The sequence below is a fragment of the Benincasa hispida genome, chromosome 11 (genome assembly GCF_009727055.1).
Source record: "Benincasa hispida cultivar B227 chromosome 11, ASM972705v1, whole genome shotgun sequence".
NCBI lineage: Eukaryota > Viridiplantae > Streptophyta > Magnoliopsida > Cucurbitales > Cucurbitaceae > Benincasa > Benincasa hispida.
This window is the reverse complement of record NC_052359.1, coordinates 65576731-65648819: the sequence shown is the minus strand read 5'-3', so window position 1 is coordinate 65648819 and position 72089 is coordinate 65576731. Positions and strand designations below refer to the sequence as shown.

The window sequence follows — 72089 nt, the reverse complement described above, 5'->3', positions numbered from 1 at the left end:
TATTAATTCTTTTAGGTTAAATTAGATTCAAATAAATGAAAAATTTATGAGTTAGATTGATTCATAGGTCACCTGTAATAACCTAAACCAACGTGAACTTATTACTAACTTTAAAATGTGTATATATATTTTTTGCTTATGATACAATCAAATACACACATATTTATTTTGTTTTTATTTAGTTTCATTGTTTTTTTGGATAATTTATTCTCTAACGAACTATTAAAAATAGTTTTTTGAGCATTTTGAAAAGAGATTTTACATTATATAAATTGAAATTGAATTCTTAATCTTAATTCAATATATGAAAATAGTTTAATAAAATTTTTACGTATTAACATTTTTGTTCCTTCTAGAATAAAAATTTTAAATAGAAAACTTGAGTAACTCAAACCAACCCAACCCAACCCAAATATTTCATGGTTGGGTTAGATTGGACTAGGTTCATTTTTTAATAAAAGTCATTTGAGTTGAAGAAATTTACCATCCGAACAATTAAGTTGAGTTACCTAACCTAACTTACGAACATCCCCTAAACCAAATTGGATACCACCAAACAATCTAAATTTTAATGACTAAAAATAAAAAAATTAATTAGCTATCAAATGATGCTAAAGGTAAAATCCCTACATTTGTAACGTTACAAATTTTATATCCTTAGATTATTTTCCCTGGGATGACGTCGGATAAGATTGGAATCATATCTTTTTCTTTCTTAAAAAATTAATTAAAAAAAGAGGACAAAAATAAAATGCATTTCAACTAATGATAAGTAATTTCATAGTTATAAGTTGTTTTAGTTGAATAATTGTAGGAAAGAGAACCAACCATCAATTTTCGAAAATGATAATTAATACTTTTATCTATTAAATTATGCTTAAATTCATCAATGTATTTTTAGTTTAATCAATCACTAAGATTGTACTCATTCGATATTTGAAACAATCATTGTTTGATATCTCAAACATCTATCATATGAAATAAAAATATATATGATGGTTATAGACGAAGATAAATATTAAATTGTAAGTTGATATGTAAACATTACATTTGTCATTATTTTTTTGAATAGTTATCAAAATAAGCACAATTCAACTGATATAAAACATGTATTATTAACTTTGAAGTTGAAGATTCGATTTTTCCACTTTACATAATGTCATACGTAAATACGTAGAAACATTACTTGAACATTTCACTTGAGTCAACCAAGTGTTTGAGGGACTAATCTACGCATCCAAATATGTTAACAAATCAAATATTAAAGGATGCTTTAACTTTTCATTATTAAATTGTAACAATTTTATAGTAAATGAGTGAGAACTAAAGGACATCAAAGATTAAAAACTATATTGTGAACCACCTAAAATATTATTGACAATTTTCTATATTTAAAAAAAAATACATATTTATAAATATTAAAGGAAACAAAAAGAGTTATCCTTGCAATTTTCTCCCAGAAAAGAATGTCCATACATTGTGTGAGGCCCAATTGCATTGGAATATGATGGGCTTAGTTTTCCAACATATAAAGGCCCACTTGTCTAAAGGTCCAGGCCCATTGATTATTGCTTGAAGAAAAAGGCCCATTAAATAATTAGTGCATGGTCATTTATTCCGAAATAATAATTACTTTTCGTTGCCCCTTTTTCTAACCTATCGATTCCACAAGGCTTCAAGTTTTCCTCTTTATTCCCTTGGTTCCGTCTTTTATCTTCTTAGATTCTTCTTCTTCTTCTTCTTCAGGTGTTCCATTTCCTTCACTCTTCGATCAGATCCTTGCTAGCTGGTTGCAATTAACCATTTTTATTCATCTATGACGCTCGGTTCAGGAGGCTCGAGTGTTGTCGGTCAGTCTTTTTGATCTGTTCGTCGAAATTTCGATTGATCTCATGCTTTCTCTTTCACATCCTTCATTTTTTTGGCTGATTTAACTATTTCATCTGTATTTTTATTGATCGTCGATGGGTTTGTGTTAATTGTTCAATACTTCTATCTTTATTTGACCCCTTTGCTAATTTCTGTGCGTTGCATTCTCCGCCGTTGATGTACTTTCTTCTGTTACTCCGATTTGCTGTATGTGTTCTATGAGATTTGGTTTCCTGTAAAATATAAATGCTATACTTGATTTTGTAGGTTAGATTAATTTTATATGAAATTAATGGTTGGACCTTCATGATTGAACTCGGCTCACTTTGTTGTGAATGATCTTTTTGGCTTATTTTGGATGGATGTCTGCTACATCGTTTTTCTGGGGGGAGGGTTTGGCTACTGGCTATTGGTTACATGTGCTTTGTGAAATAGCAACTCTGGGTTGATGAATCACAGTTTTCTTTGTTGTATGCATACTTGTATCTCTCGGCTGTTCATTACATGTAATCTTAGTGTTTTTCTAATGATACGATTTTTATTTGAAGCCTGTAACGTCTCGTGCTACATCATCGTATACTTTGGCTAGGTTTTCTTTAATCCAATTTGTAATCATGAATTCAAGATGAACTGATCGACAAATATAAACTTAAACTAGGAGGAGAATGGTCTACTTTTAACTGTTCCAGATTTTTGTTTACCACATACATACTGTACTTTCAAAGACTTTTGAGGCTCGGGATGGAGATTTCCTTTGGATGAGGCTCAAATGAACTCTATAAACAAAAATGTAAAGAATGAGTGAATCATGTCTGGCTCAAATGATGATGATACTAAGAATGACATTTAGAATCTTTATTTATGTTTAGTAATACTTGTTAATGTAGTTTTATGGTTTTTATCGATGCTTTTGTATTTAGATTGATGCTTATCATTTGTACTACTTTGAGGTTTGTGCCTCGCCTCTTTAGAAGAAAAAGCCTCGAGACTGCTTTCTACTTCTATAACATTGTTTAGATATCCCTTAAGCTTTAGACTTGGAAAGATTACCTCAAGCTCCTTATCTTTCGAGGTTGAACAATAGGATTTGCAAGTATCAGAACATGCTTTTATGCTGATATACAAGTGTTCACTGAAAATTATGCTGTTTTCTTAAAATGAAAATAGTTAATCTACACATACATTAGGATGTTAATTGTTTTTCTGCAAATTCTCATTTTAGGCTGATATGTGGTTGGGAGATTGTCCTAGTTTCTTTATCCCTAATTTTTTGGACAATGATGTCTCCTAGGCATCTTTAATGAGAGGCAATATGCATAGAACCTTCATCGCTTGAGTGATCAGGTCATTGGGGTGCACAGAATAAGTTGCACATTTTGGGTTGACATTTGCACCCGTAAATATGAGTTTGTGGCAACCAATGTGAATGCTTTACTGAAGAGAGTTCAGTAGTCTGCCCTTATTTTCCCTCTTTGATAGCAAACAAGGCACATGCTTTCCACATATTTTGACTTCTGCCTTGTCTGTTGTTCTCCATCTTGTTACTGAGCTCATCCTTCGTCCTAAAGTTATAGGGTCTCCGCCCACCCCACCATTTCCTAATATTACATCGCTTTCCTTTTCTTTTCCCACATTTTCTTAATTTTTTACGTTCTCCTTTCTAATTCAATGCTTCTTCTTCCTTCTTCACTTATTTCTTATCTAGCACTATGAAAATACTGCTGCTAATGAACAGTATTTCTTATCTGACAGACAAGTGGTTCTTTCCACTTGAAAGATTAGGAATTAAAAAAAAAACAAAAAACAAAAGAAAACAAGACAAAACATGGCTCCATTCTCTCTGTGTTGGGTTGTGTTTCTGAGGTGTTTTTTCCCCTTAATTTTTTATTTTGTATAAACATATGAAAATCTGTTCCTTAATTTGATTAATAGAGAGTACAGGCACAATTTTCTTGGTTTTGTAGAACTTCACAACAAGAAACTCCATACATAAATATGGTGGTGCTTGATATGAATAATCAGTGAGAGCTTCAATATTGCAATATATATATTCCTTGGATCAAACCTTAATTTGAGCAGAGTCAAAGTTCAAGTGTACAAAACTAAGACTAAGGTGTATGAAGGGAGTTGGATCTGGGTGGAAACTATAGATGTAACCAGATGCATGTGAACTATGGTTGTAGTTTGAATATATATTTAATTTGGAACTCGATTGTTTGAGTTTACATCCATGCCTAGGAATTTCCAGACAATTACTATCAGTCACAGATTCTTGTGAAGGTAGGTCAGTGGTAACTAAGCTGAACAAATTGTGAAACAATTTTGATTTGCTGTGTATGACGTGTTTCAAGATAGGCACAAGCTAACTTAATGAGCAGTTGCTTCCTTAAACTTTCTGGCTTATTTTGTTGGGCTGTTAGTTTTTGGCATATGCTGGAATGCTAGGCAATTGGTTGGATGAGAGCTGTCAAATGGTAATATTAGCATAATCTTTGCCTCAAGGTCAAGGTGATTTCTAAGGGGGCAAGTAATATTAACTGTTATCTGCTGGCATCTGGGTGAGTTAGTAGATATATGGAATAGTTGAAGGTTATCAGAATGGTTGGACAGATTAGGAGGTGATTATAAAAACAAATGGAGCGGAAGCAGGATGGGCAGGGCTGATGATGATTACTCCAAATAGGTTGAAATTAGGAGAACAAGGGGATAACTCTCAAATTTCATCCTTCTGTTTTCTATCTTTTCTTCATTTAAGTAATTTGGTTCATCGATGTGATAGCATATGAAGCTTTTGATACAGGAGATGGTTTTTAGAGCACCCTAATGAACATAGGAGAAATGTCTGAAGGGGCATTCTTGAATATTTTAGTACAATTATCAATATGATTATACTTCTCTCTGAATAAAATTAATTGACATCAAGTGATTTTAAACCAGTCGGTTGGTTCCACTCTTTTTTCTATGTTGCTCCTTGAGAGGGCAAATCTATTAAATCATTTGTACATTGCAGATTGTAGAGTTGAATATGACGTTGATGCCTCGCCAATGGCAGAACTTAAGCATCTTCTAAGTGTTTGCTTTCCATCACAGTTCCTAGGAACTTCAGGTTGCTGGAGGAACTTGAACGTGGAGAAAAGGGCATTGGCGATGGTACTGTGAGCTATGGAATGGATGATGGAGATGACATTTATATGCGTTCGTGGACTGGCACCATTATTGGTCCACACAATGTAATGGCTTCCGCCCTTCTTTTCAGACTTTTAATTTAATGGTTTTCTCGTGAAGAAAATGTGAAAATTTGTAATTATCAAAAGAAAAAAAAATCATTGACAATCGTTGGTAACTACAAGCACCATTCCTGCTCTTTCCCAATCTAATTAGCATAACACGGCTTTCTTCTTGAAGTTTGGAGAAGAGATCTTATTTTTAAAAGCTTTGTATGAACAACTTGAAGGGTCAGATTCTGTAAATGGTTGAACAATAAGTGCTGTAGGTGTCTTAAGCAGAAAATTGGCAGTCTACCTTATTTTACAATTCCTATTTTATGGCGACACATACAGTGCAGTAAAAATTCATCATGCTTCTTTTCTCCTTGCAGACGGTACATGAAGGTAGAATTTATCAGTTGAAGCTGTTCTGTGATAAAGATTACCCTGATAAGCCACCAAGTGTTCGTTTTCATTCAAGAGTGAACATGACATGCGTGAACCATGAAACTGGAGTGGTATCTCTGATTCCATTTACATAGTTGACAATAAGAATCTCTTAATACATTTTTATTAAATTAAAAGTTGATATTTGAAAGAAAGAACAAAATTTAAGTGTAATATAAAGATATAATTGCATATTAAACTTTTTCAGAAATTTAGCACAGATAGCAGCAAGTTCACCAACATGTTATCCCTTGCCTACTTAGAGATGATTATATGAACTGATCTTGACCTTCTCCACGGTGCTGATTATGTTTTGTTACATAATGATTAATTTCCAACAGGTTGAGTCAAAGAAATTTGGACTTCTTGCAAATTGGCAGAGAGAGTACACCATGGAGGATATACTCACACAGCTGAAAAAGGAAATGGCAGCCCCACATAACCGAAAGCTGGTCCAACCTCCAGAAGGCACCTACTTCTAGTTCCAAGATCATGTACACATGATCATATGGTGTGCAATATGCAAATATAGTTTGCAATGCTGTGTAATCCTGTGGAAGTTGAGCACATTCCAGGAAAGAACCAAATTCTTGATGATGATTTGCATTGCTTCATCGTTGATCAATAGTCTTTTCCTTGTCAATCTGTGTTAAGGGATGGTCTTTTAATGATGGAAATGTGTTGAATACAAATTTACCCAATAGTATTATCTAATTTGAGCGTTGGTTGTTTGCTGCAATACTCTCTCTCTCTCAGAACATTTGTTGATTGGGGATTATTAGGAACCCTTTTGTTGAAAGCTTTGCAGGAGAGTGATGCCTCAACTATTCAATTTTGCTTTAATGTCCCCAGCTTCATTGGAGTTAATGTACTTTTCATTCTGGAAGTTAGACTTGGAAGTAACCATTTTAGGATAAACAGGGACGTCTCTTGAAGTTCTGGCGATGAACTTCTTACAGTCCGGTCAATTTGGAATTTAAAATCCAACGTCCACAATTCATAGCCTTTCAAGGAACATTTCTCGAGTCGGTATGGCTTCAACTTTTACATGTATGGTTCTCTCTTTGATTAATGTAAATACCTCATTTAATTGCTACCATAATCTTACTAGATTCCAGTCAAATCTAAATAGTCATTTGATTCTTGTGCAATAAATTTCTTCTATCCATTGCTCTGAACTCTTTAACTAGGGTATCATATCATAACTATTCCGTTGTCAGCCTATTATCTTCTGTCAATGGACTGTAGGAGGTGCTGACTTGAATGAAATGTTATTGTGTTCATCTCTTTTGCTTCAAAGCCTTTCATTTACATCAGAGGTAGAAGGAGATAGGTTGACGTCAATAAGTTTCAGTTTTGACTCGACAAGAATCTTGACAGGTTGGCACCGTGATCCTTTCCTCTACCGAAAAGATATAACTTTCAGTTATCTTCTTTTCTTCCATTGTGTGCATTAGAATGAGGAGAAATTTGGTAACACAAACGCCCAAAAGAAATAGCATATTTGACTAGAAGCTTTTAAGCTACAAGTTAAGTTCTCATGTCAATCAGAATAGAGTCCAAAGAAAAGTGACATTGGACCGTAGAATACTGCAAACTGATGCAGTGTAGGGTACCCCCACCAAGCTGTAATTTGTTTTCTACCCTTATGGTTTCAATTGCTTACTGAATCTTGTTATTAGGATTTTCCTTTTATTAGGATGATAAGGAAATATACACCATAATTTGTTTATATATGGTGTAATATGGACCACCATTAAGGTTATTAGCTTTCCATGGTTATGGTCCCCCAAAATTCAATAATGGGTTTCTAGTAAGGCAAGTTGGCAACAGAAACCCATTTGCTTGAGACATGAAAACATTCCATTTTTATATGCATTAGGTTTGTGAATGTTTGGACCTAGTGGGAAACAAGAACATTTTCATGTAATGTAACTAGGGGTGTGGACTTTGGTTAGTAGTTGACATGAGCCTAGGATTACCAAAATTTGCATAAATACTATGATTTTTGCCATGAAAATGTTTGAATTGTTGATGAGTGTTGTGAATTGCATCAAATCAAATAATTGATGTGGTGGACAAGATTGTCAGTTGTATCAAATCTGTTTTTAATTATTTGGTTCTCTTACGTTGCAAGGATTCTTAGTTCCTCAAGATTTTAGACCTTCAAATATTTCAATTTAGTTTTTTTTCCGTTCTATTTCTTGTCCACCACTTCAATTAGAATTAGAAGATAAGAAAAAAATTTCGATAATCAATCTTTTATGAAATTTTTGGAATCTGAATTGCTATCAAAGGGAATTTGTACCATACTATAAGAATTGATATTTTCTTCCATGTGCATAGTAGTTTTTTTTTTTGTGTAAAACATAGTCCCCACTTTAATATAGAGGACCATCGACAAAAAGGAGGAGCTGTAGTGTTAAGAGGATATCACATTATTAAGAAGGCTACAAAACAATTTCGTTTCACGAGAATATGGATTAAATTGTCTACTTGATTTTGACTTACTTATTCACCATTGGACATCTCAACTCTAGTTTCCCCCCCTATTTTGATACCACAAATTGTAAAGACAATTTTGGGAATAGAACCAAAAAGGAAAAAAAATTGGTTTTGAGATAATTTGTTGATGTGACCAAACTAATTTCAAGACTTTTGGCTACTGAGAACTAAAATTTAGTATCATGATTTCTCATCTTTAAAATGTCAAATGATTCTTCAAAAATTCAAATATGTAGAATAGCATGTCTATATAATGTTTGGTTAGATTGTTCGTGATCATGATGAGAAGGCTCTTCTTTTGTGTGGTTGCAAATTCGCTCATAGAAAAGGGGTATTGATCTTCTGGAAGTGGAGACTATTGTGGAAAGCTTGAAAGCAATTTATCAAGGAATGGTGCAGATCGAACCAACTCTTAGTTGTTGAATCTGACACGCTTAAGGTTATTAATTTTATTAATAGAGTGGATTCATCCATTTTTTATATTTGAATCTTTATTGAGGAAATTTCTTTTGTGAGAAGAATCTGATGATCTCTTTTACTCTTGTCATGTTCTTTGGGAGGAGAACAAAATTGTCATGCTTTTGCAACTTTGACATCCTCCCAGGATAGGTTGTACTTGTGGTCTTCCTTGATTAGTTGTTTATCCCTAAAAATCGATTCAACTTAGTATATGTGAAAAGCAATAACGGAAACAGTCACTAGTATAAAGGGCAAAAACAAACTTAGTTATGGTCATATTAACATCTTTTATCTTTTTACACTCCAACCTTGAAATCTAACTTAGGGTATGTTTATAATACATTTTCAAGTGTTTAATTTAAAAAATAAGTCATTTTGGAAGAAATTAGAGTATTTGACAATAACTCAAAATAACTTTCCAAGTATATTTTAATCGATTTTTATTAAAAGTATTTAAATAAAAATGAATTTTTTTCTTAAGTCAATTCTAACATGCCCTTAAACATCTAACTAATAACATTTGAGTAAAAACTATAAAATGTTATGAATGTACAAAATATATATAACATAAACAAAGAAAATGACTTGACTCAAATGAAAAGTTATTTAAGAAATGAGACACATCATATACATATATATAATAAACAGAAAGAAAAAAAGGGGGAAAAATGATCACTCATAGTAAGGCCTAAATTCATGAGTTTGGAGTTGGATAGCTACTTAAATACTCGTGATATTCAAAGTTCAACCCAATATTTGTATCTTACTTTTAGATTGAGGACATATATTTTAACCCGTCGAACCATGATCGTGATCAACAATTCCAAGTTTTGGAGCCACATAAATTTTTGTATAAATGTGATTAATGGGTTTTGAATCCCAATCCCTTTCCCTATTCCTTCCTCTGATCCTCTAATTCACTGTTCTTTCTTATTCTTCAAAATGTGAAAACAAACACTAATATCCATAATATTCAACTTTCAAATTTTGTCCATTACATTACTTTATACTCTCTCTATAATATATATACACATATATATTTTGACATGTGTGTGGTTGCTGCATGCGCTAATTACGATGGTTGACTTGACTCTTTGATTTTATATCAACAAATCTATTTAGGCCATGTTTATCCTATTGAAAATGTAATGGATCAATGGAAATAAAAAAGTGGGTCTCATTTGATTATTTTTTGTATTATTTATTGATGTTTTGTATTTACACTGACATGTGGGCCCTACATCCAAATTTATAATGAAATAACGCAATCTGATTGATGAATAAAAAGTACTCAATCCAGTTGCACCTAAGAATTACGTCTTATCGTTACCATTACCGTTGTCGTTATAATTATGGTTATATCTACTATTATTGTTATAGTTACAGCTGAAAAATTATCAGTTTTGACATATTTACTGTTATCGTTACCGTTTAATCCTCAGAGGTAGAGATAGAGGTAACGCTAACAATAAATTTGACAAAATTTTTAATTTTAAGTAAATGCAATCAAAATCAATCCAATTACGTTTGCGATTCAAATTCATTACAATTGATCCATCATTGAAATTTTATTATGATTACACTAATTTTTATTACGATTTGGTAAGGATGACTTTAGTTTTGTTATAATTATATAATAACTATAACCATATTTCTTTCTTCTTATATACATTTTTTATGTTGTTTTTCTTATATATTTTGAGTTAGAGAAATAGTCCTTAAACTTTTGAAATGAATAGAATGACAACCTATTTTCATTAAGCGATTGATTAGATAATTAAAAAGAGAGGATCTTAAAAATAATTCAAAATTAAGAAGAATTCTATAGGAGGCCATTGAATAGCTGAAAAAAGCCCGGGCCCCTTACGAAAAGTCGAAATAGAAGTAGATAAATTTTGAGTATGGATACTTTGAGATATAATGAGAAAAATTGAATTTGGTTAACAACTTCCAAAATATTGAAACAATTAAAAAATTATAAAAATGAAACTATTTGTTTTGAACAATAAAAAACGATTAATAAAGGTAAGAAATTAGGTAAAAAGTAATTTAATGTAATTAATTTTGTTCATTTTTATTTTTATTTTTTATAGTGGAATGAGCGCCAATCTCAAATGTTATGTGACAAAGATTGAATCAAGTATGGAGCAAAATAGGGGAGAGATTTTTATAACCCATGTGTGGATATTTTATTACAAACTTCAGATTGAAAACAGTTAAAATGTATAATAATTAATAAAATAAATAAAATTCAGGCAAAATATTTTTACTTGGGTAATTAAATTTATGATACTAAGAACAAAAATTGAAAGCAACCAAAAGATTCCTTCCTTATCTCTAATAAAATGTTCTCTCTTTGAAAAAAAATGTTGGTACCATTGTGACAATGCCATGATATTAAATTTTATTCTATTTAAAAAAATTAAAAAATATATTTTTTTTTCTTTCAATAAATCTAGTAATCATAATTAAGGTTCGAAATATTGATGTCGAAGGAAATATCGAGGTTCCAATATTTTATGAAAATATCGATGGAAATTTGGAAATTAATTTCCAATAATATCAAATATTGGAAATTAATTATAAAATTAAAGAAGATGAAATATTTGCATATGAAGTAATTGTAAATTGTTTATTATAAAACGAAGTAGATACAAAAATTAAAAAAGAGCATATCATTAAGCTAACATATCATAACATAATAAGATATAAAATCATAACATTAAATATAACACATCATAATGGAAAAGAAAAAAAAAAAAGAAAATTCTAGAAGTAGATAGATCTTGAGAGAAAATGGGAGGAATATTAGAGAACCACATTAATTCAAGTTTAAGGTGAAATGATGTGAAAATTAAATGAAAAATATTTGAATGAAAATATATGATTTCTTGAAAATAAAGATTTTATATGATAAAAAGAAAAACATTCCCTTGAGTTAGTGTGCTAATTTCGGAATTCCAAAGTTTGCAAAATTGGGAAAAAAATCGAAATTCTTCATACCGAGAGTCAACTTGAAATTTAGTTGAAATTTTGACTATGATCGTAAGTCATCCCAACATACTTGGTCTCTCTCAACCTTTATGTAATATACAATTTGTAATGTAATTAATTTTAGTGGACAAATACAAATTAATTAGATATAAAATAGGGTAGTTTTTAAATATAGGAAAATAAATCAAAATATTTAAAAATATAGCAAAATTTCATTATCTATCTGTTGTAATAGATTATTATTTAATTTATATCTATCTGTGTCATGATAGATACATATAGTAATCTATTGCGGTCTATCGTAGATAGGCTGTGATATTATTTATAAATATTTTTAATAATTTTATTATTTAAAAAAAATATATATATATATTTTTTATAAAATATCATTTTTGAAATTCATAGAATGGAATACAATTAAGGATAACTAACAAAAAAACTACTATGGTGACTTGCATCCATAGTAGACTTCAAAGATATCACATCACTCTTTTTCATGGCACATGAATTTCTCTCTCACACATTCTCTCCCTTAGGTTTATACATCAAAATTTATTACGAGTGTTCCATCTATTTTTTTTTCTCGTCTATATTTATTATATTACAGAGATGACTTGCAAAACATATACATACACATTTACAATAACGTAGTTCAATTAACATAGTGTTCATACTATCAATCTCGTGATTAGAGGTTCGATTCCCCCACCTCACATTTTAATTACAATACCTTTAAAAATATATATATATACATATACACGTGCGAGTGTGATATTTGCCGCAACATCTCCAAATACTTAAGTTAGTGAGAAAGTTTAGGATGTTGTAAGAATTTTGAGGCTTAAGATTGATTTATTAATTTTTTTGATTTGTACTTTCACATTTCTAATCTTTGTCTCAAATAGTGATCATGAGTGTGCAAATTACACATCCTTGAACCAAAAAGATTAGCTACGGTCTCATCCCTAATCGAGCCGTAGATGGGTCCCACAAGCACTTAAGTTTGTGGCTCCTCTAACACAAGGCCCGTTTTGGCTTTGGGTTTGGTATTTTGGTCTAAAATTTTGTTACCGTTCAATTCGCTCAAATAGTAGGAAATTTAGTATGTTGTCACTTGGTCCAAATTTATTCCTAATGCATTTATTTGTCAATTTTATTCTCTTCAAATTCTTCTCAATTGCAATTAAAATTTTAACATTTGATGTCCCTTAAATTTAATATAGCCTAGGAGATCAATTATTGTGCATACTACATTAGTTTAAGTAACATTTTACTCTTGGAATAGTTTCATACTTACTTTATATACTTGATTTTATAAAATATTTATTCTAATCGATTTTATTTTTAAAAAAACTTCAAATAGAAGTTGATAATTTAATTTACTAGATAAAAACTTAACAATAGAGACTAAAAATAAATTTATTCAAACTTGAATTAAAAAATTTAAGATTGAAATCCAATAAGAGCATGAAATTTTGTGGAAAAACATACAATAAGGTAATTGTTTTTGTTATGGGTGATTTTGGACCAAAGGGTATAATTGACATTTACAAATGATGGAGTCAAGAAGAAGCATGATACGAGCCAAAAGTTAAAATTGAGGACCAAAATGGGCCAAGGAAAAGAGGGCTACCTTGGGCAAGCTAGCATGCTCAGCCTCTACTAAGGCTGAGGTCAAGCCTTCAAAAATGCCTAACAGAGCATGCATTATGCATGCCCTGGCCCGAGAGAGCATTTTGGGCTGGAGATATGGCCCAAACAAGATGCTTGCCTGAGGTTGACCCTAGCCAAACATAAAACCAAGCTCGTCTCTTGGCCCTGTAAGTTATTAAATTATTGTAATGCGGTTTTAAAACTTTAGGGAACAACATAGGTCAACTTTATCTATAAATACACCTCTTATGGCTCCATATAAGGTAAATTAGAAGTTCTAATTTCTTCTATGCATCTAGTTCTCTTACTGATTTAGACATCAGAGCTTTTTTGCTTTTTCCTGCAGGCTCTCTCTTCCCTAAATTACAAATTCACAATTTTTGTCAGGTGGAGGTCAGGTACGTTTACCCTTGGCCAAAATTTGGCATCAATAGTTGGCGTCGTCTGTGGGGAAGAAAGTATTCTACCAATTATTTGTTGCATACCCTTACAAAGTATGAGTAAGAGAGACGAAGCAAGATCAATGGACCAAAATCAGTGGTGCAAATTGTGCCAAGAAGTCCAACCTGAAGCCAAGATGACCTTGGTCGAGATCAAGGCCAAAAAGATCAAGCTAAAGTGAAGTGAAGAGTAAAGGCCAAGGCTACCAAGGTTGAGGCTGAGGAGACCAAGCTGAAGCAAAGAGTAAAGGTCGAGGCAACCAATGTTAAGGCCAAGGAGACCAAGTTAGAGTGAAGAGCAGAGACTAAGTCTATCGAGAACGAGGCCGAGGAGACCAAGTTGAAGCAAAGAGCCAAGATCGAGCCTTAGGCTCAAAATTATTTATGCAACGTAAATTTATGATCAAAGTTTCATAGGGGGTTGATCGAGGTCGACCCTAAGTGCATCAAGGTAAAGTATTTTCACCATCCATATGCGTCCAAGTATACCATATGCATTGTGGAAATTAGCCGATGCCGACCCTAAGCACATTAGGGTAAGAGATCTTTACCATCCTCATCCTAACATATAAAAGGTTGTGAGAACCTTAAATGTTCAAGGTTAAGACAGAGGCTCAAACTTACTAATGGAAAGCTGAGTTGCTCAGGATCTAGAGATAGTCCAAGGTTGAGGTTGAAGTCGAGGCCGAGGCCAAATAGCACCACAAAAAAACCAAAAATCAATTAGAACCTCGAAAGATGAGGGGACAACCAAAAGACAAACATATGGAGCTTGATCGAAAAAAATCCACCAGTCAAGATCAAGGCCGAGGTTAACCTTCTGAGGCCAAGGTCGAGCCGACCAGCCATGCTTCCGGTCAACTTCATCTGAGGAGGAATTATTATCTTCAAAATATTAAAATTTCATACTCAATCAAACATTTTCTTTAAGTAAAATATTTATTGCGTGGGGGGCTATACAAGGGATATGTTTCCCTATTAAACAAAAAGTAGATTTACAAGGGATATGCTTCCCTATCAAACAAAAAGCAAAAGCTACAAAGGATATCCTTCCCTATCAAACAAAAAGTAAAGAGTTACAGGGAATATGTTTCCCTATTGAATAAGATTTCCAAGGCAAGTATCAAATTAATTTCATAAAACAACTTCAAATCTGACAAAAAGCTAGGGGATTCTAAGTCAAATAAGTTGAAGCCAATGTCATCCTAAGAATGATACACATAAGTAACGACAAGCAACTCGACCAAAACATGGATAACGGAGGGTGAGCTCAGTTGAGGCCACACACTAAATGGCTAAGGTTGAACCTAAGATGGCTGAGACTGAGGCAAAGATTGATTCATCTTCTTTTAGAAGTTACCCACGCATCATGCATTCAAGTGTTATGGTTGCAATTTGAAAGCTTATCCTTGACAAAGAATAAGAAATAATTAGACAGACATTGAATTGAGGCCTAGGCACACAGGCCAAAGCTAAATCTTTCTAGATTCTTTCAACTGTTTGGGGCGCTGAGATGATATAGGAAGTGGGGAGTTCTGATGTCTGAGGAGTTCTGATCGATTATGAACAATCGAATATGATCGAGTATGTTCAAGTATTGAGATGATATACGATACACGGAAGGAAAATGACGGTGAGATATAAAACACGTTCCGAAAATGGATCCACAAACAATTAAAATCGGTGAGATAGGTTAATGAGCCTCCAAACATTGAGATGATATAGGATGTGGGGATATACCATCTCATGTTGGGCCCCCAAATAGTCCCAAATTATTGCTAGCATGTACCCATACATTTTCCAGCATTACATAGTTACTATGCATTCTCTTAATTAGGATCAATATGCCTCCATCAGCCACAGTCCAACACATATTTAAGGGTATTTAGAAAAGTTACACAAATTGTCAAACAGTTATAACCTATGAAGCATAGATACTACATGTAGGGCCAAGAATCCGTATCAGATACATATCAGATACCGATACTTTCAGATACTTCTCAGATATGTATCTGCTTTTAGATATTTCTCAGATACGTATCTGACACGTGATTTGACGTATCTATTTTTACGTTCACCTTTTTTAAATAAAAAAGATAAGTAGCTCATCTAATCTTTCCCAACTAAAACTAGGCAGCCTATTTAAAGAGCTCACTACTGAGAGTCCAAAACTAAAAGGAAAAAGAAAAGAAAAGACCAAACCCTAGAATATCATCTAATCTTCATCTTCATATTTCAGTCCCTACAAAGTTCTCTAAATATAATCCACTTGAATATCTTCAACAATTCAACGAAAAAGTTATTCATTTATTTTCATACTTCTCCCTCTAATTTTCTTTTTATTCTCTGGTCAATACAAGTCACTTTTTTATTGCATTTTATTGACTATTTTACTGCAACATCTTAGATGTTTTTTTTTCTTATTGTATTTCAGTGTTTAAATTGTATTTTGTACTATTGTCATTAGCTTGTATCTTTATCAATATCCTAGATTTTTCTTAAGGAAAAGAAAACGTATCTTCAATGTATTAGTATTCTAATTTATAAAAATTGGCATATGCTTGTATCCAACCGTACCCGTATAGCATATTTGTATCTGTGTCTGTGCTTCATAGGTTACAACTAGAGCGAATCCAAAGCATCAATATTAGAAGATCTCTATAGAAATTTTAAATAAAAGGCAAGTTAGCTAAAGAACTTCCATCAAAACTTAGAGGAGTATTGTTATTAGGACCTAAACAATTTTTAAGTCGAACAATTATTTAGTGAAAACTAGGGGTTGGCCACCCACTGTTGAAACTAAGGGTAACTACATGAAAATCATATCATCTCTTAGAAATCGATTATCATCTTTCTAAAGAAAATCTAGCTCCAGAGATGGCCATTTGCTTACAACCTCACCTCTCATAAATTGATATTCATCTTTCTCGAGAATGTCTCAAGCTTCAAGGATGGCCATTTGCAGGTCACATCTTTTCTTAGAAATCGATTATCATCTTTCTAGAGAAAATATCAAGCTCCAAGGATAGCCATTTGTCGACCACATCACCTCTAAGAAATTGATGTTCATCTTTCTCAAGAATGTCTCAAGCTTCAAGGATGGCCATTTGCTGGCCACGCCTTCTCTCGAAATCTATTATCATCTTTCTAGTGAAAATCTCAAGTCCATGTATAACTATTTGCTGGTCACATCACCTCTCAGAAATTGATATTCATCTTCCTCGAGAGTGCCTACAATCTTGAGGAAATCGATTTTCATCTTTCTAACAAGATTCAGTATGAGGTTAATCCCTCGAAAGAGGGTTGGCTTCAGAATAATTGAACCTGGAGGAACCCTAAACCTCTACCCTATTGACAAGGTGTTGTTGGGGTTGATGCCCTAAATCTCGTAGGGTCCTGTAGTTTGTAAACACTTGTATGAACAAACATTCTGTGATTTATAATATATGATATTTATTCACATTGTCTATGGAATATTTGATATTTTAGTTGCATTCACCACAAACCAATAAACTAAGATCCATGGTTATCGTTGTAACTTAAATATGTATGTGGAGACATACAAGTCGATCGTGCTTTAAGTGATAACCTAAATGGTCTGTAGTATATGGATAAGGTTGAGTACCTTATCCTGGTGACACTACGAGTATGGCATGCTTTATAGGTATTACAAATGTTGTAAAGTGCTACAAATGATCTGATCCTGATCATTCATGTATGCAAGCAGGGATATTCTATACAAAGAAGTTAGTATAAGATCGAACCATGAAATATTTAGTTTCGTTATATAACACCGTTCATAATTGAGACTTTCATTTCACTAGGATGACCATAGATAACATGACCTTAATCATGACCTTAATCCTGAGTGAGTTATGAACTCCTGCCTATTAGGGCGATTCTTTGATTTCTATGGGTGAGAGTGGCCAGACCGCCGACTCAACAAGCCTACCATTTTTAGGATTCATCTGATTGGAGAGCTGAGAACTCAGCTACACAAGATGGAATTCACTCCTTCCCTGAAGCAGGGGTAAGTAGATAAATTGCTCCCTTAGGGGATGATTCTGGGTCTTGAACATTGTGGCGCCACACCCTCTCTTGCCCGATAGGGGTTTAGTCATAGTGGGACTATGATCTATTGTTCATTAGAGGGATCAGTGGTACTTAAGAAGTTAGATGTAACTACAAGAGTAAAACTGTAATTTGGCCCAGCTGTACTTACGAGCGATTTGTGAAGGGTCATCGTACTATTGCTTGGTTATATCCAATAGACACAAAAAATTATTAGTGCGAAGAGTGCAGTTGTCGATCTTTAGTGAAGTGTCTAGCAATTAATGGATGATGGATAATGTAATTAAAGAGTTTAGTCAGTTATTCACGTACGGTTGAAGCTTTAAGCTACAGGTTCATAAGGTCCCATTGGTAGCTCAATGGATTTAAGTTGAGAATCAGTTTTTAGAATTAATTTGAAATGTTCAAATTAATAAGAGGGAATTTGATTATATATGATATAATTAAATTAATTCAATTATATATGATATAATTGATATAATGTATTTGATACATTATTGTTTGATTGGAGGAACTAATATTTGAATATGATTCAAGTATATTTTCTATGAATAAGATTCATAGTTATTAAATTTAATATAAATATGATTTATATTAAATGTCATAAAATAAAGAAAAAGAACTATGGTTTATATAATGTATATGATGCAATATTAAAACTATAGGTTATAAATATAATATGATAAGTTAGTAATCATATTTATTTAAATTTATTAATTATTTGATAATTAAATTCTTTTTCTCAATGACCACCCTTAGTGGGTAGTTATTTTTAGTTTTATGGAAATTTTGGGATAAAATAAAATTTGATTTCAAATCTCAAGGGACTGACAATTTTAGTAATTGAGTAAGAAAGTCTTTCTATATGATCATTTGAGAGACTAAACGATCGAGCAGTATTCTCTATGCGATAAACTTTGTTGTCTACACGACAATGTTGTTCTCATCTCGATTGTTTTCCTCCTCCACTCCAAATATTCCCTCTAACCAAAATAAGCCAGAGCCCACCACTCATGGATTCTCACACCGAGAATACTAAGGTATCCAAGTGCTAGTGTCCGATTGGTTCGAGGATCGAGTTGTTGCTGATCGAGGGAGATCGTATTGTTCGACGCGTTCATGAACTATCGAGGGATTATCTTGAAGAACGGTTCTTCAAAGGTATAATCTCTTATCCTTTTTTTTTTCATTTCAGAAGCATGCTGCAATTCAAGTTTTGTGCATAATCTGTTCTGTATGACTGTAAATGTATGAGTTCATTCACAATGAAATTTGGACGATCCACTTCCGCTCAAAGGTTCTCTGTAAACAGAGTTCTTTCAGGTGCCATAGGTCATCCTCAGGATAATCTAGGAACCACCTTGGAACACCACTAAGGCAACTTTAGGGCCTAAAGCACCGTCCTAGGAAGTACCTAACATCCATCTTACAGGTTGTATGAGTCAATCTACAGGCACCTCACATGGACACCGATGAGAAGCTTAACCTTGCTGAGAGACGACCGATAGGGTCATTGAAGCAGCACAAGATAAAAGAAATTATACTCCCAAATTGGGCCTAGAATGTTTAACTTATAACAAATAGTCAAACCTTAAGACCTAACATGAGAGTGGGGGCTAGTGTTATAGGTGATTTTGGATCAAAGGGTATAATTGATATTTAGAAATAATAAAGTCAAGAAGAAATGTGATACGAACCAAAAGCGGAAACTAAGGGCCAAAATAGGCCAATGAAAAGAGAGACCCAAGCCAGTGTACTCGACTTTAGCCAAGGCCGAGACCGAGCCTTACCAAATGCTTATTAGGGCATGCATTACACATGATCTGACCTGAGAGGTTGTCTTGGGTCCGAGATATGGCCCAAATAAGATGCTCGAATGAGCTCGAGATCAAGGTCGACTCTAGCCAAATATAAAACCGAGCCCCCCTCTTGGCCTAGTAGGTCATCAAATTATTATAAAACGATTCTAAAACCCTAGGGAACAACCTAGGTCAACTTTGTCTATAAATATACCTCTTATAACTTTATATGAGGTAACTTAGAAGTTTTGATTTCTTCTATACATTTAGTTCTCTTACTGGCTTAGGCATTGGAGTCCTTTTGCTTTGTTTTGCAGGTTCTCTCTTCCCTACATTACAAATTCACAGCCGGTATCATGTGGAGGTCAAGTACGTTTACCCTTGGCCAAATTTTGCATAAAAAAATTTAAATGATAAAACTATTAAAAATATTTTTAAGTATAGTAGAATGTCACTACCTATCAGTGCTAGACCATGATAGACTTCTATCACTAATCAATAATTGTTGGGGTTGATACTCTAAATCTCGTAGGGTTCTATAGTTTGTAAACATTGTTGAATAAACTCATTATGATTTAATAAAATATTTGATATATTATTCTTTGTCTATTAAATATATGATATTTTACTTGCATTAACCATAAACCAATAAACTAACATCCAAGGTTATCTTTGTAACTTAAACATGTATGTAGAGACATACGGGTGGATCATGTTTAAGTGAAAACCTAAATGGTCTGTAGTAGATAGATAAACCTTATCCTAGTGACACTACAAATATGGCCCGCTTTATAGGTGTTACAATTGTTGTAAAGTGCTACAAATGATCTTATCCTAATCATTTATGTATAAACATGCGAGCGGAGATATTCTATACAAAGGAGTTTGTATAAGACCAGACTACGAAATGTTTAGTCTCATTATATAACGTCGTTCATAATAAAGATTTACATGACCTGAATCCTGAATCCTGAATCCTGAGTGAGTTATGAACTAAATAAGCTTACCATTTTGTTATGAACTGAATCCGGACCATGAACTGAATAAGCCTACCATTATTTACATGACCAGGATAACCATAGGTAACATGACCTGAATCCTGAGTGAGTTATGAACTCCTGCCTATGAGGGAGGTCCTTTGATTTGTATGAGTGAGAATGGCCAGATTGTCGACTCAATAAGCCTACCATTTTGTTGATTCGTCTGATTGAGGAGCTGAGAACACAACTACACAAGATAAAATTCACTCTTTCCTCGAGGCAGGGGTAAGTAGATAAATTGCTTTCTTAAGGATTGATTCTAGGTCTTGAATAATGTAGTGTCACACTCTATCTTGGCTCGAGAGGGGTTTAATCATAGTTGGACTATGATCTATTGTTTATTAGAGGGATCAGTGGTACTTAAGGAGTTAGATGTAACTACATGGGAAAAACGGTAATTTGGCCTAGTTGTACTTACGAACAATTTGTGAAGGGTCATCCTACTGTTGATTGGTTATATCCAATAGACATAGAAATATATTTGTAGTGCGAAGAGTGCAACTGTCGGTCTTTAGTAGAGTACTCGACAGTTAACGGATGGTGAATTATATAATTAAAGAGTTTAATTAACTATTTATGTATTGTTGGAGCTTCAAGCTACAGATCCATGAGATCCCCTTGGTAGCTCAATAGGATTTAGTTGAGAATCAGGTTTTGGATTAATTTAAATTTTCAAATTAATAGAGTGATTTGATTATATATGATATAATTAAGTTGTTTCAATTATATGTGATATAATTTTCATAATGTATTTGATACATTATAGCTTAATGGGAGGAAATAAATATTTGAATGAGATTCAAATATAGTTTCTATAAATTGGATTCATAGTTGTTAAATTTAATATAAATAAGATTTATATTAAATACCATATTAAAAGAGAAAAAAAACTATAGTTTATATTGTATGTGATACAAGATTAAAACTATAGGTTATATGTTATATTATATATATATATATATATAATATGATAAGTTAGTTATCATATTTATATTTATATAATAATTATTATTATTTTAATAATAAGGAAGGAAGTTACAACTCACTTCTCATTCTTTTCTCTCCACCCACGTAAGTGGATGGTGGTTATATTACGGCAAGTAGAAAAGAAAAGTTGATTCTTCTTCTTGAGACAGTTGGTTGGACGATTGAGATAGTGGAGAAAAATACAGAAGAATTTTGTGTTTTGTCTTGTGTTTTGAGAGTTCTCAATCTTTCCTCCTACACATTAAGTTTTTCATCTTAACCAAAATAGTCAGAGTCCACCACTCCTGGGTCTCACCTTGAGTACCAAGGTAATCTTTGTAGTAGTGTCCGATTCGAGGTTAATCTTGAAGAAGGTCTTCAAGGAGTTCGTGATTTGTTCGAGGAAAAACGTGAAGAAAGGGTCTTCAAATGTGAGGTTTCATGAAATCCATTAATTCTTTCTAGAACATACTGTAATTTAGAAACAAATGCATATCTTGTTGCTTGCTTACTGTAAAACTTTATATTAAATAAATAATGGAATTTGGTCGATCCGCTTCCGCTCAAGGTTCTCTCATTAGAGTTCCTTCAATAATATCATTGAATGATAGAAGTCTATAACAATAGAAGTTTATCGTGGTCTATCACTGATAGACAATGACATTTTACTATATTTGTAAATAAATTGACCCATTTTTTAATTTGAAAACATCCCTATAGTTTAATTTTTTTTTTATAATATATTATAGTTCAAACACGAGGAGCAAAAATAGTGTTTTTCTTAATCTCTTAATTAAAAATTAAATTATCATGTGGTCTCTTTAGTAGTTGATATTTCAAAATTCAAACATAGCACATATCATTGTCGCATCATTCTCTCTTAACTCCTCTAGGCTAAAAATTATTTAAAAAAAGAAAAGAAAAAAAAAACAAAAAAACCAAAAGTTTTGAATTTATTTTGTACACAAGTTATGACATAAAATTTCATCTTCTATTTATTTTTTTCCTTTTTGTCTTTTCTTAAAATCTTATGTGGATTGCTTTAAAATATGTAATGGCTTTTATTTATTGCGACAACTTACTTGTTTGGATTTTAGCAATTATTATTTATGTTCTTATTGTTTCATGGTTATGACGTTAATACCTTTTAAAAAAGATTGGCTTATATAAGCTTTTGCATTTTTATCTCTATTACCTTCTTTTGTTAACCAATTTTAATAATAAAACAATTGACTTTATTAATTAAAATTTTAAACTTGGTTGTAAAATTAATACATTTTTAAAGCTAAATTAGAAACTTAACTATGACTCAATGAGCACACATACAAATTTAACTAAGAAAATATGTTCACAATCAAGCTACAAATATATCCAAATCAAACTATTTAAATACTCATATTATTCATAAAATTAAATAGCTAAAAGAACATGGTTGGAAATATAATACTCCAATCTAAATGAAAATATTCAACTTCAGCATGATTAAAATAAACGGTACTACAAACATAATATTATATTGAAATAGTTAAATATAACATTAAATTTTCATTGAAATATCGATATTTTCACGTTTCCATGAGTTCGATATTGACATGAGGGGTACATCGATATTTTCAATATATCGTAGAAAATTTCACAAAACATGATAATTAAACAACAAAATATCACAAATATAAATAAAATATAGATAATAGACATGTTAACTTGTTTTAAAATCATAAAATATTTATTTATTAATTTAAATTTACTTTTAATTTAAATCAAAATATCGAAATTTTCATCCAAATTTCCATAAAACTAAAACATCAATAATTCCATAAACATCACTATTTTAAATATGGGTTAAATCTTGCCAAAACTCATTAAAAAAAAATAGTAATGATAATAAAAAAAAATTTAAAAATCAATATTCACATTTATTTAAGTTTGAGTTTAATCGAATTGATTAAGAAAAAACTTGGGACTGAAATTATTATATTGTGCCAAGTTAGACGTGTAAAGAAGAAAGAAAGTTGTTTAAAAATGAGGCAGAAGAATAGGTGGTCTCATTTAATAACTGTTTTTTTTTTTTTTAAATTTTATTTTAACTTCTTGAAAAATAAATTTATTGTTCTCATCCTTTATAGTAAGGTTTTTTCTTTTTTTTTTTTTTAAATAAAGAAAAACCATACTTATCCACCGCCCCGTACTTTTTTTTGTTCAAATTTATAAATATTGGTCTACGAATTCAAAAATCTTTTTAAAATAAAATTTTCAAATATAGCACATTGCATTGACTTTTTTCTAATATATATTATACTATTGGTAAAAAAGAAACAATTAAATTGTTCCACACCAGTTAAGGTTAAGAGTTCAACACAATCACATGAATGATTTTTGTTAGTTCTAACAACTTTGATAATGAAAAATTGAATAATATCATTTTTTTTTATAAAAAATGACATCAATTATCATCTTAAAAATTAATATAAAATAAAATAAAAATAAAACTCAAATGTTGCAGGTGTGATTTTAAATGTGGGTAGAAGTATAAATTTCAATAATGAAGAATTGAATAACATCATTTTTTTTTAAATGACATCAATTATCATCTTAAAAATTAATGTAAAATAAAATTAAAATGAAATTCAAATATTGCATATGCGATTTTAAACGCGGGTAGAAATATAAACTTCACTTTTAAAGAAATTTCAATTGAAAATCAATGAACGTTTTTTAAAGGTTTTAAAAATAAACATTAACAAATAAGCACTTTACCTTTTTAACTTTCTTATGATAAATATTAAATTCACATCAGTGATATATATATATTTTGATATTTCATTATATTTAATAAAGTTTTACGATATATACCCTGTGTTAATATCAAGAGTTATTTTTAAATAAAAAATTAATTATTTATTTACAAATATAACAAAATATCGTTATCTATTCTTGATAAATCTTGATAGACCGCGATGGATAATTATCAATAATACACGTCTATCGTGATACCTCTCGATATATATTATAAAAAAGTTAAATATTTTCATTTCTTTTATCATTTATAATTATTACCTTAATATCAATTTATTATTTATATCATCCATAAGTATTTAGAAACGATGACGTAAATTTATGTACCAAATTTGAATTTTAATTTAATCTTTAAAAAATAAAAAATAAAAAAGTGAAATTTATTGTTTTTACTTTTACTCATTAAAGAACCTTAAATAGCCCTGCCTTATATTTTCACCTTCCACCTCCACTTCCCATCTTCCTCCTCAAAATCTCTCTTTCTCACTGAGCCGCCATTAATGTCCCCTACAGAAAAGCTTCGATTTTGAAGCTCCAAACCAAATTTGAAATCAAACCCAAAAACACAATCAGTTCCAGAGAGATGTTAACGAAGAAGAAGAAGATGATGATGATGATGAGGCTGCCGTCTCTCTTCAAATATTCTTCAGGACCAGACGACAAGTCAACTTTTCCCTGGCCGTCATGTCGGCAGCCAAGAACCCTCTCTTTCCGAACCACCACCACCGCCCCCGTTGCCGCCGCAGCTACAGACTCCTCCGACTCCTTTTTCACACTTTCCTCCGAGTCCTCCGGCAGCCTCTCGACGGCGTCTGAGTGCTCCGGTGGCGACCCAATCGAGAGAATGATTCAAGAGCTGAGGTCCGCGAAGAGGCTCCGCTTCGAACCCACCGGAAAATCAAGCTCGATTGTGGAAGAGGAGACCGTATCGGCGCCGTTGAATGAAGGGACGAGGGTGATGTCGATGGATTCCGATGACCCCTATTCGGATTTTAGGAAATCGATGGAGGAGATGGTGGAAGCTCATGGAATGAAGGATTGGGAGAGTTTAGAAGAGCTATTGAGTTGGTATTTGAGAGTTAATGGGAAAAAGAACCATGGATTTATTCTTGGAGCTTTTGTTGATTTGTTGGTTTCTCTTGCAATGGCGGCGGCTTCTTCTTCTTCTTCTTGTTCATCATCTTCTTCCTCATTGTGTTGTTGTTCTTCTTCTTCTTCTTTACCTTGTGTATCCTCATCCATGGAGATTGAGGAAATCACTTCATTAGATGAACATCATCATCATGTTTTCTCTTAAGGTAAATTACATTTTTTCAATATAAATAGAAATTACTCCATCTATAAAATATTAGAAATAAGGATTTAGATTTCATTCTTTTAAAGCATAATTTGTAATTAGACTTTCAAATACCAAACCATTTGTAATACAAAATACATGCATGATATAGTATTAAATCCATCTTCACTCATTTGTTTAAATTTGTAGAGGTAGGTAGACGACAAAATATCTAAAAATAAAATTTTGAATTCTCAAACCTTCATTATTGCACATTTCTACGGTTCATTTGGAAACAATCCTTCATTATTGCACATTTCCACGGTTCATTTGGAAACAACTTTTAGTTTTTATTCTTTCTAAAAATTTTGAGTTTTTGTAAATGAAGAATTAGTTTTGCTATCACTTGATATCACACTTACCAATAGTCAAAACCTCATTGTTAAGGATAAAATAGAAATTTAGGGAGTGCTTGGTCCAATGATTTCATAGATTGTTAAATAACTTAACTTCAACAATGATCATTATCGAAGTTTGTACATTTTACAAGAAATTCCATTTTTCTCTCTCTAGTGTTTGGACATTTGATCATAATCACCGACTAAACAATTCTACACTTCAAATATAGATTTCCTAACCCCAACATATTAACTTCAAACTTTAAAATCAAACTCAACTCCTCAAACAATCCCTTAAAAGGAGTTATAGTTGGTGGAGTAAAATTGTTAAATCCACTCTTCATTTGACTGTGGGAATTTAAAAAAACTTCTTATACAGTGGAGTAAAGGTGTTCCACGATTAAATAACTTTTCAGGCGTAATACTCTACTTACTATCCCAAATCCTTCTTTAATTAAAGAAAAATGTAAGGAAAAATGGAAATATGAGGTATAATTTTTGTTTTTTTCATAATAAAATTGATATTTTGCTTTAACGGCATTCTGTTATTAATGCAACCTGATACCCTCAAATCTATAAAACGACCAACTCTTGTTCATTATTAAATTTTCATTTATCTAAAGTGTGTGGTAGTTGATCTACTGCAACACGTCTTATCGTATATTAAAGTTGAGTGATTAATAATGAACCATTAGATGCCCTACACGTGGATAATCGAAAGGACAGGAGTTCTGTAGTAATGGAGCACTCAACAATCAGAGCCATTGATTTTTTAAATTGGAAGGTCCTTGTCAATTTTGCAGTTTCAGCAAACTCTATTTGTTTTTTTTTAAAAAATTTATAATTATATATATATATATATTCTTTGTCAGACAAAATTATCCTTTTTTTAGTTGGGTTGGGTGTGGTCATTAATTTGTATTTACATTTTACTCATATACTTTAAAATTTCAAATTTTGAATTTTAACCTTCAAATTTGTGAAATTGAACACACTACAATGCTATATTATTTCTATAGACTATTTCCATGTGAACAACTTTGTATTGAAATTGAATATAAAAGTTCTAATGAAAAATGAGACATTAAAATTGAGATTTTAAATATTAAAGAGACCAATATCAAAGTTGAACTGAAATTAAATGGACAAAATGGTTTCACACGTTTAGCATAAAAAATAGGTTTTATTCTTTGATTATTATTATTATTATTTTAGTATAACAAAATAGAATTCTTTTCTAAGAAGCAATCATAGTTCCAATTATTTTTGAGCAAATGTTTCGAAACTATAATGTATATATGGCTTTAAATGTACAGCAACTATTTAAAAAAAAAAATCTAAAAATAATAAAAATCACTTCATGCATTGATTGTGAATAAAATTATAATTCAAGAATCAATGTATTGAAAGGATTTTTTTCTTGACATATTTTAATACGATAATAGAAAGATGAGGTAAAGAAGAAAAGAAAGAGAATAATGAAAAATATAAAATTTATTTATTAGGAAAAAATAAATTAAGATGATAAAGTTTTTTTTAGGACCATAAATAAAAGGTTCCATGTATATGATAAAACAAAAATCCATAGTTTTGATTTGGACCATGCATTCAGATTTCAGATTTTATAATTGGCTATAAATAATGATTTTGAAATGAAAATGAAAATATTAATGAATATTTGTCTAATAAAATTGAGGATACTGAAATGGGCAAATGAGCTACATGTTGAAAGAAAAAACAAAATGCAGGAATTATTCTTAATGTATGATAAGAAAGTCGCTATCCCTCTATTTATGAATATCTTTAATTTTTATTATTGTTTTTTTAAAAAAAGGAATTTAAGATAAAGTTTAATCTAGAAAGGAGTTTGAATTTTGAATTGAGTCCGGCGATTTCATTTTAAGATATATATGGATATTCTCTATCATTATCTGTGAACCATGTTTGAATACATAAAACCACAAAGATAAATTATCAATATAACAAAAAACCATAAACTTTAAGAAAGTCGTTTACTTAAAAGCTAACAAACAATCCTTTCCATATTCTTTAGTAACAAATTCTAAGTACAATGATTTTTTTCCCCACTTCAATCATATTATCAAATATTGGTCTATAATTATGCATATCTAAAACCTATATAGATTTATCTTATCATTTTTATATAATAATAAGTTTTACATTAAAAATTAGAAAGTTATATTATAGTTAGCATTGGCAAAAAATTTCGCAAAATTGAATTCCCGTAGATACCTATTCTATCAGAGTGGGGGTGGGATCAAACCGGGAATTTAAAACGAGTCCACGATCTTGTCCTTGATCCCGCCTTGAATATTTTTTTTATTTATTATATATATATATCAGTAGTTAAGCTACTGTTTTTTTATTTTTTTATTTAATTTAATTTCATAATATAATTAATTTTATCATAAATAATTTAAATAAATAAATAATAATTAAAAATATAAATATAAATAAGAATCCTTTTACAATGGGGATCCAACCCCGATTAGGAATTTTCTGACCTCGATTCAGACTCCCTAAAGTGGCAAATGGGATGGGAACGGAGATGAGGGTGCATCTTCGACTTCGTCCCACCTCATTACCAACCTAATTATATTGAATACATGTTTTTTTTTTTTCAAAAAGAAGTGTCCCGTTAAAATAGAGAGCTTATACATAATTAAACAAAGATGAACAACCTAATCTAATGACATGGATTTTACATCATAACTTATACAATAATCAGGATCTTTTACGAATATTGTAATTAAATTGAAGAAATTTTAGGAGTACGATGTTGGTAAAAATAATTCACCGTCTGTTATTACCATCAATACAGTAAGCTACTTCTTAGTAAGAAGGAAGGTGTAAAAGACATTTTGTTAAGGAAAAAATATTCTATTGTTGTAAATTTGAGGGGACAACGAGCTCAACGAGAACATGTATATGGAGGAAATACGATATAATATAATATATAAATGTATAAAATAAATAAAATAATAAAAAATGAATTATTTCTTTACTTTCTCCAATCTTTTTGGATTGATCATCAATATGCGTCTTTCAAAACTCACTAAATACTACTATTTATAGACAATTTGATAAGTAGAGGTAGATTACATGAACACTTATAGTGTGTAATCTTGAGACACAAGGATGGCTAATAGATAAGTGACACATGATTAATGAACACTAATAATAAACATCTACATTACACCTAATTTAACATATTATTTTTAATATTTATAAATTTGGTAAAAGTATTTACTTATTTTTTTTTTAATTTTTTTATATATATTGGCTAGGTTGAAAATATGGGAGATTGTAGGGTTGAGCGGCGAAGCTTCTAATCCCTGTGCCCATTGAAAATTTAAACGACAAATTTGATATTTAACAATTAACATACCATGATCCATGCAAGATATTAATTATTTATATCAATATGTTTGATTTTAAATGATAGTTATAATTAAATTGTGCTCTTTTTTCTAGATTTCTGCACTTCCCCATGTGCAACATTGTCTTAATTAATTACGTCTCTAATTATATAGTAATCCCTAATGAATATATGTATTCAACATGAACACCCATTCACCAATTTTTTCCTTCTAAAACATTTTTAAAAAATTATTTTTATTTTTATTTTTACTTGACCAGTGAGCTAACTGATTATTATGATAGTAAAATCAGTGCCATAAATAAAATTTTCCCTTAAAAAGAATGGTGGTTATTTTTTTAGTTGGATTTGAAAATTTTAATGTGATTAGGACACTTTTTACCTACTTGATTTGTGGCTAGATTTCAGAAATTTATTGTAAGTTGTCGATTTAAAAAAAAAATGATGAGAGTTTTGGTCGTTGAATTGTTTATTTCATAAGTAATTTTGTAATTAGTTTTAACCATATACTTACTCAAACATATGAATCTAAATATTAGGAGATCTTAACTAATTATTTTTTAAAATTATAATTCTTCTTCGATTGGAATTTTATTTTATTTTTATCATTGCTTTAAATTGGAAAACATTTATTAGGCAGATGATGTAAGTTGTTAATTGCAATTAATAATAGTTAGAGAGGAGTTGTTGGAGTTGGTATTAAGTTAACTATTAAAAAAAACAATAAACGAAAGAGTCCGGAAATTTATGTCCATGTTTTCCTCTTCACAAGTAATTTTCACTAATCCATGTAATTAAGCGTTTGTAATTATATAAGTTTAAAATTGCATGGAACAATGGTCCCTAAAAGAAGGTTGACAATGTTGGGTTTGATGCTCAATCTTACTCAAATCCACACTTCAAAACAAAATCATTTTAGACAATTTTAGACAAAGAGAGAGAGAAATGTATTAAGATATGGTCCAATTTTCTATAGTTAAATTGCAAAACACCTATTATGCTCTACCAAATTCCTAAGTAAGAATGTGTCAATATACAAACATTTCTTTTTCGTGTAGTCTTTACTACCGTTGTTTTTGAATTTGTTGTTGATGCTCAAATTTGGGTAAGATGAATTATATTGGCTTGATTGGTACGTGCTCAACAAAATCTTTGAGATGAGGTGAACTACATAATTATGGAAATTGAATAGCCCTTGTCACACTAAGCTTTGATGTTTTACATGTTAATTAGAATTTGAAACATGAGTTAGATTTACCTTTGTTGAAATGAACATAATCTATTTAGTCAATGTTGGTTGACTCAAGTTTTGAGTGCTCTTCCCCTTCACTCTCTATCCTTGACATAACTAGTTAGGTTGAATTTCATCCATGCGTTCACTACACATTTTATATGACAAACAACTAACTAGACCATCAAAAGTTTTGTTAATCGACATCACAACATTATTAACAATGCATTTACAATGTTAGAGAGGGTAGATGTTTTAACGTGTACTGCTATGGATAATTTTAGACCTATGAGAAAGACTAGGAAAGGAAGTCAAAGAGAGAATAAAGCCAATAAAGTTGTTCTCATCTTAGATGAATGCAAAATAGGTAGGAAATAGACTTAGGCAAGGAGAGGCATAACTAGGGAGTAGGTGAGGCGAAAGGCTTGCTTCGGCCTCGTGGTCAAGGCCAACCAATTGCCTAAGTTGGCCATTTGGCTAAAAAGCCCGCCTTGGGCAACCAAATTGCTTGAGTCATCCATTTGGCATAAAAGACCCACCTTGCCCTTGAGGGTTGAGGTTGAGGCCAGTTGACCTAATTAGTTCCCTCTGTGCAAGTTGAATTCAGTTATTTGGAGTCTTGTTCGTCAAGCGATTAAGAAAACCCTAGTTTAACTCCTACTATAAATAGAATGTGATAACTCCATGTTAGATAAGTTCATCTTCATTCCTACAAATTTGCGCTGACCCTTGTGTTGAAAACTAGCTTAAGCATTAGAGAGTTTATAGCAAGCACCACACCAGTGTGTTATTTTAATTATCTTATGTTGGGAATGACTTGTCATTGTAATAAGTAGTTATACCTTTAAATTTGTGATTGTTTTAATGTTACAATTGGAAAAAAATGTTTTGACGGTTACAAATATTGTAATTGTTTGATGGTTATAGTTCTAATGTTTTAATATGCTCGACCGTTACATATCTAAAATTAATTTTAGATTTAAAAAAAGGGTTTTCCTATAATTTGAGGACAAATATTTCAATTTTGACTTACGGGTGTTTATTTTCCTCTCGATTTTCATCTCTATGATATTGTATAAGTAACTATTTATTTAATTTCATTCATTTCTCCGACGAGTGCATGCTTGAGATTGAAAGTTGTGTAAACCTTGGGGAGTAATTGAAATTGTGATTTAGTACCGAGGTCGCACCGATTTTTATATTCAAGGTAGTGGATTTTCCACAGCACAACAACAGTTTGTTTAATATAGTCTATTCGACACTTCTTTTCTATATCTTACAAGTGATATCTTGTCGAAAATACAAATTTATCATCGGTGGCACGTGAAAGTCAAATAAGTTTTGCTAACAAAGATTTGACCATCAACAAATAGATTATAGATTTGAAATTTGATTTTGCATTTGTATGTAGCGTTAGATATGTAGACTGGGGGAAGAATTTTGGTTGGGTAGAAAAGAAGGGTATGTGTTGTTAGTTTGGATTAGAGACAACAAAAGAAGGAAAATGGACATAGAGAAAGGTAGTTTTAATGATGAGTGTTAGCATTGTAATTAGTGAAAAAGAGAGGGCCCTATCATTTTAATTAATTTTAACAACATTAATAATTAAAATGATTTATTATATTAATTTGATTTTGTATTTTTTGAATGAAGTGAAGGATTGTGACCAAACAGCTAGCGTAGAAGCCAGTGTGTGTGTCTGTGTTTTACATTTTCCAACTTATGTTGTGTTTTTGTTTTGCATTTAATGCTCTTCTCTTTCCCCCATGAAATCGAATCATCTCATCCTATATTTTTCCCTCCATTATCTTTTAAATCCTTCTCCCTCCCTCTCATTTTCCCCTTCTTTTCTTTCAAAATAATAATAATAATAATCCTTTCCCCATTCTAAATTTAAAAATTCATTTGCTTCATCGATGCATGCATTTACTAGAAATAACAACAACACGTAATTCATTGGTTGGTATCTTAACAAACAAAAAAATCAATTCATTGGATGGTATGGTATTATTTTTACTTTCAAACATCATAAGTTTCATCGATTTGCCACATGTCAACTTCTCTTTTTCAAACCACACCACTTGTTCAATAAAATTGATTTCCACTAATCACATTGTGAGATAGACCATACCAATCACTCTTTATAATTCTTCCTTTATATATCACACTTCTTAGACATTATATACCAAGGTCGATTACATTGTTAACACAATTAATAATAAAGAAAAAACACAAGATTTTATTTTAAATATTTGAATATAGAAATAGAGAGATGTGTTAATGCATTGACTATTCGTCCATATTTTTTTTCCTTATCTAATTAATATGAGATTTTAGTTATATTGTAATCATTTGTGAATTGCAAGTAATGATTTCCAATATAACCGAACAAATTACATTTAGACTCTAATAAATAATAAAATATTAATACTTTATTTCTTTTATTTTAAATTCCACAACCACGAGTATACAAATTAAAAGATAAAGTATGAACAATGATATTGTTATTTAAAGAGAAAACCAAAAAGAAAAAGAGGTAGAATTGTACGTGGGCCTACATGATTCATTTCCCAACTCAAGCCCATTTAAAACACATGGGCCAAAAATTGTAGAAGTGGGCCAATGATTGGTGTGAGAAACGCTGTAGTAACGTTGAATATGCCTCTACAAATTATAATTTCGTCATAAATTTCGTTTCAAATATCTTTTTAGCGAAACTTTTGATCGACTTAAATTAAATGTTTTTAAATGGGAAAAATTACGCCTAACCCAAACATTAAGGTTATTTATGAATATATTTTAGAAAAGCACATTTACCTAGAAATACTTCTCAACGATTAATTAATAAACATTCGATTAAATAAGAAATATTTAGGTGCATCTTAAGCTACATCTATATTTATGTCTCCCACCAAATTATCCAATCATTATTTGCCACATGATAAATTTACTTTTTACTCATTTTTACTTTTTTTTAAAATATTTTGATTTTTTGGGTTGTGTGTGACGAACTTGAGATGCGTAGAAATATGTGCATCTTGCTCTACATTCTAGTATTGTTCTTAGTTAAGCATCATTTTGGTCGAGAATCTTTGCTCACATGTATTTTAGAGAAATTTCGTTATAAGTTAAACACATTTAACTTTGAAATTCTCAAAATTGAGTTACAATGCACATTATTATTAATATGAATAGTAGCCATTAATTTGTTTAAACCATTCTTAACCATACTTTCATATTCTTAATATGCACCTCTTACTTGGTATAAAAAAACAACTTACATTTTTTTAAAAAGAAAAAACATAAAAACATTCCGTAATATAATATAAAAGACAGTAACAAAAAGAGGAAATTACAGAAAATGAGACATGCACAACTTAAATTTTCTTTGGACAATATTTTGCCTAGACTCTTAATTTGGTATACTATATGAAATGAGTATGGAAAGACCCACTTATATGCATAAAACTATAAAAGTGACTTTATGTAACAAGATGTGTTTCTAGAGCTGGATTTTGATGTGTTTCACGGGGAGTATCTACAATATAATTTAAATGTATAAATTATACTTTTTTTTTTTTTTTGAATTATGTTGAAGTATGTAAATAAAGAAAAGATTTGGAAATATCATGGGGCTTTCTTTAGCCTCTAAGAAATTCTAGAATTAATTTAGAGAAGGATAAACCTCTCATAGAAATATCTAGAATAATAGTTTAGATCCTATAAAAGCCTAGAAAAATACTCTAGCTTAAGTTCCAAGGATCTCGCACCTGTAAATAGGAGTTTTTTCCCCATTTATAAGAAAAAAAAAGGAAGAAAGAAAAAAAAGCTAGAGAGTTAGACAAATTTACAATGAGAAATAGTGACTGGGTGAGTATTGGGATAGTGAAAAGTCTCTCTAAACATTTGTTTATAACTTTCTTAATAAAAGTTTATTTATTCTAAATATTTGTCTCTCTTCCTTTTGTGTCGGTTCCTTCAACACAAAGATGTCCATTGTTTTGTGAGAAATAAGAAAGGATTGGGAAATTTTTTTTATAAGCTAAACGGAGACGCATATGGAAAATGTATTCCTCATCTCCGTCCCTTCTCCATTATATTATTTTTAATTTATTAAAATAATGTATTTTTATGTTATTATTATTAACAAAGAAAGAAGAAAGTGAAAAGGGTCATGAAATGCAACATGTATTCAACATCAAATAAAGCCTAGTGTAGTTAGCCAAAATGTAACACCTCGAGTTTAGGAGGGAGACATGAATAAATCGAGATCATATCTGAATAAGAGAGATCCTGAGGACATGAAAGTATGATTAAGAAATGCTTAAAAGAATTGAGAGCCATTATTTATACCAACAAGGTGCACCTTTCTTTTCGGTGACTCAATCATTAAAACTTTATAGTCAAGCGTGCTTAGCTTAGAGTAATCTTATGTTGGATGACCTCTAAGGAATTTTCCTAGGATGCATGCAAGTGAGGATAAAACATGCTAAAAAGATTTGGTTTGTGGGGACAACTTTCACTTTTAAAAATATTTAAGATAAGTAAGGATGACGTAGTCGGGTTGCAAGGAATGCAAGAGAATGTCGGAGCCATCCGATGCCAAATCCGGATTTCGGATCTTAGTCTGAATCCTGAGCCTAAAGCTTACACAAAATGTGCATAGCTCAACCAGTATCAAGTAAGAATGATAGTCTTGAGGTCAGAGATTTGATCCCCATCCCATATATTGTCAAAATAAAATAAAACTTAGCGTCTTGTAACTCTTTTTTATAATTGAAAAATTAAAAAAAATAATTAAAGCACTTGTTAAATATTTTTTCAAATAAGTATCATTTTTTTTAAGAAATGCTATTAAAGAATAGTTTGGTTTGAAGTTTAGTTAATGCCCATCAATATGTTTACGATATTTTCGAAGAAATTTAATTTAGAGAAATCGAACTTCGTATTTGTATCGATTTCTTCAATATAGTGAGTATAATCTCTAATACATAATCCTTTGATGCTTTCCCTTGAAAAAATAAACTTTAATCTTTGTGTTTGTTAATCTTCTTAAATTATCGACCTTTGGGCTTATTGATCTTCTTGGAGAATCAACCTTTGAGCTTGATGATCTTCTTGGAGGATCATCCTTCAGATTTGATGATCTTCTTGGAGGATCGATATTTGGACTTGTTGATTGGTTTAGGTCGGTCTTTTCGTCTTGATGATAAGTTTGGGTCAGTCTCTAGCTTGTTGGTTTGCTTAGATCAACCTTTAGAGTTTATGAATTTAGGAGCTTTAGAGGAGTTGTATAATTCAGATCCATTCTTTAGATCTTCAGAGCTTGCAAGGAGTTATATTCTTATGGTCTTTAGAGCTTTAGAACTTCGAATTCAGAAAAAATGATTGTTAGAATTTGGGATAATACTCAAAATTCAATTTGCAATTAAAGTGGAGTATAAATTCTACTTTAGTTCAAATTAGAGTTTATTCCCAAATAAGAAGGCCAATAACTATAATTCATCTTTTGTTTACTTGGCGTAAAACTGTGTCAAGTTGACAATAAATTTTAAGCTAAATTCAAGATAATCACCAACTCCAAAGGCCCATTCTCTAAGAAGATCACCAAGCCTACGGTTGATCATCTAAGAGGATCAAGAAGCTTGAGAATTAAAGTCCAAAGGCTGCTCCAAGCTAATTAACAAGTTCAAAAGTCGATCTTCCAAGAAGATCATCAAGCTCGAAGATCGATCATCCAAGGAGATCAACAAGCTTAAGAATTAAAGTTTACTTTTCATGAGAAAGAATCAAATGATCAAATATTATAGAGATTGTACTCACTATACTATACTGAAATTGATACAAACACAAATTTAAAATTCTACGAATTAAATTTCTCCGAAAATCTCGTCAAACACCCAAATGAATAAGATGCCATAAAATAATAGATAGTTGTCTAAGGAAATGTTGTCGGATTTTTATTATAAAAAAAATAAAAGAAGAAGAGAAGATGAAAGTTAGGAGGGAGGAAGGAAAAAGAATGGATAAAAAGGGAGAAGAATGTTAAACCGGAAAAAAAAAAAAAAAAAAAAACTAGATTAAATTATTGTCACATGTTTAAAAAATATCCATGTATTTTTAAAAATTACAATACTACTTTTGAACTTTCATAAACATTTGAAAATTATTCTTGAAGTAGAAATTGTTTATAATTTAGTTTGAAATTGAGATATGCAATTGAAATGATGTAGAACAAAAAATTGGATCATCATATCGTTTGAAGTCATCACTACATAATCTTAAGTCATGATTTATGTTCGAAATTCTAAAGGATTTTTTACTGTCAAAGGTACTTATGAAACATTTTATGAATGTTGATGTGTAATACTCCAAAATTTTGAAAATGTAAGAATATTTTTTAAACAAAAGATAAGTTGAAAGATATTTATTATGATTTAGAAAAAAAGAAAAAGAAAAGAAAAATTATACAAAGAGACAACCATTGTGTAGCTATTTTTTAATATGGATGTGGATTAAAAAATCTTCATACTCTCTAATTATTATTATTGGGCATAAATTGAAAGTATTTTTACGCGATATAAGATTGTTCATTCAAGTTAATATGTAAGTCTAATAACGTTAGATTTATCGTAACTGATCGACTCTAAAGAGAATTTTGAATGGAATGGGAGGTTGGAAGAATTGAAGGAGGAGTGAAAGAGATTGTAACTGATGAGGAAGCATCAACATTAAGCATTATTCAGAATTCAGAAAGAAAGGCAGTGAGTTAAATGCATGGGCAGAGCAGAGAGAGGAGTGATGTCCTTTGCCTGTGGGTATATGAAGGCTTCAATTTCAACATTTTCCAATGTAATCACTGAATCTCTTTCAACTCTCTCTGCTAAATCATTCATGTCTCACTGAACCCATCCCCTCCTCTTTCAACTCAATGCCCCTTTGTTTTATTACCCTCTCCTACTCTTATTTATGTTTCTGATTTTTCCATCTCAATTTGTGCATCTTCTCTCACTATTATCCCTTCTATCCAAATTCATTTATAGAAACTTATGATTATGTACTTTTATGTTTCAAAAATCTTTACTTTTTTGGTTTTCCCATCACCCATTTCGCTGTCAAGTTTCACACTGTGTTCAGCAATATGGATTTTATGTTTATAGGTTTTTGAGCTTTATGCAGCTACCTAGCTACCTCTATCATCAGAGACTAGTCGATTCTACGTATATTTTGTTCTCAACCTGTTCTTCATTCTGTAACCCCATTCGTTAATTGTTTCCGTCTTTTTTTGTTATTCCAATTCGGAAGATGTTGGATGTTATTGGTCTTTTGATTTCTCGAATTGGGTTTTAGAGCTAATTATTGGTGACTAATTGTTTTCTTTATCCGCTTCAAATGGATTTTTATGAATTTTCTTTTTGAAAAAGAAATCTATGTGTGCAGCTGATATCCAATTCAAGAGAAAAATAGCACCATTAAAAAAAAAAAAAATGAAAAGTTGCCACCCACCCACTGTAATACTTAGGTTGGAATTCAATGTGGTGTGTAGGGTTAACAAAGTATGAGCCTAGTCCTACTAATTATAGAGAACTAGAATGGACAAAAATGGGATGAGATGGGTGCCAAATTCTTTCGTATCATGATTTGTGGCGACTTATATATCTTTAGTATTGTGTGGTCAATCAAGCAACGGGTCAAATCTCAATGACAGATCCAGAATTTTATGTAAGGAAGACACGATTAGTTTATATAAATATAATTTTAGATATATTGATATAATGTTCAAATTGTATAATATTGTCAAAACGAGTATAACTAACTAACATATGGACAGTGTCCAATACATAATTTTATGTTAGGGGCATAACTTCGTGTAAAATTAAAATTTTAGCCCATTAACATTTAAATTTGTGTCATATATATTTCTTGAACTTAAAAATATAAACTAGATCATTAACATTTTGATTTGTGTATCTAATATGTAGTACTCGACATTCAAAAAGATAATAATAATAGCTTAACTGTTGGCTACAAAATTGAAATTTTAAGGTTCAATTAGAAACTTTTTTTTTTGTTTAATATAACGGTTAATCATTAAACATTTTTAATATTTTATGAGATTTTAAGATACTAAACTGAAAGTTTATTTATCTATTAGACATTTCTAAGGAACTTATTAGAGTTAAAATTCAAGTTTAATTTAGATATTTGTTAGTCATAATTTTAAAAAGTAAGAATTAACCTTGTATTAACTTGCATGTAATTTTAAAATAAAGGTAAAGTAAATAACAAAGCAAAAATTTTATATGTGAAAATAATGTTTATATGTCTTAATTTTCAAAAATTAAAATTCAATAATCAAATAATTATCGAACAACACTAAAATTTTAAAAATATTTGTATATATACATGAACACATATGTGAGATAAAATAAAATTTAAATTGTTTTTCTGAACTGTTATATAAATATACTTTAAAGCAACAAAAATTGATTAAAAAAAATTCAACTTCCCCCAGATGGTTCGAACTCTGTGGCCAGTTTACAGAGTACACCGCCTAATCAAAACAACTCCTTTATATGTGTCTTGGGAGCACACATTTCATATATTCCATATATAAATGCATTTTTTATATTTAATAAAAAATAATATATACATAAAACGACACGATATGAGAGAAGCACGTGTCCCTGATCCTTTTATAGATTCGTTCTTGTCAAGTCTTAAAGTATTGTCCATTGAATTGGTTCGTCGAATAACCTTCTTTCGATAGACCATTCCATACTAACATCATTATTACATAGAACTACATAAGTTTTATATGTACTTTTAACTAATAGTAGTGGGAAAATAAGTCAAAAACTAAAATATTATTACATACAATGTATACAAACTTGAATTTGAACTTCGAATTAATTTGGATTTAGAATTATATATGTGGATCTTAAACAATAAATTCATAAAATGACCTCGGTTAAATTTTGGTGGACCGAGAGAATTAAACCAAGACTACTAGGAGCAGAAAAACAAAAAAACCGGACAAAAGGGGAGAAAGAAAGTTTAAAATTTTAATGTTTTACATAATTTTCTTAACCTTAGGCTATATATATACTGTCTCTTATACACATCTAGATGTGTATAAGAGACAGTATTTATATTCATGAGTTTCTGGATCAGTTTTGGTGTACTTCCACTAATTTTGTAGAACAATCATATGATATATAAAAAAAAGTTGTAGGATGCTAAAAAGTAAAATATTTTTATTTAAAAAATTGAGAGGGTAAAGGGGAGAAAGAAAGTTAAAAAAAATTTATTTCGAATGGAAGAAAAAGGTTTAAAAATTGGTTTACATAATTTTCTTAACCTTAGTTGTCTAAGCCTAATTGGTAATTATGTTGCTTAATTTTTTATTTTTTATTATTTTTATATATTTTTTAAATTTAACCCCTGAGGGATAAAGCAGAGAGAGTCACACAATGAAAACAAAATATTGAATTAATAAAAAAATGCCACTCTCGTCTAATATACAAATACTTGGTATAATCGAATTGTTGTCATTTTCAGATATCCCTTCAATTAAAAAAAACACATTTTTAGAAAAAAGTTTTCAGTAATTTTAATTGGACGTTTGGGTATGAAGATAAATTAAGTCCGAGATGCATCAAAATATTTTTCAATTTCATCATATTTCATGTCCGTCAATTATGAAATTTCATTCTTTTTTTCAAATAAGATGACAGGATCTTTTAGTATGCTTTTTTCTTTTCTTTTACATAAACTCATTTTTTTAATTAAAACCCATCGTTTTTATTTCTAAATTTAAGACGGTTATTGTAGAAACACTCTCAGACTAAGTAATACTTAGTTGAAGAGTGTATTATTATTATTTCTTATTATTTTTTTAAATTTCAAAATGATTTTTTAATAATTTAACCAAACATTATTTGAAAAGCGATTTTTAGTGGTGAAATTATATTTTTATCCCTTCAAAACCTAGAGATAATACATGTCAATTACGGTTAACTATACTTATTTTAGTATTTTATTAACAAGGCTTACTTTAATATTTTATTTTTGAATAGAGTGATTTTTATATAAAGACTTTGAGTAAAAAACACTCTACAAGTACTCTTTCTCAAAACACTTTAATTCACTTTTGATCTTCTTTTTTTTCCAAAAGTTATTTTACATCACTTTCAATCACAATTATTTAAAGTGATGAGTTGTTGGGCATGCATATACGTCTTAGTTATACCAAACTACATTTAAACAAGGATTGAAACAATCAAACACAACTCTCGAATTAAAAGATGGAGCAAATTGCAAAATCTGAATTATGATAGTAATTACAATTACACTCTCAAACTTTCAATCGTAAAAATTGAGTCTAAGTTATACAATTGGACCGTCCAAATTTAGAATAGTCATAGAATTTATTTCCTCAAACGATAAAAATCGAACCCTTAAATTTATATAATTTTAATACTTCTACGGTATGATTGAGAAGGCAACAATACAATTTGGCCATGGAAATTGAAGGCTTCAACAAAGAAGTATAACTTATTATCATAAAAAGAAAGGGGAAAAAAAAGAACTAAAAATAGAGCATTCATTCCTTTGCCTGACAGTTTTCAGCCTTTCATTTTCTTCATCCAAGCATTGTCCTCTTCTTCGCTCAACTTTGTCTTTCACCATTCCCATTCATATGCACCTCTTTTCCATCTTTCCATTTTTCTTCTTTTTTTTTTTTTTTTCAGTTTATGGAAATTAGAATGACCTCAATTTTGATTGAAATTAAATTAAAATTTTAAGTTATCATTATTATCGAAGAAAGTGATCTTGTTAGACGATGAATTTGACTATATATATACTGTCTCTTATACACATCTAGATGTGTATAAGAGACAGTATATATATATATATATATATCTTGAATTAGTTTAGTTGTTGAAATTGTTTATTTTAAAATGTTGTGGATTAGGATAGTGAACTTTGTGATAATTAAATAAATAACAAAGTATAAGTAGTGGTAGTTGTAGTATAAGAAGTTTTGATTAATTAGTTTAGACTGGTTTAGTTCAACTTCATTTTGATAATGATAATAATAAATGAACCGAGCTATTCAATTCAAACTTTTCTAACTTAAAATAATTCAAATTAGTTTATTATAATTCAACCCAATCGAAACCAATTAAGGCGAAATTATCGATTTAAGATTTTGTTGGATGATTATTTAGGTTGGTTTAGTTTTTGTCTTTTGTATTTAAAATTAACACCACTTCCATATATTATTTTGTCTATATTTTATAAGTATTTTTAAAATCATAGTCAAAATTTGAAAATTAAAAAAAAAAATAGTTTTCAAAATATTGTTTCTATTTTTGGAAATTGGCTAAGAACTCTAATGTCTATCTATAAAATATGAAAACATGAAAAAGAAATTGTGAAAATAAATATAATTTTCAAAAATAAAAAACTAAAAACTAATGCCTCATTCGATAACCATTTGATTTTTTTTTTTTTAAATTAAACATTTAGACACTACTTTCGCCTCCAAATTTTTGTTCTGTTATCTATTTTTTACCAATAGTTTAAAAAACTAAGTCAATTTTTGAAAACTAAAAAAAAATAACTTTTAATTTTTTTTATTTTTGAAATTTGGCTAAAAATTGAACCATTGAACTTAAGAAACATGCAAATCATTTTAAGAAAATGAGAGAAAATAAGCTAATATTTTTTTAAAAAAATCAAACACCTAATATGAAATAGTTACTAAGCGGGGCTAAAATGGTTACCAAACGAAGTTTTAGATCTCGTTCTCGTTTGGTAACCATTTCATTTTTTGTTTTGGTTTTGAAAATTAAGCTTACTTCCTCTCATTTTTCTTATAGTGGGTTGCATATTTTTTAAGTACACGAGTTGAATTCTTAACCAAATTTTTAAAACAAAAACAAACTTTTAAAAACTACTTTTTTTTTTTAATTTTCAAATTTTGGCTTGGTTTTTTTAAAAACATGGATAAAAAGTAGATAACAAAGTAATGAATTTAGATATGGAATGAATATTTATAGGTTTAATTTTCAAAAACTAAAAACTAAAAATAAAAAATGAAATAATTATCAAATTCGGTCTTAGTTTTTTGCTTTTGAAAATTAAGTTTACAAACACACTATTCTCACCTCTAAGTCTTTTTTTTACTATTCATTTCCCTATTATGTTTTAAAAACCAAATGAAAATTTAAAAACTAAATAGAGTGTGTCTCGCGCTTTTAAAAACTTGTTCTGTTTTTAAAATTTAGCTAAGAATTCAATCATTATACTTAAGAAAAATGTAAATTATTGCAAGAAATGAAAAGAAAATATGCTTAATTTTCAAAAATCAAAATAAAAAATCAAATAAGGCCTAAATAATTATTAAACAGGACCGTAGTCTTTAAAATTTTGATTTTGTTTTTAGAGTTTAACTAAAAATGTAAATGTTTCTTCAACTCACGTGAGAACCATAGTATGATATGGAATAGGTTAAAAAATAAGCCTAATTTGAAAAGAACATTACTAAAAATAAAATGGTGACTAAGGATGCCTTATGTTTTTTTTTGTTCTTTTTAAATAAAATTGTTAATATATTAATATTTTGATGGACATTATTTTAATTTCTTCACGCAAAAGAAATACCAGAGAATATTAGGAAGAAAAAAAAAAAATAAAAGATACCTTCATGTATTTAATTAGCAAAAGAAATAAAAAAAAGAAGAAATAATTACATCTTCCGATACCCACTCCGTCAAGATCCCAAAAAATGACCCTATCTTCAGAAATTTAAAATAAAAAAGAAAAAAGAAAAGAAGAGAGAGAAAGGTAAAAACTAAAAAAGTAAACTGATCGGCCAATGCAAAAGGCATGACGAGGAGACGGTTAGAAGGCGCGTGACCGTACATGGCGTCTTTGTTTAGCAAGCGCCGCCGTGGGAACCGCCGATTTGGCACAGAACACACCATCCCAGATCTCCGCAAAAGCTCGAATTATAATTCCATGGTTGCAAGGAGAATTCAGATGAAGAAAACAGCTAAGAAGCTCCCGAAGACCTTCCTGAGTGTAAATTTCGTTCTCCAAAATCATCTGCAGCATCGACTGTCGGAAATCCACATACGGATCGTTAGAATCCTTCTCCACCGCCACGCTGACGCCGCCGATCTTCCAGAACCCGCCTCCGACAACCTCAGGGGCGTAGGCCATGTCGGAATCGCTCAGCTTCTTCTCCGACGAACTCGACGGCGAGCGGAAGAGGCGGCGGTCGGAGTAGGAGGTTGGGGACTTGGGCTTGGGGCGGAAGATCTGTGAGATGATGGTTTTGGGATTTCGACAACTACTGCAGCCAATGTCGACGGAGATGGTGTTGAGGAGCTTTTTTTTGACGGCGGCCATTGTCGGCGGAGGAGGAGAAAATGGTGGTGGGAAGCTGAAAATGGGCAGCGGTTGGTTTTTGAGCTCTAATATAAATCCTGCACGTGACATACGACTGGTCCTACGTGATATGATGACCTTGTCTGGGCTTTTTAAATAATCCAAAATTTAATTATTATTATTATTATTAACATAAGATACAAAAAAAAAATTTGATATTTCAATTTAATTATTGGTAGGTTTCGATTTCCATCAATTCATTATGCAATAAAATTTAACCTCTTCAAATTCAATGGTTAGAATATTATAGATCTTTTAAGACAATTAAAAAAAAATTGAAAACTAAATTTCAATTAAACCGAAATTTTAATATTATATCATTTGCATTAGAAGAGTATAAAATGTAGTAAGCAACTTAATTAATAGTGGATCTTCCGCGATTTTATTTTCAGACCACTTGTGATTTTATTCATTTATTTACTTATTTTTGTAAATATTAAAATAAGGAAGTCTTTAAAGATCCTGCAAACTTAATTAATATTTCGCATTGGGAAATTACGTCGAAGTCCTGGCTTAGAAAAATAATATTTTAATTGATTTTAAAGGAATACAAGCTTCCAATTCTGAATTAATTCTGGCTTCAAACTTCCATGAACCTTATCAAACGAATTAATAATATCTTTTTTACTTTTTTTTTTTCTTTTGTATTTTCAAAGTAATTAATAAAATTTTAATACTCGAGACCTTCAAAGTTGAATCTCATTATGACTCGTGGGTCTATCTTAAACATTAATGATATGATTTTGTCACAACATTAGCCAACTAGTAATTATATGACAACCTCCATAATGTTACTTTAACTCTCTTTCTTTAAAAAAAAAAAATGAAAAATGAAAAACTCTTGTAGATTAAGGGTTTTAAATTTGTGGTTCAATTTATTAAAATAATGATTTACTCCTCTTATTTTTAAATTTGTATCAATATAATGGATTCACTTCTAAATTTGAAATAATTTAGTTTCTTAAAATTCTTTAAAATTGACTTGAGAAAAAATATTTTTAATTTTTTTATTTAAATATTTTTGATGAAAACGGATTAAAATATATTTGAAAAGCTATTTTGATTGGTTGCGAACACTACAATTTTTTTCAAAATGACTTATTCTTTAAATTAAATACTTGAAAATGTATTCCAAACACACTATTAACTTTAATAAATACCAAAAATTTTCACTGTAATTTACAAGTTGTAACGATGATTTAATTCTTATCATAAAAAGTAGTCTTAAAATTTAATGATATTTCTTACATGTGTTGATCGGCAAATTGATTAAGTTTTCAATTTATTTATAAGTTATAAAGGCTATATAAGTCATTACATAATCAAAATTGATAATTAAATTTGATGAATTTTTTCACAACAAAGATAAAATTATTACAAATTTAAAAATATATAGATTAAATTGTTATAAATTATAGTTAAAGGACCAAATTATTACAAAATTGAGAGTATAGGAATTAAATCGATGAAAATCAAAATCAAAACTCAAAGATAAAAAGGGATTTTTAACTTCAATTTTTTCTTCCGTTAGTTTCATGGCTCTTTTGAATTTTGGTTGATAATTTTATTTAGAATGGAGACTTTATGAAGATTATTAAAGTAAGAAGAAGAAAAGACAATGTTTTGACAATTTTATTTTCTACATTTGCGGTTTTTAGAAATATATAATATGTTTATTTAATTATTTATTTTGTCTGTCTGTCTTGTGATCCACTTTATAGAAGCTTTCACAATTGTAGTCAACTTTTGGATCAGGTTTAAGCCTATGGAAAAGTTCATTATACATTTGGGAAAACAAACAAGTTGATGTAATTAATTAACTATTTTTTAAAAGCATGGATATAGCCTTCAAATATATGTTTATTAACATGGTTGCATGAACATATATATATATATATATATATATAGGCCCCATCCCCATAGATTGTTGAAGTGGGTATTTGATGGATGAATATATATAAGATAACAATATAATATGGAATTTTACTTAAACAAGTAATATAAAAAGGAAAAATATATATTTGATTTAATAACATGTAATAAATTGGACGAGTTCGAATATTTGACCTCTTAGCCAATGTCATATACATTAACTATTTGAGTTATTACTTAAGTTGGCGAGTGAGATTTAAACCTAAATCTTGTAAAAAACCACATGTAAATAAGATAAAATATAAATATATGCGTTAAGTCATGTTTAGCTATAGTAGAATCTAGAATATGTAATAATAACTTAGTTTTATTATAATCGAGGGACATGAACCACATATGTTTTTTTCACTCATATTCTTTATGTCCATGTTTGGATGTTAAATATTTTTGGCAGATTGTATAGACAAATTAAAACATCATATTGTATTGGTATGAAATATATACATCAACGAAAATTTCATAAGAAATATAATGTCGGGGGAAAGAAAATAACGTTTGGATCTATGTGTGTGATAAAAATATAATAATGTTAGAAATTAAAAAAGATATAAATAATTGGCACAAAGTTGTATGGTCCGTGAGGGCAATGCTTGTCCTTTTGCTAATAATCCCACGAATTCATAATTCATAATTCCAACAACAACCCATGAGTTCAATCATTGTTAAACCAAATTCATAATAAAATAATTTTCTTTTAATTAAAAAAAAAAAGGTTATATTGTTAAACTAAAGTCACGAGAATGCACAAAATCCAAAAACTCTTCATACTTAATTGCCTCTTTTAACATTATCCACTTTTAATTATTCGCAACGTTACTGTTATTTATTGAATTTTATCTTTTACATTAATTCAAACTTTTTTTTTTAAATTGAAAAAAAAAACTTATTTTTTTTTATTTTTCTATTTATTTATTGAAACAATTACAAAAATCACTCTAACGTAGGATGTAGTTGCAGTTATACTTCTAGACTGTCTGTTGTAAAATTGGGCCATAAAAAATGTCTACCAATGTTAAAATTTAACACTTAAATTTATAATAGTGATAGAAATTGGATCATGGAATAATGAAAATTGAACCGTCAAACTTATTCAGTTGTTATAATTTATATAATTATGGTAAGTTTGAGGGTCCAATTTTAATACTTGTAAAAGTTTGATAACTCAAGTTTTATGATTGAAAGTTTGAGATGGTAATTGCAACTATCACTATATTTCACGAATGATTTTTGCTATATGTCGATGTTTATTTATTGAGATCATTTTTCGATCCCTTAATGAATTCAACTAATTTTCCTTGGATTAACTTATTCTTTTTTCATAGAACACTTCATGATTTCACCTCCCGTTCCATTAAAAAATCAATGGATCACAGTTAATAATCATATATGTAATTAGTTTTCAATATTTCCAACACAAACTTAATTTTCAATGACCTATGATTTTATTTTATTTATTTTTTTCTCAACTTCTTCCTTGATCTCTTCAACTTCTCAAACTTAACCTTAATATATGAACATTGTAAAATATGTTGTAATTTGTTCATGAAAAGTTGATGTATCGTTAAATCTGTAATTCAATAGTCCATTCACTGGCTAGTTTTGCCTCAGGGTTGCAAATCTTCTTTTTTATGGACCGATTCTTTCTTTCCCTGGCTCTCTTCTTTACCCTGGGCTGATATTTGTAACTTTGTAACCCAAGTTCTTCATAAATAATATTCTTCTAGAAATTTTTATTTCAAAAAAAAACAAACAAAAAAAATTTATAGACAAATTTTAACAAACATTAATGAAATGACTTAATTGAAAATTTCAAAATATGAACGATTATATCATTCAAAATATCTTACCACTTTATAAGAATTGAATCACAAGAATGATGTAAAATGAGTTTAACTTAATGATAGTTGACATAACTTTTCTCTTTTATGGTCAAATGTCGATCCCCATTGTTGGTCAGAAAATCGTCGTCGCCCATGACCTCTAACCAAACAAATATAATTTATACTTCAACGAACCACTACTTATATTATTAGGTAGCACAAGTGGAAAGTACGGGATCGAACAACAGGGAGGCAAATAATTAAATCTCTCTTAAGTTTAATTTGACTATTGAAAGCAGTAAAAACGGGGGGTTTTGGTTGTTTGGATAGAATAAAATAACATGCATGAAATTAAATTGCGAAGAAAAAATGTAATCTAAGATTAGAGTCTATCTAATTTCTAGAGTAAGAGGGAGAATTCTATCAATTTCTATCATGGAGTTCATTAATTAAACAAACATTCCATTCCATGCATGCACAACTACTAAATCAATTCGATTCAACTAGTCTCTACAAAGGCCGATAACTAATTAAAACCAAATCAATCAAGCGTCCCAAGCATTAATTAAGGTTGAAAAGTCATTCCCTAATTAAACTATATGCTTTCAATTCTACTGGGTTCGAGAATGTCTATATAGAGATAAAATTCATAGGCATGAAGATTGAAGACTCAATTGTGTTGACTAATTGATTGGACAATCTTATTCAATTGATCAAATTGTTCTTTGAACCTAGATTGAACATGTATTATTAAAATTCTAGTCCAGCCTATAAATCAAAATATTCACATTCAATCCTATGCTATTGGGGGTAAATTCAAGCATAGACGAACATAAGTAAACACGCGAGCACGAAATTAACTAGCAAAGATATGCAATTATGATAGGGTTGTCAATCCAACATATAAACACAAATCTAAATTAGATCAAGATTCAAAGAAAGTATAGGATTGAATCACATTAAATATAATTAAAGAAATCTTAAGAAATTGAACATGGAACCTCTTACCTAAATAAATTAGATAGAAATTACCTCATAAATTAGACAAATTCAAGAAGAAGATTCGATCCATCAATGATAACCCAGAAGAAAAAGAAAAATCTAATCTATTGATGTTGAAAAAATAAAGGAAAAGGAAAAAAACTAGGCCTCTCCTTGACCTCCATCAAATTCTACATGAAAATAAAGCCTAGAATGAAGAAAAACATTTATAGAAATAGACGTAGCGTTGTAATGCTGATGAAAGTGTTGAAAGGCAATTAACATTGCAACACTCTTGTCGATCCAACCCTGGAGCGTTGGAGTAGAGGCGCGACGATGGTGTGACGCTCTCTTGCAACGAGACATGTGTGTAGTGTTAGATTTTCATCAATTTTCGCAGCGTTACGACGCTAAGAGTAACATTACAATGTTGTCTTTGTTTAGGAGGCTATTGCCTTACAATGTTGCGTTGTAGCGTTGAGTGAGGGTTGCTATGTTGCGATTATGATGTCAATCTATCTTAGAGGGTTGGGCAACACTTTACATAGGTTTGCAATGTGTGGATCAAGGGTATTTTGGTCATTTGTCCTCCTTTGAAGCTTAGATGCTCAAATTACCTCAAATTTGTTCCAAATTGACCCCAATTGACATCTTAAGCTCGATTCTACCTCTTTAATGCTCAATACATACAAAATAACATTATTAACATTAAAAATCTAAATTAAGTTAGGAATTATAGCTCTTTTGAGAGTTATATCCATCTCCATAGTTTTTTGTATTAAAAAAGCAAAAGAATGATATGACCACAAGTGCACGAGTAAACCATTGGATTAGAAGGGATATTTGTTTTGACCAAAACCAAAACCAAGTGGCCGCTTAACCTATTCCTCAATCATCATATAGTTTTTAGGCACGTGAGAGGCCATACGGTTAGGTTTTTTTTTTTTTAAGAACACGGGGGAAATCAAGGGTTTTTTTTTTCTTTAAATAAATAAATAAAATACATTCTTCGCCCTTTTATTTGTAGTGTAATTTCGTGAGATATATAACTTGAATTGAAATCATTATCTAAAACCTATTATAATACTATTTTGTTATTCTTTAAAAGGTTGGCCGCTAAATAAAGAGTGAAAAATGTGAAACAGAAGTGATTTTAAAGGATCCATTTTTTTTTTTCTAATTTAAAGGATTTTCTAACAAATAAAAATCTTATATTGCAATAATTTTATTGGTCTATAATTCTTTTTTGGAAAAATATCACTTTATACCCCTTAACTTCAGGAGTTCTATGAATTTAAATCTTGAACTAATAATTGTATCGATTTCAAACCTTAGCTTTTGTAATTGGATCAATTCACACCCCATTATGTTTCGTTTGGAAAAATTTTGTGTGAAACTTATAATTGTATCAATTAAACCCTACACTTTTGTAATTGAGTCAGTTTAGTCTCATTAGACAAATTTTTCTTTTAAAACTATCAATGCATTTACTCTAATTATCTATTTTTGGAACTGAAAATTTAAAGAACTTTATACATGTTTGAGAATTAATACATGAATCACTACAAGAAAAAGGTATTCTCCCAACGCCTAACATCATCGAAAAATAACTCAAAACACGTCGAGAGAGGCTCTCCTGATGCCACTGAAGTTGTCAGGAGTATAGTTGGGAAATTTCCATTGAGAGACTAACTCTTGACACCGATCACCACCCTGTTAGAAGTTTAAACTAACTCTCGACGATGTACATATAACGTCGAGAGTTAGTTTATCCTGACAACTTATAGACAGTGTCGAGAGTTAGTTTAAACTCCCGACGGGGTGACAACCGGCATCTGGAGTTCCTTATGTTCGAGTTGCTCATTAATCTCCCAACGAGGTGTTTAACTATTAGGAGATTCTTAATTTTTTTTTTTGCAGAATATTCATTATTATGTTAATTATTTTTAATTCTAATCTTCATAACCTAAAATTTAGAACAATTATTAATAATATTATTAATACACCAAATTAATCATAATTGAGCAAAGGAAAAATTTTCACATACATTCAAAAAGTTGAACCAAAATTGTCGTTAATATTATTGTTACATTTAAGAGAGATAGGTGTACTAGAGAATAATTAATGTTTACATATATAAAGGGTACAAGAGAACATGTTTACATGTAGCTTGTGACTGCAAAAGGTACCTCCAAAGCATCAAATTTACCTACAATATAATTAAGTTGAGATATTAGAGCGCATTATATTATTAAAATTAAACAAAGCCCAAATCATAACATTTCACCCTCACCTCTCCACAAAAACAACAAACTTACCCTTATTAACAATTCATCCCACTTCAATCAATCCTACAAAAAAAATTCTGAGATATAAAACAAGCTCAAATCATTAACATTTCCTACCCAGCCCTCCACAAACACACAAAAACAACAAATTTTCACTTATTAGCTATCACACCCCCTCTCGGGTGTACTCTTTCACTTGGAAGGAGATGTGAGGACAATAGGTACCATCCTTTTGTGGCACCTACTGTCCAACTTTCTAATATCAATCTTAGCCAAAGATAAATATTTAAAAACTCTTATTTTATTAAATCAAAATAAGGTTCATACAGCTTAGTAAATTTACAACCGTTCACTTTTTAACCCAAACCCATCTTTGGACTAAAAGTTCATCTTGTGTTAGACCTCGACTTCGAGCAGCAACCAAAACTCATTTTGCTACCTGCGAAGGAAAAAAATAAAATAAAAAGAATGAGCTAGAAGCCCAGTGAGTGGGAAAGAACTTGCAGGGTCTCTTATAACCCTTAACAACAAACAGAATGACATTAGTGCATCAACAAATCATAGCGACTTGCTTTTCAAACCTCAGCCTTGTTCATCATCGTTCCTGCTATTCCATCACACACGATAAACAGTTACTCATTCTATGTCTCACTTTTTATGTGCACATAGATCTACCTCTTGTCGGCTCATAACCTAGACCCGTCGATCCTTTGACCATCCCATGAAAGGTTCCATTTACAAGCTCAGGAAGTAGATCTTCCAACTATCCTGTGCGAAGTTCTGTCACAGGCTTAGATTCTAGATCCACTGATCTTCTGACCATCCTGTGTAGTATAATCTCACCACCATACAAACTGCATATAAACACATGCACGGTCTTTTCACAACAAACATCTAAAGGAAATACCACTCACAGTTTACTACTAAGAAATTTGGCTTCTAAGTCCTTTCGATCTCGTTTCGGTTCCTTTGTTCTCCCAAAACCTAGCTTGCCCTTTTCTCCCGAGTTCGAGGCTAGGTTTTACAGCAATGGATACTCAGTTGGATGTCCAAATCTCCCTTCGGGATGCCTGGTGCAGCTTTTGAACGCCTAACACACTCTGTTGGACATAGGACACTATTCCTTAACGCATGGTTGATCAACTTTATGCATGGTTGCTTCTTCCAATGCCTGGTCAAGGGTTCTTGGACGCTTGACACCCAGGTTGGACGCATTCATCTATTCTCAAAACCCTAATTCCTTTCCGACACTTCCCTCTTGTGTTTTTCTATATAGAGTTTTTGAGTTGTGTGTCATGGGTTGAAACTCTCTTGAGGTATTTATAGGCAAATCTAAGCCATCCTCATCATCCTTCCAAGTCCTCACAAATGACACCTTCTACTTGCATGAAAATCTTAAGTATTCCTACCATATAAGCCCAACGCATGGTTACCTTGTAAGATGGCAGCCTCACATCTTGCATGATCTCACTTTGTTCCATATGTGGACACTCCTACTTGCATGAAAATCCTCAGTGTCCCTACCATACAAGCTCAATGCATGGTTATCTTTTGAGGTGTCCAATCAACATTTACATATTCTCTCCTTGTCCCTTAGGCCTTTACCTCCTACTAGGACTTAACCAAAACTTCACCCGATTAAGCTACGTACTTCACCTTGCTGTCAACTCGACCTTGTTCCCAAAGAAATGCTAATCTCAATGCATGGTATGTGATAACTTATAGAAATACAAGTTACTATTCTCTTAAAGTTGAAATAATTAAGGCTAAATAATGAGAAACACATTCACTTTAGTGGAAAGATACATGAAATTGTATATATGCATTCAACACAGACAAAAGCACTAATTTAAATGAAAACTGCATTACTGATGCATTTTCATGCAGGAATCAAGAAAATTTATCAAGTGTTGCAGAGAAGTCAATGCAGGAAGTATGCCTCAAACCCCAATTCACGCAAAGAAATACATTTCGCTTATGCACTTAACGTCAAATCACAACTTGTAATTATGGATGACGTGACAAGCGACACCTGACAGATTAGTGCAGCAGGCGGCTAAGGCAGGGTATGGAATTTAATGTTGTCAAATCACAAGTTGCTGAATTGAAATGCTTATAAAAGGGGGAGGCCCACCATCAGAAGGTTAGATAGTTACATATTTAAAAAGTTAGACAGTTATAGATCACATTGTACATACTTAGTCTCCCAACCGTCTACAAGAAGAAAAAGAGGAAGGCAACCATTTCCACCGTTGATCAGAAAGGTTTTGCAGGAGATAGAGCTCAAGAAAGGTGCCCTCTAGCACGTCCTCAACTCAATCGCCAATAGCTAGCACCAAAACAAGCCAAAGGGATCAATACATCAAACCTAATGACTTGACTCTTCTTTCTCTCTTAATAAACTTTTTCTTCCATTGTTTAACTTGATTGAACTAGGATTTTGTAAAAACACTTCATCATTATTAATTTAATTATGATTTCATCCATTTCTAAATCTTTTTACTTGATTTCCTTCACCATGAGCAACTAAATTCGCTTTGGGTTGGGTTGAGCTAAATGTTAATCTAGTAAGTTGCATGTGTGTGAAGTTCACTTAAAGTTTTATGTTTGAGTCCATTTGATCAATTAATTTAAATAGAAATAGTCAACTGCTTGAGAAAGTAAGTAATTGTGGAATGTATCAAGTAAGGGCATTGAGTAGCTTTAGACAGAGAGTTAATCATGTTGTTCATCTATTCATTTTATCCAATGCATGCATCTTATAAATAAGACAAGCATGGAAATCACATTGAGAGATGTTGAAGATAGATTTAAGTCAAGAACAGAACTTGAATACATCATAAGAGTTTAGCAGATACTCCTCCCAAATTCATTTCATTCTATTGATTTCATAAAGGCTTGTTGTTTGTTACTAAGGAACATCCCATTCCAATGCTAATCCATCTTGTCAACACACCCATTTCACTAACTTCTGTTTTTTCTTTCATGTGTGCTCTATTTAGTTTAGTGTATAACCTCAACTTATACATACACTTTAAGAATCACCTCAGAAGGTCTACTTAACCATATTGCATTAGTGCTTATCAGATCCCTACGTTCGACCCTGGACATATCAGGAACTTGAGATAGATTTATACTTGTATCTACCTCGAGGAAACTTGTACTCAATTAGGGTTGAATCTGTGCATGAAATATGGGATTTTATCACATATTTAGCTCATTAGCCCAAAATAAACAAAATAGCAATCAACTCACAACAAATTTTTGGCACCGTTGTCGGGGATCTAGGAAATGTAACTAATCTTGATTTGGTTTATTGAATCTTTCTTGAAAAACTCTTAATCATCGGAATATTACAAGCTGAGCCTGAGCTTGTAAATTTTTTATGAGCACAAAAGACACTTTTGAGCCCATATACGACATGGAGATTGAAAGGACCTTCCATTAAATAACCAAAGCTAACAGAAGACAGAAGGAAAGGTAAAGATGAATGATTGACGATCAGAACAACCAAAGCTTAGATAAACACTTGGCAAATGTTGTCAATAATCCCATCCTGATGGTGAACAATAGTACAAGGTCGATGCGTGAATATGTTTCACCTATTCTATATGGCTTTGCGCCTGAGATTATATTTCCAACTTCTGATGGGAATAGATTTGAAATGAAATTTGTAAGGTTACAGATGTTGCAAGCTGTAGGGCAGTTTGGTAGGACTCACAGAGAAGACCTTTACACACATTTAAAACGCTTCCTGGAGACATGTAACTCATTTGTTATTCCTGGAACCACACCTGAAGTAATAAGACTATCTTTGTTTCCTTATTTTCTAAGGGATGATGCTAAGTAATACTTGAGCTCTTTTGAACTTGGTGAGCTGACTACTTGGGAGGAGTTAGTAAAAAAAAAACTTACGCAAAAGTTTTACGGCAGACGAATGAAAGGCGGACGGAACGTAATGCGATGCAATGTAATGCCGCCGCAAAGAGATGGAGGTGAATATGATAATGATATTAAAAGATAACGATAAAGCATTTGTTACAGATGGATGAATGAAAGATTAGAAATGAACACAATTGATGAATAGAAAGTGAGAACTAATAAGGAAAGCATGTCAATGTCTTGACACGGATCCTGATCGAAGTTGTTTACTTGCCGGCGTGTAGGAGAAGTGAGGTGGAAAACTTCCTTGTCAGGACAGTTTCTCAGGTAGAGATGATCTTTACTCAAAGCTTCTCTTCGAGATTGTGAATGAATTTCTGGCTCCCGAGACTTTCCTTTCGGACTTGTCTCGTCTTTCTCCCCGATTTTCTCTCAATGTCTCTTTAGACCAGCTTACCGCGAATTCTCTATCTGTGTCTCTTCAGACATGCCTCCCTTCTTTGGAATTAATGTAGTTATTTATAGACCTTGGCACCTCCTTCGTCAGTGTTCCCACTCTGAAAAGTTACTTTTTTTGCCACGGCTTGGTGGAAACGTCCACTCTGCTCCACATTCAATTTGTCAGATAGTACAACAGAAAAGCTGTACAATTTCAGAACTCCTTGTGAATGCGTCGCTCTTTTCATCTACGATCGATCGCCGCATGCGGTGCAAATGTGTTGATCTTTTTGTTCAAGATCGGTCGTCGCATGCGGTACAATTGCATTGCTCTTTTCATTCACAATCGACCGTCGCATTCGGTGCGAATGCGTTGCTCTTTTTGTCTTCGAGCGATCGTCGCATGCGATGACCTGATTTCTGCAAAACAAAGACTTGGACATCCCTTTTTGTCATCGCAATGGGGTTAGCGGGTGTGCTTCTGACATTTCACAACTTTTGCGTTTCTAAGCCAATTTCTATATGTTCGACGCAATTTCTAAATAAGATGGTATAAATAACTTGTATTTCTACAAGTTATTAGCCGCCATGACGAATATGTTGAACAATTTAACCATGAACAATGCAGCTCAATTCTCCAATCATTGGTGTCTTAATTATTCCCGTGGTCTCGTAGTTTGTAAAAATTTTGTACACATATTGTTATTAATAAAATAAACGTTATTTTATAAGCATTTACTCAAATCTAATAAACTAAGATCCATGGTTATTTCATGTAACTTAAGAATGTATGTAAGGCATACAAGTGGATCATGCCTTAAGTAATAATCTAAATGGTCTATAGTATATGGATAAAGAAGAGATACCTTATCTTGTTAACACTATGGATACGACCCGCTTTGGAGACATGCAAGCGGGGATATCCTATAAAAAGAGTTTGTATAAGACCAGACCATGAGATGATTAGTCTCTTTATATAACGCCATTGATAATTGAGACTTACATTTCACTAAAATGATCATAGGTGACATGACCTTAATCGCAAGTGAGTTCTGAGCTCCTACTTATGAGGGCAGTCCTTTGATTTGTATGGGTGAGAGTGGTCAGATTTCCAACTCAACAAGCCTACCATTTTGGGGTTTCGTCTGATTGGGGAGCTAGGAACTCAGCTACACAAGACGAAATTCATTCCTTCCCGGAAGCAGGGGTAAGTAGATAAATTGCTCCCTTAAGAACTGATTCTGGGTCTTGAACATAGTTGCCACACCTTCTTCTGGCCCGAGAGGACTTAGTCATAGTAGGACTATGACTTATTGTTCATTAGAGGAATCAATGGTCCTTAAGAAATTAGATGTAACTACATGGGGCAAAACGGTGAATTGACCCAGTTATACTTATGAGCGATTTGTGAAGGGTCATCGAACTGTTGATTGTTCATATGGACAAAGATATATCTGTAGTGCGAAGAGTGCAGCTGTTGGTCTTTAGTGGAGTGATCAACAGTTAACGGATGGTGGATCTCGTGATTAAAGAGTTTAATCAGTTATTCACGTACTGTTAGAGCTTCAAGTTACAAGTCTATGAGGTCCCCTTGGTAGCTCAATGAGTTCAAGTTGAGAATCAGATTGTGGGTTAGTTTGAAGTGTTCAAATTAACAAGAAGAAGTTTAATTATATGTGATATAATTAAATTAATTCAATCATATGTGATATAATTAATATGATGTATTAGATACATCAATTGGAGGAATTAATATAAATATGATTTATATTAAATACCATAACATACAAAAAGAACTATGGTTTATACGTTTCATATGATGAAATATTAAAATTATAGGTTATAAATATAATATGATAAGTTGGTTATCATATTTATTTATAATATATTAATTATATGATAATTATTTATTCTTTTTCTCTAATAACCGAATTGAGTGGGAGGTTATTGGAAGTTATGGTAACTATGAGATAAAAGAAAAATGGTTTTTCAAAATTAAGTTGATGTTTCATTCGAATTAATGTCATAAAAAGGCTATCAAGTAAAAAGGTTTTACTAAGCGATAGCATAAAGAGCATACATGATCGAGCTACGAGTTTAATATACGATAGTTACTCGCTTAATCGTTGCTACATGATCGAGTAACAAAGTCTATACGATAAGCTTTCGTTTACTAAACGATCGAGTATTCCGTCTATACCATAGACAGTATTCATCTTCCACTTACTCGATCGTCTACCTCCTGCTTTCCTCAATCCAAAATCATACAGAGCCTACAACTCCTGGATTCTCACACCGAGAATACCAAGGTAACCATTGTGGTAATGTTCTAATTCAGTTCAAGGATCGAGTTGGACTCGATTGGGATCGAGGATCATTCAGACATTCGTTGAGATCGAGTTCTGATCGTTGTGTTCGAGTTCGTGCTGATTGAATTATTTGTTGAACGATCGAGGGATACATGAAGAAAGCTGTAATTTGTAGCATATTCTATCCCTTGTATCTTCATCTTATTTAGCATGCTATAATTTTCTAATTATACATAATCTGTTCATTTCCATTTAGACCGTAATTGTTGTGTTCTTTCTCAATGGGATTTGAAACGATCCGCTTCTACTCACATGATGTCTTATGTAGATTTCCTTCAGAAGAACCGATTGCATGGCACCCTACCAAGTAATACTAAGGCCCCAAGACAATACAACAATGGCAAAGAGCAATGTCAAGTGGTGACACTGCGAAGTGGTAGATCTTTAATTAAAAATAGAAGAAAAGAACCAAAAGAAGATGATTTCCCTCATCCAAAAAAATACACTTAAGTAACCATCTAAGACAACGAACGCATCTGAAAGAGTTAGAGTAGAAAGAGTACTTGGCTCTACAAATCATTCTTCAGTGAGCACCTCCAATGCAGGAGGAACATCTGACGCGCATCCAACTGTGCCTTTCCCTTAACGCTTGCAGAAAGAAAATGATGAAAATCAATTCAAATGTTTCCTGAACATTCTCAAATAGCTACATATTAATATCCTACTAGTAGAAGCGTTAGAGTATATGCCTAGTTATGTTAAATTTTTAAAAGATAGGATCAATGAATCTGAAACTGTAGCATTAACTCAAGAATGCAGTGCACTATTCAAAAGAAGTATCCCTAAAAAGCAAGTTGATCCAGGTAGCTTTACCACCCCATGCCCAATTGGAGGAATCGTCGTGGGGCATCCATTATATGATTTAGGCGCAAGTATCAATTTAATGCCCCTATCACTTTTTAAGAAGCTGGGTATTGGTGAAGCTAGACCAACCATAGTAATGCTATAGCTAGTCGATATATCCATTACTTACCCTGAGGAAAAAATTATAGATGTACTCGTGAAGGTTGATAAGTTCATCTTTCTAGTAGACTTCATAATCTTGGATTATGAAGCAGAAAAAGATATCTTATTCTTGGGCATCCCTTTTTGTCCACTGGAAAAGTTCCAATTGATGTACATTAAGGTAAGCTAACAATGCAAGTCGATGATCAAAAAGTCAAATTCAATGTCTTCAACACATAAAGTTCCCATTTGAGTTGGAAACGTGTCAGTCAATCGAAACTATTAAATTACTTGAAGAAGAAGCCAGGAAAAGTAGGACCAGGAATGCAGGTCCATGCGTTGAGTTATAGTTCAAAGAAGTTCGAACCAAATTACCTGAACGAGTGGCAATTAAAACCAACGTCTCTTTCTCCCGAGGAGCCGTCAATGCTTGACCTCAAACCACTTATTGACCATCTAAAATATGATTTTCTTGGAAATAATGATACTTTATCTGTGATCATTTCATTAAAACTCTCTCATACTAAAGAAAATCTTTTGTTGCAGATACTGAAGAGGCATACACGAGTCATAGGATGGATGCTGGCTGATATCCGAGAATTAGCCCCTCATACTGTATGCATATAATAAGATTGGAAGAAGAAAAGACTGGATCCGTTGAGCCCCAATGTAGGCTCAACCCTCTCACGAAAGAAGTGGTAAAGAAAGAAATTATAAAGTGGCTCGACGCAATGGTCATTTACCCCATCATTGACAGTAGTTAGGTTAGCCTAGTTTAATGCATGCCAAAGAAAGGAGGCATAACTGTAGTCGTCAATAATAACAACGAGTTGATTCCATCCAAAATAGTCACCAGATTGTGTATTTGCATGGACTATAGAAAGTTGAATGCGACGACCAAGAAAGACCACTTCCCACTTCCTTTCATTGACCAAATACTAAGTAGATGAAATGCTTCCAAAAAGTGTGTTTTCTAGGCTTAGAATTTAGTTGGTTTTATGCTTAATTTGAGATCTTTGATGCTTTTATTGTTTAATTGTAGGAAATCGAGCAATTGGATGAGAAAAAGTAATTTTGAAAGATTAATGACCAATATACCCCCCAAGAAGGTTAAAGTTTTGACCTAGGGCATTGATCAATGGAGAAAAAAGAAAAAAAATAGGAAATCGGAGGCAGGATAGTGTTGAACAAGCATTGCAACGCTGGCCCGTGACGTACAAGGCAGATCAGCGTTGCAACGCTATGACTTGAATGCGCTAAATTACCGTCAGCATTGCAATGCTACCCTAGAGCATTACAACGCTACGATTGTTGTCTATAAAAGAAATTTATGGCTTATTTGATTCGATGAGGCCAAGAGGAGGCCAATTGGAGGCACTTTTAGGGCTATTTTAAGAGCGTAAAGCAATATTTCGGTGAGGCCTCCTTGAGGAGTGTAATTCTGAACATAAGCAACATCTCGGAGCTTCAAAGGATCAAAGATTTGAAAAGTTCGTTGGGTTACAATTCCGGATTTGAAGACGAGAATCAAGAACACGACTTGCAATTTCTTCCCTCTTTTATTTTCTGTTCCTTTTTGTTTGGAAAACTCATGAATGGTCTATGTTTGTGTTGTAACCATGAGTGACTAAGTTGTGTTTCTAGGGCGTCGATCTAGTTTTATGGATTGTGAAAACTGAATTAGTTATTTCTTAGATTGAATTTATGCATAATTATTTTAGCATGTTTGTTCTTAATGCTTTTGATTAGCTGATCACTAATTGAATGTTCTTTACTTAATATCTGTCTCAAGAGAGAGGTGTTGAGTTGGATCTAGCATGTTAAACTGTTAATCGAGTATACACGAGAGTGATAGAAGATTAATAGAGATTGTTAACAGAGGAACTTAATGTTATGGCTAGTCAAGTGATAGAAGAAATTCGGGTCGATGGTTAGTTAATAGAAAGGGTTAAGCTCGAGAGAGGATTTCTGGATAAAATACTCCTAGATCTACAATTTTCATGATTCAATCTAAGATCAAAATAATTAATTTGGTTAATCCGTTGAACGTAATCATACCCTAAAATATGTCTTTGTTTAGTTTCACCCCAGTTTTATCTTTTCTTTTCCTTTTTTAGGATAAGATTAGTTAAGTTCTTATCATAGTCCGGTCCCCTAAATAAAATTAGAAGAACCTCTGAATAGTTAAAAGAGTTAAACCAATTTCTCATAAGATGATACTCAGTGTCTTGACCGTTTTACTATATTATATTTGACGTGTGCACTTGCGCCTCATTAATAGACTTGCTAGAAAAGAGTTCTATTGCTTTTTAGATGGTTATTCTAGTTATAACCTTATTATAATTGCCCTAAAAGATCAAGACAAAACAACTTTCACGTGCGCTTTTGGAACCTACGCATTCTGATGCATGCCCTTTGGCCTGTGTAATGCGTCAAAACTTTCCAGAGGTGCACGATGACTATTTTTTCTGAGTTTCTTGAACTATCTATTGAAATTTTCACGGATGATTTTTCTGTTTTTAGAGATTCTTATTCTACTTGCCTTTAAAATTTAGAAGTTGTCCTCACCAGACACGAGGAGACCAATCTAGTACTCAACTGGGAGAAATGTCACTTCATGGTGGTTGAAGGCATAGTGCTTGGACATAAAATTTGAAAGGCTGGTTTGTAAGTTGATAACGCCAAGATTGATGTGATTGCAAAATTATCAGCCCCTACAAATGTGAAGGCATTAAGAAGGTTTTTAGGGCACGCAGACTTTTATAGGAGATTTGTCAAAGGATTCTCTCAAAGCGCATGACCTCTGAACACATTGCTTGAGCAAAACAGACCCTACGATTTCGATGAGAACTGCCAACGCATTTGAAACCCTAAGGCATGCGTTAACAATAGCACTAGTATTGTTGGCTCCTGACTAAACGCAGTCCTTCATTCTAATGCACGATGCTAGTGATGTTGCAGTAGGTGCAATGTTGGGGCAAAAGAAAGGAATTGTTATCCATCCTATCTCTTTTGCATCCAAGACATTGAATGAATCTCAACAAAATTATACTATAATAGAGAAGGAAATGTTTGCAGTAGTGTTTTTCATTGAAAAATTCCGAGCCTACTTAATTGGATCATCTACAAAAATTTACACAGATCACTCTGCCATAAAATACCTAATGGAAAAGAAGCACGGAAAGTTTAGGCTAATCCAATGGGTGCTGCTGCTACAAGAGTTTGACTTAGAGATTTAAAGATGGGAAAGGAACTAAAAAGGCTAACCACCTCTCACGCTTGAAGAATAAAGAGTTTCAATTGGGCTTTACAGAAATTGAAGAAAAATTTCCTGATGAATGCTTATTGAAAATCGAATGCCAAAAGCCTTGGTACGCTGATATTGTTAACTACTTAACCACCAAGGAATTTTTTGAAGATTTCAAAGCCCAATAATGAAAAAGGCTCATACATGACAACAAGTTCTTTTTCTGGGATGAGCCATTTCTCTAAAAGCAAGGCTTTGATCTTATTATGCATCGGTGCATTCTAAAGCTAGAAGTACAACACATCCTTTTCAAGTGCCACAATTTTGGTATGGTGGTCACTTTAGGGATCGAAGGACTACTGCAAAGTCCTTCAGAGTGGTTACTTCTGGCCTATATTTTTTAAAGATGTGAGAGATTATGTACTTAGATGTGATCGACGCGAGCGCACAGGTAACATCTCAGATCGAAATGAAATGCCCTTAAATAATATACTCAAGGTGGAACTATTCGACGAATGGGACATTGACTTTATGAGACCATTTCTCCCCTTCTACGGTCAACAATACAACTTAGTAATAGTGGACTAAGTATCCAAGTGGGTTGAAGTTGTGGCATATGCCAAGAACGATGCGGTTACCGTCTCAAAATTTTTTATAAGTATATCTTCACGCGTTTTGGAATGCATAGAGTGTTAATTAGCGATGAAGGTATGCATTTTGTTAACCTATTATTTCTAAATTACTTACTAAATATAATGTCAAGTACAAGGTAGCCACTGCCTATCATCCTCAAACGATCGGGCAACTAGAAGTCTCCAATATGGAAATTAAGGCAATCCTGGAGAAATTTTTCAAGGCAACAAGAATAGACTGACACAAGTTTAGATGAGACAGTTTGGGCATATCACACCGTGTACAAAACACCAATTGGAATGTCCCCATATCCATTTTTGTTCGAGAAAGCCTATCATCTGCCACTAGAGTTAGAGCATAAATCACTATGGGCAGTCAAAAAGTTGAACTTGGATTTGGAAGCTACTGGAGCCGCTAGAAAATTAAAACTTAACGAATTAGGTGAATGGAAGCTCAACGCCTATGAAAATGAGAAAATCTACAAAGAGAAGACATAGCGACGACATGACCAACACATCCGTATGAAAATTTTGTTTGTTGGACAAAAGATCTTACTCTTTAATTCACATTTGCGTCTATTTATAGGGAAGTTGAAGTCTCGATGGTTCGAACCTTTCGTTGTAAAATAAATCTTTCATCACAGTGCAGTAGAATTGACTCGTGAAGATGGATCGAATGCCTTCAAAGTTAATGGAAAAAGGGTAAAGCATTAATTTGAAGAAGAAGCTGAGCGTAGCAAGACATCCATTAACTTGCGCGAGCCTATCTGATGTTCGCGTCGAAGCCATCTTGCATTGAAAATAGAAAGCCATATTCGAGGGACACTTCTTTAACTTTGCTTTATTTTGCTTTCTTTATTTCTCTAGTTTGATAACTTGTTTGGTTTGGAAATTCCTTTTGTGATTTTGAGGAATGAATGACTTTGAGTTTGCTTGCATCAAAAGGCATAATCAAACCACGGCTAACACATAGTTACTACGACCTAAGAAATCATATCCATTTCTGGAGTTTGAGTTGTTCCGAAACCTATGTTACAACCCTCTGAGGAGATAGTTGTTGTAATAGTAACTAGCATAGATTGCATAAAGTCGACAAGCAGGCGTAACATAGGAATCTCACGGTGATTTTTCCGAGTATAACATTTATACTAGAATTAACCCTACGATGTCTCAATGATAAACCAATTTTATTACCTCACATCGCTCACGCATGCTCATAAAATTGTGTTAACCTAACTCATATGTTGGCTTGATCCCCAGGTAGCAGGTTTTCTGTAAACTGTCAACTTAAATACCTCCAATCTTAGACAGGATCTCATTGGGTGAGTTATTCTTGTAACCACCAGTTTTACAAAGATATTGACCAATTTTAACTTATTAAAATGGGATTGCTTGGATTTTGTTAACCCTAAGTGAGCATGATTTTATCTTTGTTATGGAATTTAAAATCAATCTTTTTTTTTTATAATACTTATAAAAAGACAACAAACTGATAACATGCATCTAACATGCTTTATATAATAATTATATAAACAATAATTCCATGCATTAATATAACAACTTATATAAAAAACAATGGAATCCTACACATGCAGACTATACATTATAACACTTATAATATACTTGCAATACATGCTACATGCTTATCCTATAGTGGGATTTTAAATCTACATGATATACAATATGAAGATAAATTATTTAATTCATTTATTCACAATGGATAATTAAATAAACACACTAAAATGGACCGGTTTTGGCATCCTAACCTAACTAAAAGCTAAAATTATTACAATAATAAATAGAAACCAGCCTCGAACCACCGCCGAACATTTCGAACCGGCTTGAACCGCTTGAAAAATGCTTGAACCGACTTAAAAAACCCAAAATTCGGGAAACATCGGTCAAAATTAGTCAAACCAGTCGAACCAGACCGGTCCAGATGATCTGGACCGGTTGAGCCACAAAACCGAGTGTGCGGGTCGATGGGTCGGTTGGAGTGCTTGACAAAGGCGCCTGATCGGGCTTAGGCTGGTGTGAACCCTAGCGCGGGCGGAGCTGGGCTAGGGCGCTGACGCAAATGCTGGGTCGGGTCATGGGTCGCCAGGTTAGAAACACAGGTCTAGGAGCCTAAACTGGGTTTGGAAGCAACTTTCAGGTTTGTGAGCTTTTCTTCTCCAAATTTGAAGCTATCCTCTTTGCTGGAAATGTACAATTACAGCCTAAAACAAATGTAATGACTCTAATAGAAGTACAGACCCTTCGCAACACATAAAAGCCCATAAAACACTAGGCAATTACAATAATTATTATAACCCGATAGAGAATTTGGATGCCAAAACCAATTGTCCATTTTAGAACACAAACATTCATCACATGATTCAATACCCACCATATACAAAAATTAACCAAAATTGAGTACTTTAAGCATGCTCTAGTACCAATTAATGGAACGAATACATGCGTAACGGAAGAAAAAAGGATCTAAAGTACTCTAATTAGGTTAATCTCAAAGAATAAGCATGCAATTAAATTAAGAATAAAGGGAAAGAATAAGTGCAGTATTTCACCTACATGAATGCATTGGATCATTGCATTTGTATTAAATACAAGGTGGTTCGTATCCATAGTATCGCCAGGATAAGCTACCCAACCTTTCCTATACCATAGACCCTTTAGGTTGTATCTTGAACATTGATCTCTGTATGTCTCCACATACTGTTAAAGACTCATAAGACAACTTTGGATGTTAGTTTATTAAACTTAGGGTTATTAAGACCAAATAGAATACAACACAATCAATAATATTTATTGAAATAACATCAATAACTCTTTATTGATTACAAACCACAATCAATAACATTTATTGAAATAACATCGACACTCTTTATTGATGACGGTTAATTAATTACATTTATTATCTACGAGTTTTAAGGCATATAACCTAACAGCTTCGGAACCAAGTCTGTATTATTTTCTTCCGACAACAAAAAGTGGAAGAAGAAGAAGAAGAAGGAATGCCAAGGGAAGGCTAACCCCCTAGCTGCTGTCCAAGAGAAGGCAAGGCTGCAAAGGGAATATGTTTCCATTGCAACCAACAGGGATATTGGAAGAGGAATTGCCTCAAATACTTGGTAGAGAAGAAGAAGGTTAAACAAGGTAAATACGATTTACTTGTATTAGAAACTTGCTTAGTGGGAGAATGATGATTCAACCTGGATAATAAATTCAGGCACCACTAACCATATTTGTTCTTCATTTTAGCGAGTTGACTTCTGGCAGCAGCTGACGACTGGTGAGATGATGATGCGTATTGGAACTGGGCACGCCGTCTCAACGAAGGCAGTGGGAGGACTCCAACTTACTCTACAAAAATCTTATCTTTTATTAGAAAATGTATTTATAGTTCCTGATTTGAGAAAGGAACTTAATTTCTGTAAAGTGTTTACTTGAACAACAATATACTATACATTTTTCTGTGAATAAAATGTTTATTTGCAAAGATGGTAAGATTTGTTATGCTAAGCTGGAAGATAATCTTTATGTGCTAAGGCTGTTAGCAACAAAGGCCTTCCTAAATACTAAACTGTTTAGAACTACAATAACTCAGAATAAGATCCTGAATCAGATTCAAGTATAAATCCAACTCAGGTTCCTGGTAAGTCTAAGGTCGAACTCAGGGATTCAGATTAAAGCTAATGCAGAGCTTGCATTGTAGCTGATGTAGAAGTATCCTAAGTGAATGCGGAATGAGTTATTTACACTAAGTTTCAATGTGCGTGCAAAAAGATACAAAAAGGGTCAAGTAGAAAATAGGGGGGTCGTGCGAAAATGGAGTTTAGTGCAGGGGATATTTGTTGATTTAAGTGAGATGTACACGTACAAGAATATGATGCAGATGAAATAACTTGCTTATCTTCGTTTATGCGTTAGATTTCTGCTTACTTTCCATTCAACACTTCTCAATGTGAATGTCATACAATTCTCTGTCTCTAGGATGTATGCGTTAGTCATAGAACGCAATAAAACACTAGTGCATTTATCTCTAGATGTACCAAGCGTTTCTAACTTAATTCTTGCTTGCTTATTCTCCCGAATAATTCAAGCTAAAGCAGCTTTTACCAAGTGATTTAGTTGGCTTAAGCATTGAGAAATGGATTTTGCATGAAGTTATAGATTTATCTAACGTAAAGCAAGAAATAAATAGTGGCAAATTGAATTAGATAAAATATGTGAATTCATAAAGAAACTGATTGTCTTTACAAGATCAATACTCAATCAAATGAGATGGAGAGAATTATAATTCAGATGAAAATAAAGGAGTCAAGCCACAGAGTACAATCTCTTGTCCTCTTTGGCTCAATTCTAATTCGTGTACAACCAACTTATAGAAGAAATGGAAGAAAATTCTCTCTCGAGCTCAGCTTTCTCCACTCCTTGATCGATGGTGGGGGTGGTTCTCTTCCCTCTTGTGTTCTTCTTGTCACAACAGCACAACTCTAAGTCTCTAAATTTCAGAACTTTACAATTTGAGCTAAGATCTTTTCATTTGGTGGGATTTCTTCTATTTTAGGCGTTGTTCTTCACCAACTTAATGATGGGGCAACATTAAATTCCATACCCTTGTCAGCCGCCTGACACTCAGGTCCTTTTCAGACACCGCCAGCTGCAGATGCCCATACTTGCAAGTGGTAATTTGACACAAACAGCCTGAATCAATGAATCTTCCTTGTGTTGAATCCCTCCGACACATGCCTATGCGTTGACGTTGCCTGCGATACTTGGAATCTTTGTTGAAATCCTACAATATTATGTGTTAGCGTCGTAGTATTTTAGTAATAAACACCCTTTTGCATGAGTTTGATAGTGTTTGAGTAATTCCATGCGTTTTCTCTAAGATTGATGAGATTTTATCATTAAAGACCTTAATTGTTCTAATTTTTGAGTCACAATAACTTGTATTTCTACCAGTTATCAGCTAGTGTCGCCGACTCAATCTGCCCACCATTTTGGGGATCCGTTTGATTGGGGAGCTGGGAACACAGCTACACAAGAAGGAATTCACTTCTTTTCTATAATTAGAGAAAATAGAGAAATTTCTCCCTTAAGGGCTGATTCCGAGGCTTGAACAATGTTGTACCACACCCTCTCCTGACTCGAGAAAGGTTCAGTCATAGTTGGACTATGATTTATTGTTCATTAGAGGTATGAATGGTACTTAAGGAGTTAGATGTAACTACAGGGGAATAATGGTAATTTTGTCCCAGTTGTACTTACGAGCAATTTGTGAAGGGTCAACGCACCGTTGATTGGTTATATCCAATGGACACATGAGTATATCTGTAGTGCAAAGAGTGCAGCTATCGATCTTTAGTGGAGTGACCAACGGTTAATGGAAGTTGGTTAATTTAATTAAAGATTTTAATTAATTAATCAAGTTTCATTGGAGCCTCAATCTATAGGTCCATAAGGTCCCCTCGATAGCTCAACTAGAATTAATGAGAATCAAATTAATTTTGGATTAATTTGAATTGTTCAAATTAATTGAGCGAATTAATTATATATGATACAATTAATATAATGTATCTGATACATCATAATATAAAGTTTTATTTGAGAGAAAATAAATATTTGAATTTAATTCAAATATTAATTATATGAATGTGATTCATATAAATACTATAGATTAAATTTAATATGAATTTGATTCATACTAAATACTTTAGGTTAAATGAGAGAATATCAAACTATAGGTTATATTATATATGATATAATATAAATTATAGATTATATATAGGTTATATTATAATATATGTTATATATAATAAGTTAGTTATTATATATATCTGTGTGCGTGTGTGCGTGTGTGTATATTTATTTATTAAATTAAGATTTTATTTTTAATTTTTAAAATTTAATTAAAGGGAGGGAGCTATAGAATAACTTCCATCCCCCTTATTCTCTCATTCAAATATGTCGTGTAAGTGGGTGGTTTTCTAGAGAGATCTTCCACACTTACAACATAAAACAAAAGAGAATTGGATGATCAATCGCTTTCTTTTTCTTTCTCTTAAAGAAATTCTCTCCTCCCTTCTGATTAAAATTATCACAAAGCCCATAGAACTCTCATGGATTCTCACATTATAATGAATACTGAGGTAATCTGATGGGTGTGTCCAATTTTGTTTTTGGCAGTGTTTGTGATTTTAGGAGTTCGTGATCTAAAAAGGTTCGGTGACTGGAGAGGACTATGTGAAGAAGATTTGTTACTTCAACGGTATGTTTCTTCTAACCCTAAATTCCTTTTTTCTTAAAAAGCATGTTGTATTAATTAATTGCATATGAATTGTTTTGAATATTCTTATATTTCTGTAAAATTATAAAAATGGGATACGATCTATTTCCACTACGGATGTTCACACATCCTTCAATTAAGATCATTAGTTCTACTTTTGACATCGATTCAAGTTCAACTTTTGACGCCTTCAACTCAGAAATGGTGTTTATAGATGGTGATTATCTTCAATTAATTTTTCTATTCCCTCCTTTTGAATTTTCAAGACTTTAGAGTCCTCCATCCTCAATTGATAGACTTCTTCAAAATATAAGGTTTTGGAGGTAATTACATTTTGTTCTGTTTCCTTTCCTACCACAGAAATACATTCAGTAGAATGATCAATTACATTAGAACATTCAAAAGAAAGACTTCCCATAAGTACTCAAACTTCCTCATCAGAGTCATTGCTTGACTCAGTTTCATCATCTGATAGGATAGCAAAATATTCTTTATTTTGTCTTCTCAAAAAGTTTGGGCATCTAAATCTTTTTAGGAACTTTCAAGATCTTTGCATCAAGGATACTACTAATGTTACTAATGTCCTTGACATAGGAGGACACATCGTTTCTGTGGGGTACTGAATGTTTGTCTCATCTTCTAGGAGTTTTCCCAAACTATTTTGCCATAAGAGAAATTGATAAAGATATATTTTCATTAGTTTCTTTGTTCTTGCTCTTAGAACTTTCCTTTGCTCACTGAGGAGTGTTATACAATTCCCTTGAACTTCTTCTCAGGTTGACCTTCAAGGGACATTTCAAATGTTTGAAGAGATCCAAACAGTTCATCAGCTTTCATGTTGGCAATATCATGGGCCTCTTCTATAACTATGACCTTCATATCAAATCTTTTAAGTAAGGAGCGCAAAACGTTTCGAACAAGTTTTTCCTCTAAAATTTTCTCTCCGAGGGCATAAGATTCATTGGCAATGTCTAGAAGACATACGTTAAACTCTACAATATTTCATCTTCAAGCATCTTCAGAGATTCAAATTTGGTAGTCAGGAGCTACAACTTTAATATGTTCACCTTAGATGTTCCTTCATGAGCAATAACAAGTATATAAAAAGCTTCCTTTGCTGAAACATAAGTACTAATGAATCTAATTACGTTCTTATCCACTCCGTTGAAGATTGCATTCTAGGTACGAGAGTTTCCTAATGACGTTTCATCTTCAACTTTTGTCCAATCTCTTTCAGGTTTTGGATTGATAACTCCATTCTTATCAGCAACTTGAGGAGGAGACCATCTAGTTACAACAACCTTCCATGACTTGCTATCAATATATTTGAGAAAAGTAATCATCTAAGCTTTTCAGTACGAGTAAATCGTTCCATCTAAAACAGAAGCCTGAGTAGTTGATCCAACTTCCCTCATTGACTCCATTGAATACTCAATGAACTAGCAGTCAACCCACTCTGATACCAATTGAAAAATAGAAGATTAATCTAACACAAAATACAATGTCAAGCAAGTGTCACAAATAATATGTATGAAAAGTGGGCACATGAAAGAAAATAGAAAAATAACAACACAGATATTGGTCATCTAGATCGGTGTAAAAACACCTATATTTTGAGGGTAGTGTGTCCGGTGCAATGAAACTTTACTATAAAGAGTTTAACAATTACAATGAAAATACTTATCTGATAAACTCACTCTTCAGTGACACATATAACTTTGTCTTCAGTTTTAACTTAGATTCCCCCTAAGTTCGGGCTTCCGTTACTTCCATTATAATGTTTCTTCAAGCTTTGTATGAGATCCCCTCAATACAACATACTTAGGCTCCCCCTAAGAATGAGATCTCCTTACATTCATCATATTTAGGCTCCCCCTAAGAATGAGATATATCTAGTGGAGGATTGATGTAAATGAGATTTACATTAAATACTATAGAATAGAAAAAGAACTATGGTTTATATGTTTCATGAGATGAAATATTAAAACTATATGTTATAGATATAGTATGATAAGTTGGTTATCATTTATATTTATAATAATATTAATTATTGGATAATTAATTCTTTTTTCTTTAATAACCAATTTAGTGGATGGTTATTGGATTCACGGTAACCGTGAGTTTAAAAGGAAAATGGGTTTCCTATTTTGAAAAGAAGTTTTTAAGAATGTTAAAAAGCTTTTTGAATTTTCTCTCGACGCAAATAAAACTCACGTAGTCGTCAAGTAAATACGGATTTACTAAACGACGGTTGGGCAAGCTAAATGATCGGACAAAGTAGAGCTAAACGATCGTGCAGTATTTACTAAACGATCGCATAGTTTTGCTAGACGGTCACTTGCCCTGAGTAAACGATCATGTAAAGTCTGTAGGCGACAGACCGAGCTAAATGATGAGCTAAACAATCGCATAGTTTTTGCTAGACGATCACTTAGCTTTATCTAAAGGGCAGGTCAACGCAATTGCTCAAACGACCTCAAGTTGTATCATATGCGGAGATGCGCATCCAATGGAAGAATGCCTAGAAAAGTCGCAGTCAGTATGCTTCATAAAGAATAATCCCTATTCCGACACATACAATCCTGGGTAGAGAAACCACCCAAATTTCGCGTGGAAAAATCAATAACAAAGCTTTCAATCAGTGGCGCAAAAAGAAGGGTCACCTGGATTTTTCCTGCAAACCAACGGTCCAACGCATAACCATGCCAGTAATTTGCAAACACCGTAATCTTCATCCTTAGAGAGCTTATTGAAGCAATACATTGAGAAGAACAAATCAGTGCTTCAGAATCAAGCAACGTCCATTCGAAATCTCGAAATTCAGCTAAAACATATTGTGGGGGAACTTAAAAATAGACCGCAAAGAACTTTGCCAAGCTAAACTGAGCTCCCTCACAACGCTGGGGGTACGGGGAAGGAACAATGCTTAGTAGTCTCCTTGCTAAGCGAGAAAACGACTGCAACTTGAATGTGGTAACAACCAAGGACCCGTTGACTTGTAATTCAAAAGAGCTCGAGCAAATGAAACCAGAAGTTGCATCCATCCTCAAGCCTCTAGATCATAAGATAGAAAAAGTCCAGCTACCACCATCTCCACAAAGATTGAAAAAGAAGTAGAATGATGAAGAAAAGATCGCGATAGTGATAGTAACACAAAATGTGATGATCCCACAAAAAATGTGTAAACCAGGAATCTTCACGATACCATGCTCCATTGGAGGGGTCTACAGTGGCCAAGCACTATGCGATCTT

At 32.0% G+C, this 72089-nt stretch overlaps 3 protein-coding genes across 3 annotated transcripts; 2 read left to right on the top strand and 1 right to left on the bottom strand.

Annotated features, from left to right (window-relative positions):
- Positions 1–1644: 1644 nt before the first annotated feature.
- On the top strand, positions 1645–6261 carry LOC120090442 (ubiquitin-conjugating enzyme E2 variant 1C). Its single transcript, XM_039048109.1, has 4 exons — positions 1645–1850; positions 4960–5099; positions 5468–5593; positions 5864–6261. The coding sequence occupies exons 1-4, from the start codon at positions 1817–1819 to the stop codon at positions 6002–6004; spliced, it is 441 nt and encodes a 146-aa protein (XP_038904037.1). The 5' UTR covers positions 1645–1816; the 3' UTR covers positions 6005–6261.
- An 18416-nt stretch (positions 6262–24677) lies between these two features.
- LOC120091390 (transcription repressor OFP15-like) lies at positions 24678–25615 on the top strand. Its single transcript, XM_039049396.1, has one exon. The coding sequence runs from the start codon at positions 24829–24831 to the stop codon at positions 25540–25542; it is 714 nt and encodes a 237-aa protein (XP_038905324.1). The 5' UTR covers positions 24678–24828; the 3' UTR covers positions 25543–25615.
- A 17785-nt stretch (positions 25616–43400) lies between these two features.
- LOC120091534 (transcription repressor OFP6-like) lies at positions 43401–44052 on the bottom strand. Its single transcript, XM_039049609.1, has one exon. The coding sequence runs from the start codon at positions 43970–43972 to the stop codon at positions 43463–43465; it is 510 nt and encodes a 169-aa protein (XP_038905537.1). The 5' UTR covers positions 43973–44052; the 3' UTR covers positions 43401–43462.
- Between the last annotated feature and the right edge of the window lie 28037 nt (positions 44053–72089).

What these genes read in the sequence shown, in the direction of transcription:
- LOC120091534 (XM_039049609.1), bottom strand. Translation starts at nt 43,972, where the DNA reads ATGGCCGCCGTCAAAAAAAAGCTCCTCAACACCATCTCCGTCGACATT.
- LOC120090442 (XM_039048109.1), top strand. Translation starts at nt 1,817, where the DNA reads ATGACGCTCGGTTCAGGAGGCTCGAGTGTTGTCG. An exon ending in AGGAGGCTCGAGTGTTGTCG is followed by an intron (nt 1,851 to 4,959) that starts GTCAGTCTTTTT and finishes TTTCCATCACAG; the next exon opens with TTCCTAGGAACTTCAGGTTG. An exon ending in CCATTATTGGTCCACACAAT is followed by an intron (nt 5,100 to 5,467) that starts GTAATGGCTTCC and finishes TTCTCCTTGCAG; the next exon opens with ACGGTACATGAAGGTAGAAT.
- LOC120091390 (XM_039049396.1), top strand. Translation starts at nt 24,829, where the DNA reads ATGTTAACGAAGAAGAAGAAGATGATGATGATGATGAGGCTGCCGTCT.